Here is a 72,089-nt window from a genome sequence, read left to right as displayed (position 1 = left end):
TATTATGGCCGCATAGATGAAATATGGGAACTAGAATATGCACCTACTTTGAAGATCCCATTGTTCAAGTGCCAATGGGTCAAGGTGACCGGAGGCGGGGTAACAGTAGACAACGAGTATGGAATGACAACAGTAGACCTTAGTAATATTGGGTACAAAGACGAACCATTCGTCCTTGCCAAGGATGTGAATCAGGTGTTCTATGTCAATGATATGTCTACCAAACCAAAAAGAGGGAAAAACGATAATGACTCAACCAAAGAGCCAAAGCGCCACATAGTTCTTTCAGGGAAAAGAGTCATCGTGGGAATTGAGGACAAGTCGGACATGTCAGAAGATTATGAAAAGGATGACCGAATTCCGCCCTTCAAAGTGAACAAAGACCCTAGCAATCTTGGTAAATGATGAGGACACTCCATGGTTACGACGCGATCATAACCAAGGGACATACGTAAAGAAGAAGTTCACTGCTGTGCCCACTTGATGATATAGTGATTTAATATAGTGTGTGTTTGAGATATTATGTAATAATTGTGAATTCAGATGTTTATTATGTCGTGTTTCAAATTAAATCAATGTTTGATTTGGTGGGATTTCTCTCTCGAAAAGTTAAATTAGGATATTGAGTGATGAAAAATTAAAATATTAACGTTAAAATGATGTGAAAACAAATTTCCTGTCCAAAACCAATAGTTTTCAATAATTTCAATTAAACACTACATTTTTGCATTAACGAAATAATAAATATTAGTTACATTATGTTTTATAATTATAATAAAAAATAAAAAGTTAGGTTATAGATTTTCCTATGTGCAATAAAGAAAAACAAAATCCATATTTTTAACAAAAATAATTTATGCCTTTATTTAATTTACTATGTATTTAACAAGACTATTGCATTTTATTAAAAAAATTGCTCAAAACATGTGGGGAAACGAAACTGCAGCCCACCTTTACTCTCCGGTGGGAAAGCCCACCCGGGAGTAAAGGTGGGCTGCAGTTTCGTGGCCCGCCAAAAAAAACCTTTACTCCCGGTGCGTGTTACCAACCGGGAATAAGGTCCTTTACTCCTGGTTACTCATTGTTCGTAACACGCACCGGGAGTAAAGGACCTTTATTCCCAGTTGGTATCACGCACCGGGAGTAAAGGACCTTTACTCCTGGCGGTGGCTGGCACCGTGAAAGGTCCTAATATGGCTAGAGGGGGGGGTGGAATAGCCTATTTAAAAATCTACAAATCAACTAGAGCAATTTGATTAGTATGACAAATAGCGTAATGCAAACTTGCTCTAGCTCTACAAGGGTTGCAAGCCACCTATCCAACAATCTAGTTGCAATGATTACTTAGGCACACAAACTTGCTATTAATTACTCACTAAGAGCTCTCAACCTAGCTACTCTAAAGAGCTCAACTAGATGAATATAAATAATAAGCAAGCTCTCAATTCTAATTACACTAAAGAGCTTGTGTCAACTAGTTTGCAAGAATGTAAATAAGTGAGTAAGGTGATTATACCGATGTGTAGGGGATGAACCAATCACAAGATGAATATATAGCCAATCACCGGGAGAATGCCAAGGACAAGAGACAATCGATTTTCTCCCGAGGTTCACGTGTTTGCCAACACGCTATGTCCCCGTTGTGTCGACCAACACTTGGTGGTTTGGCGGCTAAGAGGTGTTTCACAAACCTCGTCCACACGATTGGACACCGCAAGAACCGACCCACAAGTGAGGTAACTCAATGACACGAGCAATTTACTAGAGTTACCTTTCGGCGCTCCGCCGGGGAAGGTACAACTCCCCTCACAATCACCGGAGACGGCCACGAACAATCACCAACTCGTGCCGATCCTCCACCGCTGCTCCAACCGTCTAGGTGGTGGCAACCACCAAGAGAAACAAGCGAAATCCGCAGCGCAACACGAATACCAAGTGCCTCTAGATGCAATCACTCAAGCAATGCACTTGGATTCTCTCCCAATCTCACAATGATGATGGATCAATGATGGAGATGAGTGGGAGGGCTTTGGCTAAGCTCACAAGGTTGTTATGTCAATGAAAATGTGCAAGAGTTACCCCATGAGCCGGCCATGGGGCTATAAATAGAGCCCCCATCAAATAGAGCCGTTGTACCCCTTCACTGGGCAAAACACGCTCTGACCGGACGCTCCGGTTATACCGACCGGACGCTGGCCCTCAGCGTCCGGTCGCCCGATGGACGCCACGCGTCACCAGCTTCAAATGCTGTTCGTCAGATTTCAACGGCTACGAAGTTGACCGGACGCTCCGGTCAAAACTGACCGGACGCTGAAGCCCCAGCGTCCGGTCATTTCCAGTAAGCTCCCCGAGGCATATTTTTCTGACCGGACGCGTCTGGTCCACCTTGACCGGACGCAGCCAGTGTCCGGTGCTCAACCCTTAGCCACTGTGCAGACCTGTCAATTTGACCGGACGCAGAAACCAGCGTCCGGTGCATCTCAGGTCCAGCGTCCGGTGCAACAACCGAAAACTGGCGACCTCTCTACCAGCTCGACCGAACGCAGCCTTTCAGCGTCCGGTCGCTGAGTGACCCAGCGTCCGGTCAGTAGACCGACGCCAGCATCATTTCGACCAACTCCATTTCAACTCTAACTTATTCACCCTTGCTCAAGTGTGCCAACCACCAAGAATTTTGCATCCGGCGCAATAGAAAATAGACATTTCATTTTCCCGAAAGCTCGGCGGGAGGGAGAGAGGGACCCAAACCCATCTCAACCCTGCAAACACCTTGTGCACATGTGTTAGCATATTTTCACAAATATTTTCAAGGGTGTTAGCACTCCACTAGATCCTAAATGCATATGCAATGAGTTAGAGCATCTAGTGGCACTTTGATAACCGCATTTCGATACGAGTTTCACTCCTCTTAATAGTACGGCTATCTATCCTAAATGTGATCACACTCACTAAGTGTCTTGATCACTAAAACAAAATGGCTCCTACATTTTATACCTTTGCCTTGAGCCTTTTGTTTTTCTCTTTCTTCTTTTCCAAGTTGCATTTGACCATCATCATGCCATCACCATTGTCATGATCTTCGCCATTGCATCATCACTTGGAGTAGTGCTACCTATCTCATAATCATCTTGATAAACTAGGTTAGCACTTAGGGTTTCATCAATTAACCAAAACCAAACTTAGAGCTTTCACACCGGAGTAAATCTCCCTGGTATATAAGCGCCAGTGCCTGGCGCAGATCGATCCCCTCCTCATCTTCCTCGTCGAACAGCCGCCCCTTTCTCCTCTTCTTCCTCGCACCGCCGCCGGTCGCCACCCCACCTCGCACTGATGACCTCGTGCAGCCCTCCATCGCGCACGCCTCCGCATTCGTGAGGTGAGTTCTCTTGGCTTTCTCTCTCCTCCAGCGCGCGCCGCTGCTCGTCCCACGTCGATAACCGCGCCGACGATCTCCGCGGCGGACGGCAAACAGCCAGGCGAGTCCTCGGACGTACGTTCACCATGACTCTCTGCACACCTCGTTCACATGTACAGCTGTGGACGGTGACCGTCCCGCGCTCCCGTGTCGTCGTCGTGTTCCCGAGCGGCGACCGCAGTCCCTCAGCGGCGTCTTCCATTGGATCAAATACGTGAGTCGAGCTCGCACACGTGAGTGCCACCAGCGGTGACCGGGGTCTGGGCCAGCGCGGCTGCCTTGCCATGGCGGCGTCCGTGCCTACACTTGCCCGGCGCGGAGGGCTCGCTCATCGCCAGTGTTCATGGCTGCCAAGGCCAAGCTCGGCACGGGCTGGGTGGTGGTGGCCACTGCCACGAGCGACATCGTTGAGGGAGGAGAAGACGGATGAGGACATCCCGGTGCCGGTGGACGGCAGGCTGTCGCAATGTCCAGGGTCCGGGTACGCCGTCCGCCGGCAGGCTCGGCTGCTTCGTCCGTTCATCATGGCTGGCACAGCACATCAATGTGGGCACGTTTGACTACCTGTACTGGCTGCTCGCGGTGCTCAGCACCATTAACCTGCTCGTCTTCGTTCGAGACGTAGACCACAGTTGCTGTTTGCGGCAGCCTCACAGAGGAGAGGTGGCGTTGAACGGTAGGATGGGCCGTTGTCCAACCTGATCCAAGTTCACGTTGGCAATGCAAATGCAAACACACACAATGCAGCACCAGCCGAACGGCGCAGTTGAACGGTAGGATGGGCCGTTGCCGTGAACAGTGAATTCCAGCTGGTTTTTGCACCAGCCGAATGGCGTAGTTTAGTGACTCAGCAGAATCCGAGTTGTAAAGGGCTACCAAAAGCCACAAGACTCCTCCTATCGGCACAACAGCACCTGTGTCCGGTCCATCCGTCCGTAGTTGCTTCACTTGCGACCTTGATCATGACATGGCAGCGTTAGGGTTTAGGGTTTATACGGCGGAGCACCGCCGCCCTTGTTCGCCCTAGGGTTTAGGGTTTATATGGCGGAGCACCGCCGCCGTCGTTCAACCTAGGGTTTAGGGTTTATATGGCGGAGCACCGCCGCCCTCGTTTGCCCTAGGGTTTAGGGTTTATACGGCGGAGCACCGCCGCCCTCGTTCGCCCTAGGGTTTAGGGTTTATACGGCGGAGCACCGCCGCCCTCGTTCACCCATGTGTACAAACATATATACGATAGAGCGGAGCACTGCCACTCTCGTCACACTGTCCTCTCTCGCGGCCTAGTCGATCAACATTCATATTATCGTTATCGTTAACGCTAAACAATCACACTAGGGCGAATTGCGTCGGTGACTAGAGCGAACCGTGTTGTTGATGTCACCGACGTGGTTTGCCCTAGTCACCGACGCAATTCACCCTCGGCCGTTTATGTATAGCCCTAATTCGCCCTAGTACCGACGCAGTTCGCCCTAGTGTGGCGAATTGCGTCCGTGACCGTGGGGCAAGATTTAATAATGCATATTGTTCGTAGATTTTACGCATGTAAGCAAAGATTTGACGTACTATATATTAGTTTTGTTTTTTGAAGCTAGATGGCCGACCCGAGAAACATGGATGAGGAGGAGTTGATGATGAATTTGATCAACACTGGCACTCAAGTTGCCGGCGATGATGGTGCTAAAAATAATGTGCAAGAGGATGCAGATGACGAGAGTCAGTACTTAGCTCTTGAACAAAATGAGCAACAACATATTGGCCAAGTATATATTTTTTTATTATTAGCTATTTATATTATCATATGTCTTATGTGTGCTCATGACATTAAAAATAATGTTTATGTTTTGTAGCCCTCTGGATCGACATCGACAACTACAACGAAGAGTAAAAATGTTCGAGGTCCCAAAAAGCCATTGGAGGGCCGCTTCATCATCTCGGAGTTCAATGTGGATACAGGCGAACCAGGGGGCCCAAATAAAACAAAATTCATGCACCACTATGGTTACCTTGTACAGGACCGGCTCCCGATCAGTACCTATGAATGGAAGAAGAAGACCAATGCTCCTCATATCAGTCTTGTCTCCGATCGTGACAAGACGTTAATTTGGAATGATGTCTTGGAACATTTCACGCTCCAAACAGATGGTTATGATGATATAATAGATGGTGATGAATTGAAGGAGCGAGTTAGGGATTGGGCAATGAAGAAGATGGCCACCCAATTTCAGACTTGGAAGAAACACCTATACACGACGTATGTCAAGAAGAACATAGCACCAGATTTCACTGTCCCAGGCCCGATCTCAAAGCAGAGGCCCTATTGGGATGAGTTTGTACAGTACAAGACGTCGGAAGAGGGTGTGAGTCGGGTGATAAAGAACCAACGTAATGCCCAACAGAAGACATACCACCATAACTTGGGATCAGGTGGCTACCCGACTGCCATTAAGAAGTGGAACAAAATGGAAGCAGACCTTCTTGCCAAGGGTATCACACTAGAATCACTCGAGTGGGGAGAGCGTGCAAAGAATTGGTTTTTTGCTCATGGGGGAACACTGGACCAGGAGACAGGGAAGTGCGTTTATGGTGCAAGACTGCAAGAAGCAGCAGAAAGATTGTTTTATGCTCAGAGAGCTACTGCTAGTGGTGCGTTCAGGCCCAACAGAGAGAAGGATGAACTGACATACGCCATCGGGACTATTGAACACGGTGGCCGAACTAGAGGCAAAGGAAGTGTCTCATGGGAGCATGGATTCCCTCAGGACAGACCTTCCTACAGAAGCCGCCAGAGAAAGAAGGAAGAAGAGGCACAGTGGCTCCAGAGGTTGGAGGAAGCGGTGCGCGAAGCACAGGAGCGGGAAAAAAACCTTGAAGCGAGAATGCAGGAGGAAATCAGAAGGCAAATGCAAATAGCAGTGAGTGCAAGCAAGCAGGCATCAGAGCCAGGAATCAACATTAGCCAATCTGTTCAGTTGAAAAGTAGTTGCGCTTCCATGGAGATAACAAATCAAGGGGACATAGGACTGTGCTTCCCTGTGGATGACGTCACTGAACCTTGTACATCGTGTGAGCTACACATTCCGAAGGGGAATTCCACAATCAAGGTGGCTATCGGTCTTATTAATCCTATCGACCAAACCAAGACACCAAGGATTCATGGGAATATAATCCAAGAAGGATATGCTACCATCTCGGTAGATAAAGCTGAAAAAGGTTTTAGTAATTTGCCTCTTGACATTCCTAGAGGTGATGGCGAGAAGACTCTCAGAGAAGCAGAGAAGACATTCATTCTATGGCGCAAGCGCTACATCATCATTCCCGGGATGTCGCCTCCACCTCCTCCTGAACTACCTCACCATAAGTGCGGATGAAAACACTACATCATTAATTTATATTGGCTTAAATAATTAACAATCTGCTCATAATAATATGTCATTCCTTTTTTTGTAGCAGATCCTCCCCCAACCTAAGTCCAATTGTTTAAAGCCAGATCATCATAGTGCTCTGTACGATGACAATGTGTTGGAAGGCGAGGCTGCATCCACACCATCTCCAAGGAGGTCTCCAACGCCGTAGCCGCCACCTCCAAGGAGGTCTCCAACGCCGCTGCCACCACCTCCAAGGAGGTCTCCAATGCCTCCCCTGCCCCCACCTACCAAGAAGCCAAGTACTAGCAAGAGGCCAGCCCCGCAAACGAAGAACCAGCCCCCACTGGCAAAGAAAGCCACCGTGAAACCAAGGGCTATTCCCAAAATAATATCTGAAGAGAAGGAAGAAGTAACTGATGCATATAAAAAAGATATGTCTAGATTCTATGATAAACTTAAAAAGGATCAAGAAGCAAGGAGTAACCCGGAGAAACCGTACTTCTTCGTAGCTCCAGATATTCTAAGAAAAAAGGTGGCTTCTTACCAGCAACAACAGCGGGAATCTCGTAAGCCGTCCAAAGCAACGTTAACGGACTATGACCGCACTCTCACCAAGTCAATTGAGGCAGCACAGAAAAAGAAGCGGGCAGGGAAAGGAGTTGCACAACTCGGACAACAATCGCACCAATCAGTCCCCCTGCTAGTTGTTGGTAATGAATATGGTTCGAATTTAGGATTAATGCATCAGACAAACATACCTCCGGATATCGATTTGGATCACCTTGGTGAATTTATTGAAGAGACTGGTCTCGACCTTTACCATATGTTTGGTGATGGAAACATTGAGAGTGCGGCGGAGGTTGATATTTGGAAGAAAAAATTTGTACTAGGCCAGAGTCTATACAACCCTCAAGCCTTAGGTGATCTGGGGACGCAAATGTACCTGCTAAATAAGTGGTACATGCAGACGTCTACCGGTGGATACTTCTGCGTTGGTGTCAGAATTAGAGACGAACATTGGTTCCGTGGCGATGATGTTATGTATGTTGACTTTGCAGAATTTCATCAACTATGCCACCTGACCTCTCTGGACAAAGTTATCATTAGCTGCTATTGCCTGTAAGTAATAATTCTTTCGATCTATTATTAAACTCATCATATGTGTGTATATGCATATAAATTATCCTAACAAGTACTATATATATGCAGATTTACAATGACAGAGTGCAGAAAGAAAGGCTGCAATGAAATTGGTTTTGTTAATCCCCATATAGTATTCAAAGACCCAATTACTCCAAAGCCTAATTGAAAGTCTGAGTCAGAGAGTAACCTCATGAACTTCGTAGTGAACCAACGCCACAAGAAGGATATACTCTTTCCCTACAACTTCAAGTGAGTGTTAATAATATCGATCATCCTTAATGGCTCATATGTTGATTATAGTTAATTAATGAGTGTTATGCGTTATATCCTATAAACACATGCAGCAATCACTGGATATTGAAGGACATCGATCTGGTGAAAAGTCACTTGATAATCTATGACTCGATGAGAAAACCACAACAAGACTACCAAGATATGATAGATATTATCCAGAGGTAATTTCGGTATCTCTAGCAACTATATATATACACAAACATGATGATTAACTATATCTGATGACGTGGCAACTTTTTTATTGGGTAGTATTTGGAAAACCTTTATTGAGAAGCAACACATGGGAAAATGCAAAGCGCCACTGAATGTAATCCCTTTGAAAGTAAGTCCCCTAAATCGCATCATCTTTATTAATTAAACATATAGCTTTCACCGGATCACCAGATTGGATGACAAATCTTTTTCTCGTAAAGTGGTGTCTGAGGCAGGAACAGGGGAACAACTACTGTGGTTACTACGTTTGCAAGTTTATCAAGGAGCTCTCCCAAAGAACTCCTACAGAGAGACTCAAAGTACGTTAAAAATACACTATATATTCATTTAATTATTATTATTGATTGTGTTACTATGTCTTTATATATATATGTATGTACATATATTAATTTATTTTCCTTTAATTCAAACCTGTAGGCTCGATGGTTGGAGGAAAAGGTTATACGGCAAGACCAGATCAAAGCAATTCAAGAGTTTATAGCCGGATTTTTTAATGACCAGGTCATCGATTCCAAGGGCGAGTTCTATTTCGACCCAACACTGCTATGGAAGCCAAGCTAGAGGATGAGAGGAAATTTGTTATATCACAACAACTGTAAAATACACATATGCATGCATGCATGTAAATATATATATATATATATATATGATGCATGCATGCATATATATATATATATATATATATATATATATATATATATATATATATATAGTTCTATGCTTGAATTGTGTCATTTAATACGTTCATTGTGCTGGAACCGAAATATACTAATACGACTTCGAAAACCTATTTTGAAAAAAAACAAAAAAATAAAAAGAAAAGAAAAAAGAAAAAAAATAACCTTTAGTCCCGGATGGTATTACCAACCGGGACTAAAGGGTGCCGGCCTCGTGGCATGTCAGGAGGCACCTTTAGTCCCGGTTGGGTCAGGAGGCACCTTTAGTCCCGGTTGGTGTTACCCACCGGGACTAAAGGTCCCCCTTTAATTCTGGTTCCTGACCCGGGACTAAAGGACCTCCTTTAGTCCCGGATGCTTGCTCCCGGGTGGGGAACCGGGACTAGAGGGGATTCTTCATCGAAAATAAAGGCCGTCTCTGTACCAGTGTCAGTTGCCACGCTATTCCCAATAGGCCTTGTTTAGATCAACTCGGCCCCGAGCTCTCACCCTTCCACCATCTCCCATCCAGGTCTCACTAGTACATGAAACATTTTCAAAGGTATATGTCACGCGCCTGATTTTCCCCGGGCAAAAGTGGCCGGCTAGGGCCTGACCGAGGCTGCCTGTGGCCGCTTGGAGGCCGGTGAAACATCACGTACCATATTTTCTTTTGCTTCTGTTTTCCTAGCTCAGCCGAGCTTCCCCAGGTGCGCCAGCCTTAGCTTGCCTCCAGAGTTGAATTGCACTCCTGTACGTCTTCTAGACTCTCTCTCTGCTAATGTTCGAAGTAGAGCTCGACCAGCATCCTGTTCAATAGATACCGATATGATGCTCTTGATGATGAGAATATAATAATACAAGTTTCCCAATATTCATGGGAAGGGGCAGACTTCTTTATTCGGATACTTTGCACTTTATTCCTGGAGAAGGAACACCACCCTTTGCGTATTGTTGGCTGCTGACAATCTTTCTTTATTCTTTGCTCATCGCCTAGGTATTCTGCTTTGTGCTAATAGATTGGCAGCGCGGTGATCACGCTGCATGGCTAGCGTGTACATTTGCATTCTCCTCAACTGTTGCTACTACTCTCTCGTCGGTTGTAAATTATATATGTCATTTTGATTTTTAGATACAGATCTTACTATGGAGTAGATATAGCGTATATCTAGATGCATAATACGTAGAAAAGCCGAAACGACCAATGGTTTGAGACGCACAGAGTAATTTTAATTTCTGATCCATTCGTATTTTAAATCAATGTCTAGAAAATAAGGACATTTCGATTTAATTCACACGGGCGGTGTATGTTAATAAGAACAAGAATAGAGTTGTTTTTCCGTGCACTAAGCGAGTAGTGTACTACTACATGTATGTACGACTTATTATGTTGCATCGGCGGAGAGTTAGGTTAGGGCAGTATTTCCTGATTGACAGCTGTATATATACCCCGTGTTTATGAAAATGAAAAGACCACTAGGAATTCGAACTTTTTCTAAAAATTCTTTTTCCAACTAAAACAGAACTGTTTGTCTATAGGATACAGTAGCTGAAATGCTTTGCATAGGTTTTAAAATTTTGCAAAGTGACCAGGTGCATTGCTGGAATTTGCTATGGATTTTGTGATCCACCACAAATTTGAATTCCCAAATTATAAATACATTTCACCCATCATATCATGTATTCTGAAAAATGCCAAAAGCTAAAACAAAACAGAAAATTCAATTAATCTGCTAAATAATCCAAACTGAAATATGTCGCATCGGCAATCAGAATTGAATTAGCCACCTCAGACACATTTCCGCTCCATTTATTCATCTTGCCCAACTCTGGCCATGCTCTTCAGTCACGCTATTCCTAGTAGGCCTTGTTTAGATCAACTCGGCCCCGAGCTCTCACCCTTCCACCATCTCCCATCCAGGTCTCACTAGTACATGAAACATTTTCAAAGGTATATGTCACGCGCCTGATTTTCCCCGGGCAAAAGTGGCCGGCTAGGGCCTGACCGAGGCTGCCTGTGGCCGCTTGGAGGCCGGTGAAACATCACGTACCATATTTTCTTTTGCTTCTGTTTTCCTAGCTCAGCCGAGCTTCCCCAGGTGCGCCAGCCTTAGCTTGCCTCCAGAGTTGAATTGCACTCCTGTACGTCTTCTAGACTCTCTCTCTGCTAATGTTCGAAGTAGAGCTCGACCAGCATCCTGTTCAATAGATACCGATATGATGCTCTTGATGATGAGAATATAATAATACAAGTTTCCCAATATTCATGGGAAGGGGCAGACTTCTTTATTCGGATACTTTGCACTTTATTCCTGGAGAAGGAACACCACCCTTTGCGTATTGTTGGCTGCTGACAATCTTTCTTTATTCTTTGCTCATCGCCTAGGTATTCTGCTTTGTGCTAATAGATTGGCAGCGCGGTGATCACGCTGCATGGCTAGCGTGTACATCATTTGCATTCTCCTCAACTGTTGCTACTACTCTCTCGTCGGTTGTAAATTATATATGTCATTTTGATTTTCATATACAGATCTTACTATGGAGTAGATATAGCATGATCTTACTATGTAGTAGATATAGCATATATCTAGATGTATAACACGTAGAAAAGCCGAAACGACTAATGGTTTGAGATGCACAGAATAATTTTAATTTCTGATCCATTCGTATTTTAAATCAATGTCTAGAAAATAAGGACATTTCGATTTAATTCACACGGGCGGTGTATGTTAATAAGAACAAAAATAGAGTTGTTTTTCCGTGCATTAAGCGAGTAGTGTACTACTACATGTATGTACGACTTATTACGTTGCATCGGCAGAGAGTTAGGTTACACTACTGGTGGCCACGGCTTTGCCGAGTGTTTTAACACTCGGCAAAAGCTTTGCCGAGTGTAGCACTCGGCAAAGTCCGCTCGGCAAAATTTTTCTCGGCAAAGGGTCTTTGCCGAGTGCTTTTTATCCCGGCACTCGGTAAAATAAAAAAAATTTGCCGAGTGCTTGGGGCGGCACTCGGCAAAATATTTTCGGCCGTTGCGGCGCCGGCCGTTAACGGTTATTTTGCCGAGTGCCCGACCCAGCACTCGGCAAATTTTTTTTTTAAATTACTTTGCCGAGTGCCCCAGCCCAGGCACTCGGCAAAGTTTTTTTATTTTTTTTTAAAAGTACTTTGCCGAGTGCCCCTGCCCAGGCACTCGGCAAAGTTTTTTTTATTTTTTTTTTAAAAAAATTACTTCGCCGAGTGCCCCTGCCCAGGTACTCGGCAAAGTTTTTTTTATTTATTTTTAAATAATTTCTTTACCGAGTGCCCCTGTTTAGGCACTCGGCAAAGAATTTCTGATTTTTTTTTAAAAAAAATACTTTGCCGAGTGCCGCGGCAAGGCACTCGGCAAAGAAATTATATATATATTTTTTTGAAAAATCTTTGCCGAGTGCCTTGCCCATGGCACTCGGCAAAGACCCCGAGAATTGCAAAAAAATTTTTACATTCCATTGTAACAGACAATATATATATATATATACACACACACACACATCAATCATCACATCTATATCACCAACATGCATTATATATCACAAGCACACGCATATTTAATAATTCCATCGAAAATCCATCACAAATGCACCAAAGTTCAACATCACAAGTTTATTATTACAAGTTCAACATCACAAAGTTCAACATCCCTACTGCGGCGACGGAGACTGCAGGTGTGGCCCCCCGGACTGCGGTGAAGGACCGGACTACGGCGAAGGGTTGACGCGATCAGCCGCCGGTGACACGGTAGCGGGATTGTTTGAACCCACCGACGGAGGCTGCACAAAAGAGAAGAGATTACATGTGTTAGACTTAAAATTGAAAATTTCGGCAGCACCTCCCCTGCACAGGGAGGTTTCCAACCTGCAAGAAACAACGGTACGAAGGCCGACAATCACAACGGCATGAATGCCGACAATCCCAACGGCACGAACGCATTAAACTTTCATACTCATAGGAGTGAAGTGTCGAACCGGAGCTGAAGCTGGCAACTGCACTTGGACACCCGATGCTTGCCCGATGGTTTGCATGATCTGATACATGTCCGCCATCTGCTTCTTCGTGGCCTCCAGCTCTGCGGTCAGGTTCGCTCGCGTCTCCCTTGTCTCTGCGGTCAGGTGCGCTCGCGTCTCCCTTGTCTTCGCGTCTCACTGTGATCACATGTGGAGATGTCTGGGTTTTGGCATCCGACGTCACAACTTGCTCGAAACCTTCTCAATTTTTTACCACAGCCTCCACATGTGATAACACGACACCTCGACAAGTTTCATGATTTTCGAACTTTGTTTGCATTTTATATAATTTAAAATCACATTTCCGACAAGTACCTCGACATGTTACGTCAACGAGATGCTCGAGATTTCATGTGAGTTCCTGGATACGGCCTAAACATACCCTAAATATCATGAGTATCAATTTTTGGATGACCAAAGTCCATTATTCCATGTACCTGCAGTTCAAATTTGAAATATCCCGAAAAATTCGACGAAACGAAATAAACTAATGAAATATATCAAAAAAACTCAAAATTGCCCCAAATTTTAAAATAGAGTTTGAAATACTGTCACAAGGCCCCAGAAAAAAATTTGGGCCCAAAATCAATTTTTTTTTGCCGAGTGCCATGGGGGGCACTTGGCAAAGTGGGCTTGCTTTGCCGAGTGCCGGCCCAGGAGGCACTCGGCCAAATATGATTTTCAAAAATAAAAAATTTTTTCCGAGTGCCTGGCGCTGGCACTCGGCAAAATAAGTTTTAAAAAATTTAAAAAAATATTGCCGAGTGCCCAAGGCTTACAATCGGCAAAATATGTTTTTAAAAAATAAAAAAAAAATTACCGAGTGCCTGGGTCTGGCTCTCGGCAAAATAAGTTTTAAAAAATAAAAAAAAATATTTTTACAAAAAATAAAAAAATAATATTGCCGAGTGCCGAGTGCTGAGTGCCTGGGTCTGGCTCTCGGCAAAATATTTTTTTAAAAATAATAAAAAAATTTGCCGAGTGCCATGGGCTGGCACTCGGCAAAATATGTTTTTTTTAAAAAAATTGCCGAGTGCCTGGGGCTGGCACTCGGCAAAATAAGTTTTTCAAAATAAAAAAATTTTGCCGAGTGCCAGCCGTTAGGCACTCGGCAAAATCTGACGGGCCACCATTTGCCGAGTGCCGCGGCACTCGGCAAAGCCCAGTTTTGCCGAGAGCCAGGCTTTACCGAGTGCCTGGCACTCAGCAAAGCCACCTTTGCCGAGTGCTTTATTTTGCCGAGTGCGACACTCGGCAAAATATTGCTTTGCCGAGTGCTCCGATAAAAAGCACTCGGCAAAGTCCAGTTTTCCAGTGGTGTTAGGGCAGTTCTGTTTTGTTTGTCTTTAATTTCCTGATTGATAGCTGTATATATACCCCGTGTTTGTGAAAATGCAAAGGCCACTAGGAATTCGAACTTTTTCTAAAAATTCTTTTTCCAACTAAAACAGGACTGTTTGTCTATAGGATACAGTAGCTGAAATGCTTTGCATAGGTTTTAAAATTTTACAAAGTGACCAGGTGCATTGCTGGAATTTGCTATGGATTTTGTGATCCACCACAAATTTGAATTCCCAAATTATAAATACATTTTACCCATCATATCATGTATTCTGAAAAATGCCAAAAGCTAAAACAAAACAGAAAACTCAATTAATCTGCTAAATAATCCAAACTGAAATATGTCGCCTCGGCAATCAGAATTGAATTAGCCACCTCAAACACATTTCCGCTCCATTTATTCATCTTGCCCAACTCTGGCCATGCTCTTCAATTGCCACGCTATTCCTAATAGGCCTTGTTTAGATCAACTCTGCCCCGAGCTCTCACCCTTTCACCGTCTCCCACCCAGCTCTCACTAGTACATAAAACATTTTCAAAGGTATATGTCATGCGCCTCATTTTCCACGGGCGAGAAAGTGGCCGACTAGGGCCTGACCGAGGCTGCCTGTGGCCGCTTGGAGGCCGGTGAAACATCACTTACCTTTTTTTTTTTTCTGTTGCTTCTGTTTTCCTAGCTCAGCTGAGCTTCCCCAGGTGCGCCAGCCTTAGCTTGCCTCCAGAGTTGAATTGCACTCCTGTACGTCTTCTAAACTCTCTCTCTGCTAATGTTCGAAGTTTCCTGTTCAATAGATAACGATATGATGCTACTTCTTTATTTTGGATATGCTTTACACTTTATTCCCGGAGAAGGAATACCCTTTGCGTGTTGTTGGCTGCTGACAATCTTTCTTTATTCACTACTGGATTTAGGTTCTTTGCCGAGTGCCCGAGGCACTCGGCAAAGGTCAAATTACACTCGACAAAGCATTTGCCGAGTGCGGCACTCGGCAAAGAACACACGGTAAAAAATTGATCGGCAAAGCCCTCTTTGTCGAGTGTCTTTTATCGGACACTCGGCAGGGGCTCTCGGCAAAGAAAAGCGACCGTCACGGCTTCGGCCCCGTTGACGGTCTCTTTGCCGAGTGCCAGCCCTGCAGGCACTCGGCAAAGATTTTTTTATTTTTTTTAAAAAAATTCTTTGCCGAGTGCCCCTGGCCGGCGCTCGGCAAAGTTTGAATTTTTTTTAAAAAAAATCTTTGCCGAGTGTCCTCTGGCTGGCACTCGGCAAAGTTTGATTTTTTTTAAATTTCTTTGCCGAGTGCCCTCTGGCCGGCACTCGGCAAAGTTTGAATTTTTTTTTTAAATTTATTTGCCGAGTGCCCTCTGTCTGGCACTCGGCAAAGCTTGAATTTTGTTTTTTTAAATCTTTGCCGAGTGCCATGGTCATGGCACTCGGCAAAGCTAGAAAAATGGTTTTCCGAGCGCCTATTTTTCTAGCTTTGCCAAGTGCTGTGACCATGGCACTCGGCAACGGGGTCCTTTGCCGAGTGCAACACTCGGCAAAGTGACCCAAAACGGCAATTTTTGATTTTTTTTTACATTCCATCATGACAAATAAATTCATACAAACATATATCACATATATATCTCATTTATCACATATATATCTCATCCATCACATATATATCTCATCCATCGCATATATATCTCATCCATCCACACATTCATTCGCACATATCACATCCATCACAATATATATCACATATATAATAATAAGTGCTCAAGTCCATCCAAATAAATCCACAAGTCCATCAAAGTCCACAAGTGCATCACAAGTATATCACAAGTCCATCACCAAGTGAACAACAAATAAAAAAATACAACGTGCACTCATCTCGGCCACTGCGACTGTGGTGAAGGCCCAGCTCTATCATTCGGAGGTGCATGAGGTGGATTATTCGAACCACCGTCAGATGGAGACTACACAAAGGAGTAAAGATTGCATGTGAGACAAGATTATTTGGATAGCTAATTTAGGAAGGTAGAGGCCATACAAGCAAAGCACAAGCAAAAGTAAAAACTTTCATACTCACAGGAGTAGCTGCAGCTGTAGGACGGGGAGGCGGAGGTGGAACCAACAGCCCAGCAGGCAGAGAGAAGCCCACACGTAGCCCAAGCCCTTGTAGGAACTCCGTAATGTCCGTCAGCCTTTGCGCCTGGGCCTGCCGCTCGGTCCGCTCGGCGTCCAGCTGGGCCGCCAGCTCCTGACATTGCCTCGTTTCTTGTTCCAGTCAGGCCTGCAATATTTCACTCCAATGTTTCAGTAATGCAAAGCTAATTAAGGTGTGTAAAGATCAATGTATGATGAGTAAAACAGGAATAACCTCGAGTGCGTCGACCGGTGCTGTGCCACGGTCGGCCGTGTGCGAATGGCCGAGCTCTCGCTCGTGCTCCGTGCTCGGATCTAGGAGAGAGAGGGAGTAGAGGCCGTGTCGATGACGCTGTCGCCAAGCCAGAACTGCCCATGCTTCTTGCCTTGCCCCGCCCTCATGACGGCCTCTCCATCGATGTCCTGGGTGCTCGGATCATGGTCTGACCCATGGAGCGACCTCGCCACCTCAGTGTACTCACTGATGCGGGAGTGGACGCTCGGGTTCGTGCATGCCTCGGGTGGGTCCTCCAGGTTGAAGGAGACGCCGGACGTCGCCTTGCCCTTGTGGGCCACACACCATGCCTGGAAGTCCGAGCAAGCCTAGCCACTATGTGACGCCGACTGCGAGAAAGACAGCACGATGATTAGAAATCAGGCAGAACTGAGCGTCACAATAGATAAATGAATTCATGTACCCATGCTTGTTTGTATCCAACGAGGCTGTGGCTGCCTTGATGGTGTGCTGGACCTTGCATCTGCAAATGATGGTCCCGGGCATCCCTGTGCATCTTGAGGTACTCCTCCGTGAACCACCTCTCCACCATCATCGCCCAGCACTCGGGATACGCTTGGCACCACCAGGAAATCAATATTGATGTTCTTCATTTACCTCAAGGTACTACTCCCGGGTCAGCTGCATCTCTTTTGCGTCTTTTTTGGTTTTCCTCTCTCCATGCTTCGACCCGTAGTAGGTTACGATGGCCTAGATACGCACCTCGTGATGCATGTTGGTGACGAGTTTTTTACAGGCTTTGGTAGTCACATGCTCCGCCCTGGCCTCAAATCCCTCCTCGCATCTGTAATAAGTCTGCATACAAAAGCGATGTGTCCATTCATTATTTCAAGAAAAGTCCAATGAATGCGACGTATTGAGCAATGTTGTGCGAGGGAGACTTACCCAAAACTCTGCCTTCACCCGCGCCGCCTTGTTCGGGTACTCCGCATCGGGGGCGACGGCGTAGTGGTCAAACGAGTAGGCTGGCTCCATCTTCGATGCGTACATGACAATGTCGGGGAAGTGTTGCCTGCACAGAAGACCCAGGATGCCGTTGACTAGCTGTGCGCTACCACCTGACACAACCACCCAGTTCCTGCACAAGTGATTAAGAAAAATTATTAGTTTTTTTTCATCATATCATATGAAGTAGTGGTGATAACATATAAAGTTACTTACTTTTGCCCTTCGGGGCGAATCACTGGGTGTTGGTGAGGAAGCAGAACCTATGGGAGGCTCACGGGACCTCGCAAGTAGACACTCGAAGAGGAGTTGGAGGAAGTGGAACCTGTGCCTACCGCCTCCCCCTCCTCCTCCTCGTCGTCTATCTACCAAATTAACTCCTCGTCCAACTCGTCCACGGGCGCCACCTCCTCCTCCAGCTCCTCCTCACGCGGCGTGGGAGGAGACGGCCCCCTCCTGCGGCTGGCGGTCCTCCTCCTCCTCCTGTCCGATCCCTCCGCCGCACCCTCCGCCTCCTCCTGCAGCCGGCGTGGTCTTTGGTAAATCAAGTTCATGGACCTATGACGGTTGCCCGCCATCTTTGTTCAATCACCTGCAATAAAAAAGAAAAACAAGATGTATTAGAAAAACATAGTAATACATGTATTACAAAACATACGTGCAAAAATGAACAAAACATAATTACAAAAAACATAGTAATATATGTATTAGAAATATATGCAAAAATGAACAAAACATAATTACAAAAAACATAGTATTACATGTATTAGAAATAATCTTCATGATTGAGATTAGCTGGATCATAGGTCTCATCATCACTATCAACATTGTCCAACTCATCAACACTATCCAAAGGAGGAATGTTGTCTTCATTGTCATTGCCTAAACGTAATCGCTCAAGCATTTGTATGTCCTTCAAATTTCGCACCACGTCTCTAGTGTCCTCGTCATCATCCCTTTCATTGTCTACTTCCATTCCTATCTCTTCGGTTAAGTCTGTGTCAAACCTCCCTTGTAGCTCCTCTTCTTGATAGAACTCTCCATCATATGTGTTTGGGTTGAAGTTGTAATCTTCATTGTTTGGGACAGGTAGTTTACCGTGTGGCGATACCTTGTGCACAATAGACCAACCCTTAAGATGTTCAGCGTCTTTGCACGCATATGACATATAATAAACCTGGATGGCCTGTTGAGCCACAATGTAGACATCTTTTTCTAGATAGACGGAATCCTGTCGAATCTCGACTAGCCCAAGCTTAGGGGTCCGTCTTGTTACACCAGGATGAAACCAGTGGCATTTGAATATAACAGGAGTAAGAGGTTTGGAACCATAGAATGATAGTTCATAGATTTCTTTAATTCTTCCATAATAGTCGAGTCCATCAGTGCCGGGCGTAACAACTCCGTTGTTTGTGGTTTTTCGATTGGGCCGACTCTGCTCGTAGCTTGCTGTGTGAAAACGATATCCATTCACGCCATAACCGGTAAATGACTTAACCCTAATGGCACAGCCGTTTGCAACCTGTCTCAGCTCGTCACTTATAGGCGTATCAGTTTAGGCTTTTTGTTTGAACCAACAAATGAAATCGGGGCTCTCTGGTCCCGCACCCCGTGAAAGAAGGGTATCATTTTTTTGCTGGAGTAGGTTGCCTTGATCCATGCCAGGATTAACGAAGAAATTCCCTGTACCAACGAGAAACAAGGGGGTTGGACAAAGAAACAAGGACATACGGCGAAATGAAACAAGTTCGTTCAGAACTTACCCAATAAACGGCTGCACCTCGACAAGGTTGGTCAACACATATAGCATGATACTGCGCCACTCTTCATTTTTCAATTGCTTAGTGGTCGATGCACTTGCGCTTCCGAGTTGCCCTTGGAAAAGGCTGAGGTTCGATTCATTTTCGCCAGCATTATAACGAGGGGGTGGATTATAAACGCTAGGAAGGTTCTCAGTGTAGTGTTTCTCTGTGAAGTTCGACACCTCCTCTAGAATGTATGCCTCAATGAGCTTTGGCTTTATTTCTACATTTTTTGCGAAGAGTCTTCAGACATCTCTCGATTGGATAGCACCAACGGTCATGCATGGGCCCCCCATCCGTGCCTCGTATGGGAGGTGCACAATCAAATGCTAGATCGGCAAGAAACAACCGGGTGGAAAGATCTTCTCTAACATACAGAGCAACATGGGTGTCGCTTTTTCCAAGTCATCAATGACGGTCCGAGAGAGCTCCTTGGCACAAAGCTGGCGGAATAAGTAGCTCAACTCTGCCAGCACTTGCCAGACATGCTCCGGGACATAGCCTCGAACCATTACCGGAAGAAGCCACTCAATCCATATGTGGTAGTCATGACTCTTCATCCTGTTGACTCGCAGAGTGCCTAAGTTCACTCCCCTCTTTAGATTCGCTGCATACCCATTAGGGAACATTAGCGTATGGATCCATTCAAGTACTTCCCTTCTTTGGTCCTTTTTCAAGACGAAATCGGCCTTAGGCCTTCTCTAGGTCTTGCCATGACTAGGAGGCTGCATCTCTTGATTTGGTCTATCGCACAACGTTGCCAGGTCCACTCTAGCCTTAGGGTTGTCCTTAGACTTTTTAGTGTCCATGAGTGTTGCCCAAAGTGCCTCGGCGACATTCTTTTCAGTGTGCATTACATCAATATTATGTGGCAGAAGAAGGTCAGCAAAATAGGGGAGCCTCGTCATGCCCGAGATATGAGTCCACATATGTTGCTCACCATATCCCACAAAACCACCTTCTTCATTGGGCATGAGAGCATCTATCTGAGCATGAACCTCGGCACCAGTCATCATCCGTGGTGCAGGGTTTGTCACTTTGACACCTTTCATAAAGTTATTGATGTCTTGTCTGAATGGATGGTCAAGAGGTAGGAATTGACGATGTCTGTCGAACGACAAATACTTGCCACCCTTCTGCAACCAAATGAACCTCACACCTTCCTTGCATATTGGACATGGGAACTTCCCGTGAACACACCAGGCGCAGAATATCCCATACGCCAGGAAGTCATGCAGGGAGTAGTGGTACCAAACGTGCATTTTGAAGGCTATCTTTGTAGCTCGATCGTATGTCCATACCCCTTCGTCCCAAGCACGAACCAATTCATCAATCACGGGCTCCATGAACACACCCATATTACTCCTTGGGTGTCCAGGAATTATCAACGATAAGAATACGTTATGTCGTTGAAAGGAGACACCGGGGGGGGGGGAGATTAAGGGGGATAACGAAGACGGGCCAACATGTGTATGGGGCAGCCATCATTCCATAAGGATTGAACCCATCTGTTGCCAGCGTGACACATACATTACGAGCCTCATCTGCTTTGTCACGATGTTTGTCATTAAAGCGGATCCAAGCTTCACCATCGGATGGATGTACCATCTTGTCAGGATTGTACAGTTTGCCATTTTTGTGCCATGTCATCTGTTTCACGGATTCCTTGGTCATGTATAGCCATTGGATCCTTGATAGGAACGGAAGGTACCATAGGATTTTTACGGGGATCATAAGTTGCCTCTTCTGGCCATCATCAGAGTCTACCTCCAGGTACCTGGAGGATTTACACTTTGGATAGAACTTTGCATGCTCGTGTTCTTTCCTAAATAGGACGCACCCCCTTCGGACAAGCATGTATCTGCTCATACGGCATCTTAAGTGCACGAAGGAGTTTCTGTGACTCGTACATGCTCTTTGGCAGAATGTGGCCCTCCGAAAGCAGGGTGCCAATCACGGCCAACATCTTATCGAAGTCAGGTCAACTCAAGTTTAACTCGGACTTTAACCCCATTAAGCATCCAATGGCATCCAGTTGAGACACCGTTGACCGATCGTGAAGGGGTTTCTATGCCGAGTCCATCATGTCATAGAACGCCTGTGCGGCTGCCTCCATCTCCTCCTTCTCATGTCCCTCATCGAACTGTCCTTGGTGAAAGTCATCTAACATGTCTGCTACCCCGGCATCAGCATCAAAAGCCTCCACCTATGGTCTCACCACCTCCTCTCTCATACGATGGGCTTCACCATGGTGGACCCACTAGGTGTAGTCCGGCATAAATCCATTCTTCACAAGATGTTTACCCATTTCCACCTTATTTACCCTTCTCCTGTTTCCACATTTGCTGCAGGGACACAAAACTAGGCAATGTCATTTAGTAGCCTTGCCAAATGCACTGTTCAAGAAAGCATCGGTCTTGTTCATCCATTCCGTGGTGTAATCACTCTGACTTCTCCGGCTCGTGTACATCCACTGACAGTCATCCATCCTCTAACATATGTATCAACGAGTAGTGTAACCATCAATTGCATCTACATGGTGTTCCTACTGTCTAATAGGTGAGGATAGGTCCTAATCCCACCCATAGATGCGTAGATGAGGTTAGTTTCCATGCTCTACTCCTATCCAAGATAGAATTTTGGCAGCACCTCCCCACTATTCTCCAGATACACGTCCTGCCAAAGAAGAGTGCGTATCCGGAGAACAATAGGGAGGTGATGCCGAAACTCTGTCTCGGACCAGAGCAGACCATGGAAACTAACCCATCTACGCATCCGTGGGCTATCCAAAAAACGTGGACAATCCGAAACAGATACGGTCATAGATATGCAAAGATCTGCATACCTCCAACCGTATCTCTTTCGAACAGGAGATGCCTAACTGGGTTACGCGATCTATGACCATGATACGGAAAGAGGGGTTATACCTAGGGTGGCGGCAGAGTTAGGCTAGCGGGGCCGTGGTGGGTCAGTGCAGTGGTGAGGCGATGCGGTGCAGGCAGACCAGCACGGCGACGGGAACTCGGACTCTGCTCCGACGGGCTCTTCTCTACAAAAATGGAACAATGTACTATCATTTAAAAAAAATCGGCAAAACCTCCCCTGCACGGTGAGGTTTCCAAAACCTGCAAAAAATAGCGGCACGATGGCCGACAAGCACATATGTCTCAAGAGAAGCCATGTAGTTTGGATATCAATCCATGCAGAAGAATATATCCAAGTAGTACCACTACTTCTACTACTACTTCCACTATTGCTACTACTACTACTACCACTATTGCTACTACTACTACCACTAGTTCTACTACTACCACTAGTTCTACTACTACTACTACCACTAGCACTACTACTACAACTATCACTACCACGACAACAACAAGAGAGAGGGCATACCTAATGGGCGCCGGGGTAGGGGTGGGCGGCGTCGGGGTCGGGCTTGCTGAAGTCGGGAACGGTATCGGGCACGGGCGGCGTCGGGGCGGGCAGTCCACGGGGCAAGGCCGGGGGCAGGGCCGGCTCCTCGGCGTTGGCGGGCCGGCTGGAAGGGGTGGGCGGGGGCAGGCACCGGTGCGCGGCCTAGTGGCTGGCGGGCCTGGGGGCGGCCGTGGGCGCGGCGCATAGGGAGGGGAGGGCGGCGCGTGGCTCGGGGGCCGGGCCGGGCTGGCGTGGCCACAGAGGGCGGCGCGCGGTGCGGGGGCGGGGGCAGGCCAGCGGGGGCACGGATGGCGGCGCGCGGCGTGGGGGCGGGCCGGCGTGGGCGTGGGGGCGGGCCGGCGTAAGCGCGGAGGGCGGCGCGCGGCGCGGGGGCGGGGGTGGGTCGGCGTGGGCGCAGATGGCGGCGCAGCGGCGCGGGGGTGCGGGCGGGCCGGCGTGGGCATGGGAGCTAGCTGGCTGTCTGCTTGGACTGCCCGGCCGACCGAAATCAATTAAGTGCACCCACCCGCCCTTTGCCGAGTGCCGGATCAGGGAGGCACTCGGCAAAGTTTTTTTTGAAAAATACTTTGTCGAGTGCCCCTGACACGGCACTCGGCAAAGATTTATTTTTTTGAAATGTCTTTGCTGAGTGTCCCAGATCTAGCACTTGGCAAAGTATTTTTTTTGGAAAATACTTTGCCGAGTGCCCCTGACACGGCACTCGGCAAAGATTTATTTTTTTTAAAATGTCTTTGCCGAGTGCCCGGCACTCGGCAAAGAGGAAATTTCTAAAAAAAATAAAAAATCCTCTTTGCCGAGCGCCTTATTCTTGCCACTCGGCAAAGACCCCCTTTGCCAAGTGCCATGCCCCGGCACTCGGCAAAGTTTTTTTATTTTTTTTGTTTTTGGCCTCCAAATTTTTTGTGCTAAAGTAACTAAATATATCAAAAAGCCAAAAAAATCCCCAAATTCCCCAAATTCTAATTAGGAGTTCCTGGTACTTTAAAAGGGCTACACAAAAAATTTGGAGGCGAAAAACAAAAAAAAATAAAAAAACTTTGCCGAGTGCCGGGGCATGGCACTCGGCAAAGGGGGTCTTTGCCGAGTGCCAAGAATAAGGCGCTCGGCAAAGAGGATTTTTTATTTTTTTAGAAATTTCCGCTTTGCCAAGTGCTTCCACAGAGGCACTCGGCAAAGACATTTAAAAAAATTAAATCTTTGCCGAGTGCCGTGTCAGGGGCACTCGGCAAAGTATTTTCCAAAAAAAAAACTTTGCCGAGTGCTAGATCTGGGATACTCGGCAAAGGCATTTCAAAAAAAAATTAAATCTTTGCCGAGTGCCGTGTCAGGGGCACTCGACAAAGTATTTTCTAAAAAAAACTTTGCCGAATGCCTAACAGCAGGCACTCGGCAAAGAAGGACGTGGCCGAACACCGTTACACGGGGCAGCCTATGCCGAGTGCCGCGCTTTTACCGAGAGTCTGGCACTCGGCAAAGAAGTCCTTTGCCGAGTGCCTTTTTTTGCCGAGTGCAATTCTTTGCCGAGTGCGGCACTCGGCAAAGAAGGTGTTTGCCGAGTGCTCAAAGTAGTTTGCACTCGGCAAAGGCTCTGTTTTCAGTAGTGATTCTTTGCTCATCGCCTAGGTATCCTGCTTTGTACTAATAGATCGGCAGCGCGATGATCACGATGCGTGGCTAGCGTTTAATAAATTATTTTCACTATTGATTTGGGAGAAAAACCAACAATTAAACCAGCATCACCAACGGTTTTAATAAATCTGATAGTGATAGTAAAAATATCAGTGGCGAAAATTATTTTTGTTGTAGTGAAAACACAAAAAACTCATTAAATAATCTAATGAGGACAAACCCTTAAATAACGGGCCAACCCATCTCCTTTTCTTTTCCTCACCTCAGTGTAGGCTGCCAGCCTGGACCTTGTCTCATTCCTTATGGCTTGTTTGGCTAATCCCCAATCCAAGGGGATTAAAGGGAATTTTATCCTCTACAAATCAAAATCCTCTTCAATTCCTTTCAATCCCATCCAATCCTTTCGGGTTGAGAATAACCGAATAAGCTCTTAGGAGGCGGTTTGGGAAAGATCCCCCCGCATATTCGTCACCCAAACCGTCATTAGAGTAGTATATAAGAAGGGGGAGAGCCCCCTCTCAACACACACCATTTGGAGTTACCTCTCCCTTCCACCTTTGTATTTTTACCTTTTAGTAGTTGAGCTAGGCAAAGCTTCCTTGGAGAGGCTTGAACATCTTGGCAACTTTTGGTATGAGAAATATATTTGAGTTCAATATGTTCTTGCCCTCTACTTATCAATATAGTTATGCTTATGAACTAGAGCAAAGTTCTTATGTTACATGTTTAGCATATAGAACTTTATGCTTAATCGTTCATACAACATATATGGTTAGAATTAGAGCTAAAGTTGAGGTGGCGGATCGTCGTGCCTTCGGGCTTGCCCATGTCCTTACTTGTCAATCCGTAGGGTTAGAGTCCCAGGGGGATATGGGTAGTTTTCTTTGTACATGAGCGTGGTGTTCTGATACATAGGGACCAGCGGATGCATTTCATACTCCACAGTTGAGGGGTAGGCGGTAGGTGGTGACAGCCTTGTCCGTCCCTTGTAATTCCCCACGTAAATTGCCTCATGAGGTTGCTAGCAGACCAGTACTCGGAGGTCTCCCGACCCATTTCATGCTTAGAGCTAGTTCCTAACCATGTATGTATGTATACTAGCTGTTCTTTGCATAACTGTATTAGGATATGCCTGCTTCCTGCTTGGAAACATTCCTTTATTCTTATTCTTTCTACTCTCGTTTATCCTTAAGGTAGATCCAGATGTGTGTCACACTATCTCTACAACAACTGTTTTACCCCTGCTATGAACTTTGGTTCATTATACAAGCATGTCATCTTGTTCATATCCGTACTAGAATCTTTATACCATGCCTTCATTTGGGAAAATATAAATGAACGATATCTTGAAATACTTCCGGATGAAATGCTACAACAATAATTCTGTGTGCTTGCGAAATCTTTTCTGTAAACGTTAAGAACTAACACCAAGGCGTTCCTGGGGTCATTGCCGGGGATGGACTCCATTCTTGGTGGCGACGTTTAAAAATGCCAACACTTCCTCAAGCCGAAGAGGACGCTCCATCTTGCCCTCTCCCGCACGGCGCCCGCGCCTTCGGTCCATCATGCTAGGCACAATCCACGTCCCCATCGATGGCTTTCCTCCCCCGGCGCCTACTCTAGACGCCCAGAGGAGAGTCAGCTTCTCATTCAATCCGCCATCCCCAGCTCACCACCCATCCACCGACCACCACAACTCCACCCCTGCCTACATCCCCTCAAATCCTGCCTCAGATCCGCTACAGTCGGCGTGCCGGCCGTGGGCCCGAGCGAGACCTGGATACTGATGCCTGTGGCTGCTCCGGCCACACCACTAATGGCGACGCCCCTTCCCAAATCCCAAGGCTACCTCGACAAGACAGGAGGTCATGGTGTCGTACGGGATGAAAATGGATGGTCTCGGGTTTTCCTGAGACGTTGGTGGCGCCATTTTGATCGCCCTGGCGGATTCAAGGCGCTCAGCGGCCCACACGCCACCGCCTCGCCCCAGCATTACTGTGCTCCTCCAAGGTAAATGCCTCCGCTGCCTCACTAGAGGGCACTTCGTGTCCACCTATAGAGAGCCTGTGCGCTGCCTGCGCTGCGGACGCATTGGCCATAAAGCTCGAGAGTGCAGGTCCACAGTCCAGCAGCGTCCAAAGCCTCTGCCTACTCAGCAGCCGAGGCCACCACCTCTTGACGCTGTGAACTTCCCCTGAGCTCCCTCGCCCTGCCATGGTGCAGCCGAGTGACCTGACCCTGCGGCCGGAAGAAACCTCGGCGGTTGCTGCGTCCAATGGAACCATGGAAGAAGAGCTGGCACGCCTATCCTCCTACGTCGTGGTGGCTTGTTTGTGCAGGGACCGAGATGATGTCGGCCTAGAAAGCCCCAAGAAGGCTTTCTGCTCTCGGCTTGGCGTCAGGCAGTCCGACATCAAGGTGGTGCACCATCGATCGGAAGACTTCCTCATCGACTTCATGTTTCCACATCACCGTGATGCGGCAGTGGCCATGGAGCAACTCCCCGTTGGCAGTCTCGACATCCGCATCAAGCCCTGGCGCATGCTCCCCTACGGTGACCATTGCGACCTCCATTACCACGTCTGTGTCTGCCTTGAGGGAATCCCCGCCCACGCCTACAACGAGAGCATCATCATGCACGTAGTTGCGAGGGCCAGTGACCTTGACTACGTGGACTCACGCTACCTGCGCCGCGACGACACCAGAGCCCTGTGTCTATGGGCATGGACGCACAACCCCTTCGACATCCCCAAGGTAACTTGACTCACATTGATAGGTAACTCGGTGATGCTACACGGTGGCGTGACCCCGCCCAAGGGAAGATGACTCACCCTCAAGATCATCGTCTAGCTCGACCTTATCGAGTTCCCGCCGGCCTGACGACTACAACCAATCCACGACCCAGGAGTTGAAGCGGCATTACGGCGTCATAGACGACAAGCGCGCCCCATGTGACCGACATGACCCGGCACCACCGGACACCAGGGCCCACCGACGCAAGGACGATGATGATGATGATGATGCAGACGCCGCGACGACAAGAGCTGCAATTAGGGCTTCAGGCTCTTCTGCAGCCTATCCCGGACGTCGACCAGGGATCGCGAGCGGGAGTGCTCAGAGTCTAGGCATGGCAGGTGACACGATAGATCCTCTACAACTAGTGATCATCGCCGACATGTCGATGCAGTTCCGTACCACACATGAACCGGTCATGGTTTCAATATCGGCCGAAATTTCCTGATATTTCCGATATATCATCTTTATCCGTAGGTGCCGATAAGAAAATATCTATCTTTTTCGTACAAATTTTGTTTAAATTTATTTAAATTCAAATTAAATTTTATTTGAATTTAGTCCAATATTTCCGATATATCATGTTTATCCTCTTTATCTGTGACCCCCGATAAATTTTAATTTCCAAAAATAAAAACCTTGGAACCGGTACCGCTCCACCTCGCTAAGAGCTCCCCACGAGCGTGGGGCTCCGAGTCCCGTGGCGAACATGCTGGGCGCTACCACGAGTCACGCAACGCCCACCCGAAAGAAGGGGTTCTAGCCCTACGCTTGCCGCCAGCAACACCGCAGACTACCCAGGCATCCCGTCACTGAAAGACCATGGACTTAGCCGCGAGCATGGCAGCAGCCATCGATGCAGTGGAGGAAGGAAGCGCTCACCGACTCACTCCGCGCCAAGGCAGCCCACTCCAGAAGCGCAAGAACGCTGGAACCCAAGGTGCTCCTTTGACATCACCAATGGGGTCCCCAAATCCACTGGCGTCGACATGCTTCATAACTCAACAGGACTACGGCTCCCCTGATCCTCCTTTGTCATGCAGGGAATTCCCACAACCCGACGGGGAAACCATGTAGTTCTCATCACCTGCAGAGAACATTGTGGAGCCCTTGCTGGAAGTCGTCATCACGCCACGAGCAAACCAGTCATCGCCACGCCTGAGGCCTCTTATGCCGAACACCTCGGCGACGCGTGCGCGGGTGGAGCGCTTCAGGCCCGGTGTCGTCTACGTCCGGTGTCGACGTCGGGGGCCAGGCAACCCCAGGCCATGTCAGGGCTATGCGACCGCCAGACCGGCCATGGTGACCCAGGGTCAGGAGGCCGCTACGCCGACGCTGACCAACGCTCGTGAGGAATCACGCGAGACACAGGGAACATAGCGGCCACGTTCGTCGAGGCGTTGTCGCACCCCCTGCCTTCATCACTACTGCAAGTGCCACAGCGTCGATCCACCCTGCCTCTACAATGCAAGACTGCAGGGGCACCGAGATGCAGGAGCGTGTGCATCACATCCACAGGCCGAGCCTTGGGGGGGGGGGGGGGGGGGGGGGGGGGGGGGAGGGGGGGGTTCGAGCCGTGCGGCCGAACAGGGCCCTCGACGCTAAGGGCAGCGGCGAAGCCAGTGCATATGTGTCGGGGTCATGCGACCCCGATAACTTTGTACGAATCAGTGGAACCTCGCGTATTCCGGCCAGCTACGACCCCATCAAATTGAGTTCATGAATCTGTGCGACCCTGGCAGCAGTTTAGTCTAGATTCGCCGCTGCTAAGGGGCCTGACCCCAGATACGTAAGTAGGTATTCTATGGCCCCAAAGCTAGAGCCCAGCAAGCTAGAAAGGCATGTACGTGGCTGCCAATTTGTCTTCCCTCGCGTCGATTCAGCTAATTGGCTTCCGCATCGGCGACTCCGCGTTCTGCACTTCCGCCGTGCGGCTGCGACTGCCTTCTTCCTCGCTGCGACCTCCCGACTCTGTGAGACTGCGCGTGCGCGGTGGTGCGTCGGCATCGCGTGCTCGCGGCAACAACTAGAACCAGCGACCGGCCGCCGGCCCACTCTCAGTTCCCGGTCTGCGTACGTACGGACGCAACGCAGGTAAGAAATTGCCCCTAAGCCCCTTGATTGTGCTTGTGTATTGTGCTTGTGTATGTATGTCAAGTATATATTCTTTAGATTTGGGATTTAGGAATCCCTTATCGGTGTAGCACGCATGTTTAGTACCACATTGAATTTTCTGAAATTCCTAAACTAAATTGAGTATTGTATAATTTTCTTAAATTACTTTCTAGTTTATAAATTTATAGTAAACTCATGTTGCCCAAAAAGCATGCACGTGGAAGTAAGAAAACAAAAAAGAAGAAAGGGATAGAAGACTTCATACAATCACAAGAAGAAAAAAATAATATATTATATTTATTTAAAACATCATTATATTATTAGAGTTATATTAAAGACGGGCTCATTTTTCTAGCTCCGCTCCGTGTCACTAAATTCACAGGACCGGGCACATCCATGTAGTGGCCCAGAGGTGACGCCCAGCCCAGAGCGCGCCAGGTGCTCATGAAGCGGTTGGGCATCCTAGACGATGACAACTCCACCTCCGATGACCTGTTTCTGTGCTATGTTGGTCTCTTCAGGGGACCGCTCACTGACCCAATGGTGAGGGCAGTGATGGCCCTTTGCGTCCTGGATGATGCCGCAGTGACGGACGATCCCCGCGCCTAGAGCGGCCAACTCCAAGGTCCCATTTTGTGTACCCATGTTAGCCCCAATGTATTCACCAAAGACCTGCAATGGTAAGTCCATCGGTAACGGTCAGCGCTCGCCATCCTTATGGTCACCCGGGGTGACAGCCAGAGGCCTTAATTAAGTCACCACCGTCACTGATCTGGGAGCTTGTTTGCCCTTTAGTTCATCGTCGTAGCCACACTTGTTTTGGCTATGTCTCCATGCCCTGCTCCTCCACGCCGGTAGCCATTGGCCTTCAACCTGGCCGGCTAGATCCAGCTCCTCCATGCTCTTTTGCCCTCAAATTCAAGCTTTGTTACCATCCACGAAACTTCTACTTTTGCTCAACGCTTCGTGGCCATGGCAGCTATGCTAAATCAGGGTCCTCTCCTTTGTTTTAATGGCACAACGTAACTGTCAAATACTTAACTGGAACATGAGAGGTTTGAATGACGGCGCAAGGCAAGACGCAGTCAACAAGCTCGTTAAAGATACCGGTGCCACCGTCGTCTGTCTACAAGAAACAAAACTGCATTTGATCGACATGTAATGAAACGCACAGTAGGAACAAAATTTGCTAACTCCTTTGCTATGTTGCTGGCCGTGCAAACTAGGGGCGGCATCCTTCTGGTTGTAAATGAGGACTACTTCGATCTCTTAGACATCCAACCCTCGGCAAATGCCCTTAATGCGACGATCACAATGACGGCGGACAAAATCCAATGGCAAATCACGGTCGTGTAAGGGCCACAAGGGGATGCAGCGAAGCTTCAGTTCCACCATGAACTAAAAAAGCATCCCTGCACCCGACCATAGAAGACGGCTTATCCTAGGAGATTTCAACCTTATCTACCAAGCGGAGGACAAAAACAATTCCAACCTAAACCGGCGCCTGATAGGCTCGTTCAAGGCGATGATAGATGACTTGCACCTTAAAGAGATCAAGCTGAACGGTTGTCGTTTTATATGGAGCAACAAGCAAACCAACCGGACTCTAACTAGAATCGATAGGCTCTTGTGCACCTCGGAATAGGATCTACTCTTTTTGGCCTGCCTCCTCCACTCGCTGCCGTCCCTCATGTCGGACCGCACCACACTACTCCTGCAGGGAGAGATTGTCCACCATCAAAACTCCTCCTTTCGGTTTGAAAGCTTTTGGATTCGCGTGCAAGGGTTCCATGAGCTCGTTCAGATCTAGTGGAGCAAGCAAGTCCACTCCGCACTACCTTTAAATCACCTACACATCAAGCTAGCATGTGTTACCAAAGATATCAAGAGATGGAAAAGAGGGAAAATTGTAGACAACAAACTGCAGCTAGCACTCACTACCGGAGGCGTCCTCTTTGCCGAGGGCTTCTGGGTTTGCCGAGGGCTAGATCTCGGGCACTCGGCAAAGGGGGTCTTTGCCGAGGGCCAGCCCCAGGAGCCCTCAGCATGGTTGGAGGCCCTCGGCAAAGATTTTTTTTTAAAAAAAGAATAATTCTTTGCCGAGGGCCCCCGGAGACAGCCCTCGGCAAAGAGTCCGTCCCAGGCGCCGGCGCCGTGACGGCTGCTTTTCTTTGCCGAGTGCCGCTCCAGCCCTCGGCAAAGGCTTTGCCGAGTGCCCGATAAAGGGCCCTCGGCAAAGACCCTCTTCGCCGACTCAAAATTCCCCGAGAGCTCTTTGCCGAGGGCCGCCCTCGGCAAAGCCTTTGCCGAGGGTTAATGGGCCTTTGCCGAGGGCCTCAGGCCCTCGGCAAAGAGGCCATCTCCAGTAGTGACTAGTAAAAGAAGTCCTGCTACAACTGGAAGTAGCACAAGAACACAGAATGCTCACGAACCAAGAACCCGAACTACGCCGGTGTTTCAAAGCCTGCAGCACCAGCTTGGCAGCAATTGAAAAATCAAGAATCAGGCAAAAGTCTAGGCTCACCTACATCCGCTGCAGAGATGCCAACACAAAATTCTTCCATATCCGGGCTAGTGCGAGGCTAAGGAAAAACTACATCCATTGTTTGCACACAAATGGATGAGTGGCGCTCACTCATGAGGCCAAAGCGAAGTTAATTGGAGAATACTTTAGGGACCACATTGACTCCACGAACCCCAGACCCACTAGCATCAATTGGCACTCCCTTGGGTACACCCAACGAGACCTTTTGGAGCTAGAGGCACCTTTCACTCAAGAGGAGATCAGAGACACAATAAACTCCATGCCGTCGGACAAAGCTTCGGGTCTAGATGGTTTCACCGGGGCTTTTTTCAAATCTTGTTGGGGGATCATCAAAGATGATGTGACGGACCCCATAAACAGTCTATTCGCAATGAACTCCCAAGGCTTTGAACTGCTTAACTCAGCGAACATCGTCTTGCTCCCAAAAAAGATGGATGCACTAAGAGTCAAGGATTTCAAGCCCATCAGCCTCATCCACAGTGTTGCAAAGATCTTATCCAAACTCCTGGCAAATAGGCTTGCACCCCTATTGGATTCCTTGGTCTCAAACTGTCAAAGCGCTTTCATAAAGAAGAGAAGCATCCATGACAACTTCTTGTATATCCAGAGCACTACAAGAAGATTGCACAAGCTGAAAATGCTGGCCCTCTTCATGAAGCTCGACATCCACAAAGCGTTTGACATCGTCAACTAGAGCTACCTACTACAGGTGTTGCAGGCACTAGGCTTTGGACTATGTTGGCGCGAATGGGTGTCCATCCTCTTTTGCATGGCCACTTCAAGAGCTATACTCAATGGATAGCACGGTTGAAGATTCAGCCACGGCAGAGGGGTCCGACAGGGTCACCCACTCTCGCCCATACTCTTCATTCTAGCAATGGACCCACTGCAACGTCTGCTCGACTTAGCGACGCAGCATGGGATCCTCACCCCGCTACCTCTGTCAACAGCCAGGTGGAGAACCTCCATGTACACAGATGACGTAGCCATCTTCATCAATCCTTTAATGTAGGGCGTGACAGCAGTCAAGACAATTCTCGAAGCCTTTGAGGGATTTTTGGGACTACACATAAATCTGCAAAAAAATTCCATACACCCGATTGGATGCGAACATATGGACCTCGACCACGTGCTAGCCTCCTTCGTCGGAATCAGGGGCACCTTCCCCTGCCAATACTTGGGATTGCAACTCCACACCAGATCTCTGCAAAAAGTCCGCGTGCAACCCCTCATCGAGCGCATTGGACAGAGGTTGCCCGCCTGGAAGGGGAGATGGCTAAACAGAGTAGGCCGCCTCATGCTCGTCTCTTCCGTCCTATCTTCCATGCCTAATTACCACCTCACAGTGTTTCCTTTGGCCACATGGGCAAGGAAGAAAATAGATAAAATCAGATGATACCTTCTTCTAGAAAGGAGATGAAAATGCAAAATGGCGGCCACTGCCTAGTTAACTGGCCAATGGCCACCAAGCCCAAGGAGCTTGGGGGCTTAGGGGTGCCCGACCTAGAAAGATTTGGAAGAGCGCTTCACCTCTGATGGCTTTGGCAGGAATGGGTGTATGAATCCAAACCATGGATGGGTTCCAAACTTCCCTGCAATGAGGCCGACCAACTACTCTTCAACGCATCAACAACAGTCACAATTGGTGACGGCAAGAAAACTTGCTTCTGGCACAACAACTGGCTCTAGGGTAGTCACCCAGAAACCTTGCGCCCCACCTATTCCAACTCATCAAGAGAAAAAATAAACCGGTCCAGCAAGAACTCCAAAAGATACGCTCCCTCAAGGGTAAGATCACCACTGCTACTCAAATCGAAGAGTTCGTCTCCCTTTGGGTAAGAATTCAAAACATCCGGCTGTCCCTAGGGGTCTGTGACATGATTGCTTGGAAATAGATGGCCGATGGCTGCTACTCCACCCGATCAGCGTACTGGATCCCGTTCAGCTTCTCCTATGGAAGATTCTGATACAACCACATATGGAAAGCACACGTGGAAAACAAATGCAAAGCTTTGCTTGGATACTCGTTCAGGAAAAAAATCTAAAAGCAGATAATTTGCAGAAAAGAGGATGGCCTCACCAGGAACACTGTGTCCTGTGCGACAGACCTCTAGAAACCGGCCTGCACCTCTCCCCCTTATGCAGATTTGCTAAGGCGGTATGGAACCAAGTTTTGACATGGGAACACTTTGACAGCAACACACCCAAGCCTTACCAGACCCTTTGCACATTGACACATGGTGGGAATTGGCCGCACGCATGGTGGCCAAAGCCGAGAAAAGGCATTTCAATGAAATGGTGATCTACACTTTTTTTTGGCCTCTTATCTTAAGTACAGCTGTAGAATCTGTTCGGATACAGACACACGCCACCACCACACACACGCACCTTACACACACACGGTATACGAACAAACCTACAACTATACCTAGACAACGAGCGCAGCTGAGAGGTACTCGAAGATCATCAGACTCCGAGCGTGGCGGACACGTCACTTGACCATTGTGGCACATCTGCGCGGGAGGCAACTGAAATTATTCAGGGAACTACTGTTCCCGGGTGAGACACCGGCGTCGAAGCCAGGCTTCGAACGCGGGCGGGCAGCGTGCTCACCTGCACGGCTTGCCAACTGAGCCAGAGCTCGTTCTCGGTGATCTACACTTTCTGAAACATATGGAAAGAAAGGAATATGCGAATTTTTACAAACACCTCGGAGTCGGTCTTGCAGGTGGCTTCAAGAATTAGGTATGACATCATCCAAAGAAAGAGGGCCAACACAGAGAGGGAGTAGCGCCCAAGGGCGGAGTTTTCTTTCTTTGGCTCTTTGTCTGCCTGGAAGGGGTGTCTTCTATTGTATATAAAACTCGCTTTTTTCTATCTTAATGGAAGGACAGAGCTCCTGTTGTTACGTTAAAAAAATGACTCTGATATTCTCCATTAGATGCTACGTGTCTTGTGGACATCCTGGATAGCGAGTACTGTAACGAGTGCCGGATTTTCTTTGAAAAAGTAGGTGCTACAGCACATGACGTATATTTGACTCGGTTTGGCTGGGTTTCCATGTATCAATGCGAATCCAGCTAGGATCAGTAGATCTGTTCTTTTTTAGTATATAAGTATAAGTAATCTATATTTGTTGTATGTAACTGCAGAGGGTGACATGAGACGACATGACAGGTGTTTGAGAAATTAACATTATCAATGTTGTCTTCCTCTAGTTGTCTTGTTTGCTTGTTCGCTGGGTCAAACAAAGCGACATCAGATCCAATTTGTACTGGTACTTATATATATTTAATAACAGACATATAGAGTCGACCGACGTACATGCAGCACAACAGTACCTTAGTGGACTTTGTCGATAACAAGAAGTTGCGTACTAGATACAGCAGGCAGCCAGGTTGATAGATGTTGATGGCACCGAGTTTGCAACATGTACATTTTACCTTTGACAGTAATCCGAGAGCCATTTATTTACGTTAATCAGCCGCCATATCAAGCACATGATGCCACATGTCTTTTCTCTTCAACTAATATATAATTATGAGATGAGACAAGGAGATGGAGCTAAGCTAGATTTTTTTTTTCTGTATGTTGTTTGTGCTCCTTGTTTTGCAGTGTCTACGGATTTTTTTACTACTCTCCCTTCAGAGCAGTCCTGAAATATGCTAGTGTATAGAAACATTCAAAAATTTTACTAAATATAAATGATTTGTATACGCTACAACCTTTAATATTTAGACATTTGTTTTTCTAGACAGACATAAGTAGTACTACTATGTCATGTCTGTGAAAAAGTGAAGTGCAATAGTAAAGATATAAGTACTCCTATATCCTATAAAGAAAGTTGCATTATTAAAGTCAAAAGGTGCTTCAGCTCATGCAACGGGAGAATAAAAGAGCGGCTCTTGTTCACCTCTGCCTTCTCTCTCTCTCTCTCTTTGCTTAGTACCAACTGGAAACGAGTGAGCTAATGCCATTGCTCCTCCTCTATTGTTCGTCCTCTTACTCTTCGGTCGTGCTCGTGCAAGCAGCACTCCTCCATCCGATCCATATCCATTGGAGACACACGGAGACAGAGACAGAGGGACTGGGAGATGGGGGGCGACGCTGAGCCTGACGATGCGGTGCTCTTCGTTGGGGTGTCGCTGGTACTGGGCATCGCCTCCCGCCACCTCCTCCGCGGCACCCGCGTCCCCTACACCGTCGCCCTTCTCGTCCTCGGCGTCGCGCTTGGATCCCTCGGTAAGGTTGCTTTCCATTCCCCCTTCATTCGCTTGTCTTATCCGTCTACTAATCTATCTACAGATGGAATGGCATTTCCGAAACTGAATCCAGCAGTGCCCCTTTCGCTTTCGTAATTAATCTACAATCATCTGCCAGGACCAGGAGCTCTCAGTTCAGTCGCTCCGATCCTTGTTACAGTAAACACCCTTTGATTGCCACAAATAATTCATAACGATAGAGCGACTTATTAGCTGCTACTACTGCTACAGCAGTACTAGCATTTCTATTTCAGTCAGCACAGTTGGATCAGAATACTACTACTACTACTAGTAGCGTTTTTTTTTATATAATACACCCTCGATCCCTAAGTAAACCAACTTCTAGAATTGTCATAAGTTAAACTTTTGTAACTTTGACCAACTTTATAGAAAATAATATCAACATCTATGAGAATAAATAAACACGCTATAAAAATATATTTTATGGTGTATCTAATGACACTACTTTTGTCTTTTGGTATTTTCTTCTATAAATTCGGTCAAACTTATAAAAGTTTTACTTAATACAACTACAGAAGTTGATTTATTTAGGGACGGATGTAGTAATATAATGGCCCCAGCCCCAGTTTTGTTTTTTTTATACTTGCTCTGCTACTAAGTAGTAGTATTTTCTTTCTCTGATTACTTCCAGAATATGGAACACAACATGGTCTAGGCAAACTTGGAGCTGGAATTCATATATGTAAGTTTCTTGTACCGCTATTCATTCTAATTGATTGATACTTCAGTTCCTTCCACATGTATGTGTAGGTACCTAATTCAATTCCCTACCTGGTTTTATTTCATTCATCATTCAGTCAGTTATTTCCCTTCCAATTAATTTGCAGGGGCTAACATAAACCCTGATCTTCTGCTGGCTGTTTTTTTACCTGCTCTCCTCTTTGAAAGCTCCTTCTCCATGGAAGTACACCAAATAAAGGTACATCATGTGATGTCTGTTTATCCTCCGTGCACGATGTGGGAGCACACTAATATATGATCACAATAATGCTTGTTCACACCCCCAAAAGTTTTCTTTTCTGTCTAAATCATTTCGGTTTCTCTCTTAAAACGTTACTTTCAACACTGGATGGCCCTTACTTCTGCCTGCTGTACCTCTCTGTTATGCTGTTCATTACTTCATTTCTGTGCTAATTCTCAGTTATTACTTCTGGCTTTAGACATTCTATGCTTCCAAGCAGACAACCACTTTGGTGCTAAAGATTCAAAATCTGTTACGAGAGTAGCACCTTCATATGCAGCTAACTCACCCCAAGACCCCTAGCCACTACACATTCAAAGAAGTGATGGCAAAAATTCTCCAAACCTCCACAAAAGAGACAGCTACCGTCCTCCACCATCCTCCTTTTGGCTAAGTTATCTCTAGACAAGAGCTTGTTCTTCGATAAGAGCACAAAAAGACGTGAACCCTCAGGGGGATCCTAAATTTCCAAACTGCAGGGGTGTAGTACGCAGGAGTCACACTGCAGGGGTGTAGTACGCACAACTGTTCCATATACATTTGTTGAGTGCTAACTACGATGCTTATTTTGCAGAGATGTATGGCACAGATTGTGTTACTTGCTGGACCAGGTGTGGTAATATCAACAGTTTTACTTGGCGCTGCCGTAAAGGTATGTGCTTAGAGAAACAATGAGACATTGGTTTTGATATTCCAATGCTTCCTAATTGGTGTCCCACAGCTCACATTTCCTTACAACTGGAGCTGGAAAACATCATTGTTGCTTGGCGGACTGCTTAGTGCAACTGATCCAGTTGCTGTGGTTGCACTGCTAAAAGAACTCGGAGCAAGTAAAAAGCTTAGTACAATCATTGAGGGTGAATCCTTAATGAATGATGGGTAAGCTACTATAGTATTGGACTCTAGAAGAGGGCATGTAGATGAGCCCTATAGATTGCACTTTCTGTTCTTGCCACTGCTACATTAATAAATAAATGAAATCATACTTCATGCTAAAATTAAATTTGAAAGTATTTACACTACCATGCTAATAACACAAGTTGTCAAAGCTTTTATATTCAATAGTCATATTGGGAATGTAAATTTTGTTACTCTATTTATGTAAGTTAGAATATGGAATTCAAGGTTTAGTTAACTATGCAATGACCTTATCTGAGCATACAAGGCAACCTTGATTCATGTACTATGGGATTCGCTCTCCTCATTGTATGTATTAGCTACATATTATGTATTGTGGTACATGTATGATACCTAGAAATAGAAAAGTTTTCAAGTTCAGTTATAAACAGTTATAAAATCTGTAAGAGCTCTACTCATGCTAAATGACCAGGCAGAACTCCTGCCGGTCGTTTAAACACACTCGTCTTCTCTATTAATATATGCCAGGCAGAACTCCTGCTGGTCGTTTCAAAAAAAAAAACTCATGCTAAATGACCTCAAATTCTACAGGACCTCTATTGTTGTCTATCAGTTATTCTATCGAATGGTGCTTGGAAGAACCTTTGATGCTGGCTCAATAATAAAGTTCTTGTCTGAAGTTTCACTTGGAGCGTATGTGGAATTTCTTTGTTACATTCAAAATGAATTATATGGATATGTGTGTATAATGCTAATTAGTATCTTCTTTGACCAGTGTTGCTCTGGGCCTTGCATTTGGAATCGTGTCAATACTGTGGCTGGGCTTTATTTTTAACGATACAATCATAGAGATTTCACTTACTCTTGCTGTCAGCTATATAGCTTTCTTCACTGTAAGGCCATGGCACTCAGAAGTCCTTACTTCCCTCTTTTCTCGGAGACTTTGCTTTTGCTAATGTTCATTTGTATCAGGCGCAAGACTCATTGGAGGTCTCCGGTGTTTTGACTGTCATGACGCTGGGAATGTTAGTAAACTTGTGTTGACAAATAGTTTTGGCATATTTTTTAATATCATTTCTCTTGTATTGACCATGTTACCTGGGCAGGTTCTATGCAGCTTTTGCAAAAACTGCTTTTAAGGGTGAAAGTCAGCAAAGTTTACACCATTTCTGGTATGTATCTTATAGAAACATGTCAGCCTCCCAACTACAGATCCTACTGCTGTGCTATGCCGCTATCACTGTGTTTGCATGACTGGGGAAACTAAACAAGGTTGAGAGGTTGAGTCAGCCAGGGTGGTGGAATTGGAATAGCTGGTGAACTACTTATTGCACTATGGGAAGTAATTTGAGGGTCCGCCATAGCTATTTACTAGCCATGTTAATTTGGGATCTGTAACCAACAAAAAGATTCATTATAAAAAACAAACAAAAACATAAATACACAAGCATTAATTAATACCAATTTTTTGCATGGAACGATTCTGGTACTCAGTGTGCCTGCGATTCCTATCCTAATTTTGTCGATGAATAATTTTCCAGTGTTGGTTACCAAAAGTACTATGAAAATTTTCAGTTGACACTGAATTAAGGTACCCTAATCTGGGTATTACTACAAACACATCAAATTATTGACTTCTTTTCTTCTGTAAATTATGTACATGTGCTTGCATATATGCTCTGCAAGATAGTTCTTTACTTTTCTGATATATGAGTATTCATCTGATCTGAGTTTCATGTTTGCTTTGTTCTTATTCTTGTATTTAGGGAAATGGTTGCCTACATTGCAAACACACTTATTTTTATATTGAGGTATTGGCAGCTCTTCTATACACATGGGGAAAAAAACTCTTTCTGGTTTTGCTGTTTATGTCCACTTGTCCAGTTGGTTTGAACTACTAGTTGCTTTGATCTTATGCTTCATAATGACACAGTTGTAAAGTTTCTCACATGTGAATTCCCTTCAGTGGCGTTGTTATTGCAGATGGCGTTCTACAAAATAATGCCCACTTTGAGAGGCACGGTATGCATCATGTACATCCTGAAATTTACTTCTATATGTCCTTTAGGTTGAGGTTGGGTTTTTCCAATCTAGCACTGGTGCATCTGCTTTTATAAGCCTATGAGTGGATCTGTGTTGCAAGGGTTTCTCTGGACCCCTTTTTCTCTTCTTAAATAATATAATGATACACAGCTCTCCTGCGTATTCAGGAGAAAAAAAAATCCTATGTCCAAGTGAAATATACAAAAGCCACCTCACCATTGACCATGGCATGTTCAAATAATTTCCATTTGGCTTATCTTCTACTTAATTGGCTTTGATTTTTGTTACATGTTTTGATATTATGGTGAGTCGAACCTAATTGATCACCGCGTCCCTTTTTTTATCCGTGAGTACAGCAGGGGAGACCCCCCCCCCCCCACTGTAAATTTTATTGAAGTAGAAAAAAAGAACTGTACAGAGAGGTTCAAGAGCTGCACAAAAGGAAGACCAAAGAAAAGAGGCCCAAGCAAGGCCAGAAAACAACTCAGCCAAAGAGGTCAAGAAGGAAAAGAAAAGCCATTCGTTTGGAATTGCAAAATCTACGAGCTTGAAGCCTAGCCTCTTCACAGAAGTTTTGTCTCCAAGAATCAAAGGAAGGGCGGCCACGATTGAAGATAAAGTCGTTTCTCTGCTTCCAAATTTGCCATGCCCCAATGATGAAGAACTCCATGAAGAAAGGATTCAAAAATTGCTATTTTGCTTGAATCATCATTTGGAAGAAGTTAGTGACAAAATCCCATTGAATGCCAAGGTGTTACTAGCAAGCTTGACTAAAAGGGCAACTGAAGAAGAGATGAAAGCTTAGTTTGCTTGTAAAACAAGTCCTCTAGGGACTATAAATATAGGGGCAATGTAATCTTTCAATCTTAAGCAGGAAATAGAGCCTCAGCTCTTACCCCTTCCCTCTCTCCTTCTACAGCCGCCGCCGCCTCTCCCTACGCCACGCAGTCGCTGCCCTAGCCACCGTTGTTCCCTGTAGCAGCCGCTGCCCAACCCTAGCCGCCAGTCACCGCTGGCGACAGCAGCCCCAACCGGCCCCCGGATCAGGGCTGTGACACCTGGTATCTCGAAGACCAGATTGATCCTACGAGCAATGTTCTGATCCACTACCATGGAGGACGCCCGCATCACCCGATACGGATCATTGGATGATGGAATTCGACAAGTTCTTCGCACGGCTCCAAAATTCTCCATTGATAATAGATCCAACTCAACCGGAGATCACATCAGAGGTCCCTACTGAGCACGAAGGAGGAGCACCAACAATAACAACACCAACACCCAGCGCGCTTGACACCAAAACCACCCCAACTCTTTTCCTATAGATACATCTATGGGGTCTTCAGATGGAACCGCCTCGGCCATCAACCAGGACACCAACTCTGTAGCCGTGGCCAAGGCAAAGCAGAATCGCAAGATCACCGCCAAGGAAGGAGGGCCCCAAGTGGTCAGGAGTCCCAGAGATCGGGGAGCAGATGACGAACAATCTGTTCATTACTAGGCCAGAGCAAGAGGTAACACCAATGGCAATGCGACCTCTTCTACTTCCTCACCCGACAGTAGATCCAAAGGTGCCTTCAGATGCAACAAACTCGGCCCCCACACCTACACCAGCTGCAACTACACCAATGACAATTACGTCCACAGCAATAGGATCACCGTTGGTCCTCCAACCCCAGGCCGACAACTCCACCGTCGCCATCATCAAGAAGGAGAGCGGATATGGTACCATCATAGTCGACAATCTCGACCGTGCACACCCAACCCTCATTGCCGCCAACAACACAGCGACGTCAGAGATCCCTATTAGGCACATAGAACCAGACAACGGGCTACAGGTACAAAAATCCAATAAGCCCCCTCGGCCTATACAGCTGATCTTGATGGATGCCGGCATCCCACGCTCCCTCATCAGCACCACACATAAGGCCATCAACAACAACACCCACGTTGATGTCTTCCTCGACACTTCATGGTTGGACACACTTGAGTCGATCTACTAGAATTTCTACACCATGGAGAAGAATTCCAAACGAGACAACCACACCGCCTTCTACGTCAGGACAACACCAACATCTACGATGTGTAATGCCATTAGCACCAGGCATCACCATTACAACGGCTCTAATAAATTCTAGGTACACAACTTCAATAGACCCCCATGATCTATGCAGATGTTATCAGCCATGCCAAGGGAACACTAGTGGTCTACCAGGATGAGTCAACCCCAACATCAAATGATGTCTACATCCTCGGCTACATCTCAACAAAATCTCCACACGAGCTATAATTTAGCGTGAGGACGCGCTGATAGAAAGCAGGGGGAGAAAGCTGGCACTCCCTGCCCCATCCTTCATTGTCATGGCACCACCTCAGTAGCAACAGGCGCTACCACCAGGGCGTGCAGTCGCCACCACCATCATGGGCGGCACCGCAACACTGGCTTGGTCACTTGACCAAGGGATCATCTTCGGCTCCAACAAATGCTTCTATTGTTCGGTGCCATCACCACCATTGCCGAACCTGCTAGACACTCATCATTGGGGGGTGAACGACAAACTAGCACTCCCTCGCAGTAGACTCCCATGCTTCATCAGCAACCGCGATGGTAAGCTATTTTCCCCTGAAGGCATCCCCATGGCACACATCATACTACCATCGACAATGACAATCTTCCTCAATGAAGGCCGCCATTTCCTTCCCGTGGGGAACGTCGGTATCAACACGCACCATGACGCTAGTGCCCGCCATCCCATCCTCATCGCTACTCAAGATGCACACGGGCCAGCAAGGGCCACTAGGGCTACATCTTCGGCTACATCGGCAACCACCAGCACTACTTCGGGTTCATCATCGACCGCACTCGTGACAACATCATCTATGTAGAGGTCAAGCTGAGGCACCTCACCATCGGCATCAAGGTGATGGTCCTTGGAGGAGCATCTCACCTAGACAGTATCGACGACTGGGCAACGATACAGCGCGAGGACGCGCTATGTGGAAAAGGGGGGAGTGATGTCACACATCTAAATATAGGCCCCCACGTCAAGCAAGCAAAGAGAGGCCCCCAACGCTGAGCCCTGGTCGACCAAGGTCTGGGCCAAGGCGCCAGGTTGGGCCCCAAACAGTACCGGTGTGAACAGTACCAACTTGCGGCTGCCAACCGGGGAAGTCCAGATTAGATGAAAAAATAGGAAAAAGAGGAAAAATAGAAATAGAATTTATTTAGGCTGAATAGGATTGGTTTGCTAGGAAAGGAGAAGTCCAAATCTATAAGATCTCCTCCTCTAGTTTGCTTGGAAAACAAGTCCTCTAGGGGCGATGTAACCTTTCAATCTTAAACAAGAAATAGAGCCTCGGCTCTTACCCCTTCCCCCTCTCCTTCTACAGCTGCCGCCGCCTCTCCCTGTGCCGTGTCGCCGCTGCCCTAGCTGCCGCCGTGCCCTGCAGCAGCCGCCGCCCAACCCTAGCCGCCGGTCACCGCCAGTGATAGCAGCCCGAACCGCACCCCCCCCACCCCGGGATCAGGCCTGTGAGACCTGTTGATTGGGAGAAAGATTCCAACAAGCCTTTCAAGGTGAAGAGTTCATGTTGAGATGCTTTCATGATTAAGATTGTATTATCAGCATATTGAATGATAGGGTACTGGTCCAGCTTAGAGGAGGGGATGGGGACTTTAAAGAGGCCATCGTGGATATTGGATCTATTATAGATCAAATCACAGTTCACAGCGGAATAATATGACATAAAAAGATACAATTCTTACTATGACCAAATCAGTTTTCCTGTTTGTTATGGACTCGTTCTATGGCAAGACAGTTGCTCACAGAAGGATGAGAAAGAAGGTGGCATCTGCAGTTTAAGTTGTATCATGCAGTTTTGCCTGTCAGTTCTAGTTTTGTTTGCTGCAAAAGCTTGGCCTCCAAAGCTTGCTTCCACAACCTGATGCTTCTTCGTTTGTTGACTGGTGGGCATGCACTAATGACTCAGTTGACAACCAGGTGCTCCAAAGTATGAATTCCATTATAATTCTAGGAGCTTGGTCTCTGTGGAACCACCGGAATCTCGATGCATCTTTGTTGGAGGAACACGAAACCTTGCTGGCATTTTGTCTCTGGCCAGCAAGGCAGCAACAAGCTCAAATTTTGGAGCTTACCGGGGGCTAAGGGGATCTCTCTCCTGATTTCCCCAAAGCTATATTTGTAGTGTATCAGGTCCAAGTCCAGGTCGTTTTTGTCTTAGTCTGAAGGCGCCAATGTAATGATATAATTTTCTGGGGTGCGTGGTGTGTGTGGCTGTTGTATGGGTTTCTTATACCTTTTTCTTCTTATTAATATAATGATACGCAACTCTCCTGCGTGTTAGAGAACAAAAATTAGGATATTGCTCGGCTTAGAGATTTGGTTTGGGGATTGTTAGGAACTCATTTTTATTAGTTAGTTTGGTTACTAGCTTGACATGATAAGCTTGGTGGGTAGATATTTTTGTTAGGCAGCCATACTGGACAATCGTTGTTGCGAAACAAAGTAAGATATCACAATTCATCTAAATCACTGCTCAAAGCCTCCTCTTGGAGGGTGAGTACTCTTCATGTTTTGCGTTTGCATCTACTAAATCTCAGGCATAAGTACATGCTTAGATTTGGAACCACCTCTTTTTTTCATTCTTTTATATTTATATTTTTTTTAGTTCTCATTAGCTCAGGCTTTGATTCAACATACAGATATGCACCTGAAGTAATCAACATCATCTCAGTTTTGCTCGTAACCATTAATACCTTTGTTGCTTCAAGATCTGTGAAAAAACCTTGATGGGCTAAAGAAAAATTTCTGTTCTAGTTTTGACATGTGGTGTCCCATGTTCATCATAGTGGAATGCATAAAAGCCTGGTTATACAACATGTTAATGAGCTATATATAAAAGATAATTGTTGGACTAACCCTGTATCAGATCCCTCTGCCTACTTCTGAATTTTAGTGCCATTGGGCTATATTTCTGAGTCTGCTTGAGTTAGCCTATACTTCAAACACTTGGCATTTGATTACTAAAAATGTATGCTTGAACGTTTCATCTTGGGTTAGATATCATTGTGCAGCAAAATCATGTTTTGTGTATGATTTTATATTTAAAATTTGATATCATTTTTTAAAAGTTTTGGTATGAGCTTTCTGTTCTGAGCTTAATAATACTATTAAATCTTGTTGTGTGTACATTGATTTTATATCTTGCTCTTGTAGGCAGTTCATGGGGCTTCCTTCTTCTGCTCTATGTCTTTGTACAAATATCTCGACTTATAGTTGTTGGTGTTTTGTACCCATTGTTGCATCACTTTGGGTATGGGTTGGACTTGAAAGAGGCCATGATTCTTGTTTGGTCTGGGCTGCGTGGGGCTGTTGCTCTGTCACTGTCATTATCTGTTAAGGTAAGTTAGTTTCATTTGTGTATCAATAAACCTTTTTCTCTGTGCTTCATTTTCATGTAAGTACGTTAGTCTACTGCAGAGTTTTCTAATGCATTTATTGGAATATTTTTACTAGCGTACCAGCGATACAGTTCAACCTTACCTTAAACCAGAAGTTGGAGCAATGGTATGCCCTTTTTGTATGTGGAAGTTTCAAATGTCTAATATGGACTTCGCTAATGTTATATCTTATGCAGTTTGTGTTCTTCACTGGTGGCATCGTGTTTCTTACATTGATTTTTAATGGCTCAACCACACAATTTTTGCTACATATGCTCGGCATGGACAAATTGTCGGCCACAAAGGTTAGTTTCATAAATTGTCATCTACCAATTCCAGCTTGGCGTTTAAGGTGTGGCTTGTTTTTATGAACCTCCGTATCTCCTTTTGTATCCATCTGTCCTCTCATTTCAACTAATTACTAGTGAAGTGGTGAAGGCAATGTTTTATGTGCTGCCAACCTGCCGCTTAGCCTAGTGCCTCCAATATCTCAAAGTTAATGGTCATCAATATACTCATCTCACAAATGTTTGACACCATGCTATGTGGCTGACATTTACTTTATCTGTATGTATGCTAGCATGCCAAGTGCGAAATTACTTATGAATTGATTTTAGATAACAGATCCTTTGCAAGGGACAGCAGAAGATGAAAAGAAGAAGCCCTAAACCTAACTCATGCCCTACTACCATTTTATGAATACAACTTGTATTGTATAATAATAGCCCCATGGGGGCAATATATATGAGTACATGAGGAGTACAAGAAAAGGACTCTTTACTCTTAATTTAACATTGGTTTTAAGTCACATTAAAGTAATGTATTTTTCATTACAAAAGATATCTTAGCAATTCTTGCAACAATAAGATTCAAAGAGAATCCTGTTTTTAAGTTTGCACTTCTTTTGACAACTGATCCCCAAATATTATCCCAAGTGATCTGATAAAAGTTGCTGAAAATCCAGAGCAATTGATTTTCCCCTCTTTAGCTGGACATATTTATAACAAATAGACCTGTTGCTCTGAAGAACACCACCACCAAAACATTGTTCCATTTGTAAACTGTTATTCCTATCTGAACAAGATTAGCATCAGACCATGTTGTGAAAAATGGATTAACAATTTCACAAGTTGTGTTCAGGAAGCCTTTATCACTATCATTAACCAAGCCTCTTATTACCATCTTCTATCTGTCTATGTTTGTTTTCTTTGCTGATTTATTGCTTCCATATGCACAACTGGTTCTCATTTATGAATATACATTCACTTACGTCCCAGATAAAGACTCTAATATGGTTTTTTTCAGCTTCGTATATTGAAATATACAAGATATGAAATGCTAAACAAAGCATTAGAGGCTTTTGGTGAGCTAAGGGATGACGAGGAACTTGGACCTGCTGACTGGATTACTGTAAAGAAATATATCACATGTTTGAATGACCTAGACAATGAGCCAGAGCATCCCCATGATGTTGGTGACAGAGATGACCGCATGCATACCATGAACTTAACAGATATCCGAGTGCGGCTTTTGAATGGTATGTTATCACTTATCAGGTTATCTGATGGAATTTTATACAAATACTTTTTTCGCAAACGCGCCTGGGCGCATATTTCATTAAAAAGAAGAGCAAGCTCGACCGCACGCGCGCCTGAACCCAGAAGTGGCTCTGGCGGCATAGAGTTTAACAATTTTTAATACACAAATCTGATATGCATGTGTTGTTATGAATGTTATAAAGGAGACAATTTTTAATACACAAATCTGATACACAAACCCAGTTTTACATCCTTCTCATTGCAATATGTGTTTATGCATAAACTGTTTGCTTACTGTTCTATCTTCTATACCTTTGCAACTTAATGTGCAAGTGTTGTTATGAATGTTATAAAGGAGACAATTTGTAATGATATATTTTATAACAGGTGTGCAAGCCGCTTACTGGGGAATGCTTGAAGAAGGACGAATAACTCAAGCTACAGCAAATATTCTGATGAGATCGGTTGATGAAGCTATGGATCTTGTTTCCAGACAAACATTATGTGATTGGAAAGGTTTAAAGTCCAATGTCCAGTTCCCAAATTACTATAGGTTACCACGAAAGCTTGTCACATACTTCACAGTCAAAAGATTAGAGTCTGGATGTTACATCTGTGCTGCATTTCTCCGTGCTCACAGAATCGCAAGGCGGCAGCTACATGATTTTCTTGGTAATATATTGGGAACTTGATGTGTTCTTTCCTTCAAATTTCCTATTATTTCTTTGGGTGCTAGAAGAGAATCAGTACTAATTGCATATGTATGAGATTTACATGTATGGTGAACATTTTCTATAGCTGTACATTGTTGTTGCCATGTAGATCACAAATGGCAATAGAAAGCAGACTTTTGAGAAGGGTTTGCCTTTACCACAGAAATCTGTTACAGCATTTTGTTGTCAAACTACTAGGTCATGTGAGGTGACAGAGCCTTACTTCACTACGAAACCACTTTATAGGGTGAAATTCTGGTTGAGTGTTACTATAATGAGGACAAACCTGGGGTAGCTCAATTTATTTATCAGTTTGAACTATGAAAGCTTGATTAAAGGTTCCACATTCTATAGTTTTGAGTCCATCTTCCATCATGCTGTTTTGTAGCTCATCAATCTTCTGGTATGATGCTAACGCACTTCTCCAATTTCGGTATTTATTTTTTGTTTTCTTCTATCTTCAGGCGATAGTGAGGTTGCGAGAACTGTTATTGATGAAAGTAACGCTGAGGGAGAGGAAGCTAGAAGATTCTTGGAAGATGTTCGAGTTGCATCCCCGCAGGTTTGTGGTAACAATGTTCTTCTATCATTTCATTCAGCTGCTGTGGAGCTTTCAGTTCCAAGACAAAATCTTCGTAACATATTCACCAAGCAGTTTTGTCTCCATAAAACTTGGGAAGAAAGTACAAATCCAATAGAGTAGCAAAGATAAAGATCATTGCATGAATAAACTAAAGAATCCTCCTGCTGATAAATTGCAGTGCCCTGGTTTTGAAAACTTTATTTGCCCCCAATTTCAGGTGCTACGAGTGCTGAAGACACGACAAGTCACATATTCTGTGCTGACACACTTGAGTGAGTATATTCAGAACCTCCAGAAGACTGGGCTGCTAGAAGAGAAGGAAATGGTCCAATTAGATGATGGTCTGCAGGTAGCTAGAATATTTAACTTATTTTTGTTGTTGTGTCTCTGTGAACACTTACAGTTCGCAAGTCACAGTAAATATACTTATAAAACTCCAGTAAGCTAAGTTAATTCACTTGGCAGACAGACTTGAAGAAGTTGCAGAGGAATCCACCAATAGTGAAAACTAGTACAATCCGCGTGCCATCACGCTTGACGACAAGCGAGCATGTTTAGGTTTATATAGGTAGGATCCATATGTTACATACACTGGTGATGCACATAATTAGGGTACCATGATGGATACACACTTACAGGATCCATACATTATATATACCTAGGTATGTGATACAGATGCATAATTAGGGTACGATGATGGATACACACTCACATGATCCATATGTTACATATATAATGTTACATACGCTGTGGAACTCTTGTAGAGACCAGGAACAATGTACAGACATATACTACATGCGGCGGGGTGTCCACATAGTTGGGTAGCTGTTCATGGCATCGTCAAAGTGTTCTCAGTATTTTGGTACTTATGTATCACACAATATTAGATGTATGTAGTTAGAAAGGAGGAATCTTATGTTTCTGTGTCAAGAACGTGTCACCTGAACTTTCATAATATCCTGTTGCGTAACCTGAAAAATAGGGATGTAGTGGTAAGATAGTCTTGGTTGTGTTGCAGTGTTGGGCAAATGATGTTGTGTAGTCACAAACTATGCAATGGATTATACAAACAGCATACCTCGTAGTCGAGAAGTGGCCTCGTCGTCTTGCTCTGGCAAATAGATGTAACATGTTATCGTTGAGTGTAGAATGGTCTGTATCTGTAATGTGTTATGATAGAGGTTCATCACCTGCAAAGAATTGTTCATAATATTCCTTTCGATCTACGGGATCAAGTGCTGAGCTTCCTGGCAATGTTGAAACAACAAGGTTTAAAAATTATGGTTGCCTGTGTTGCATAATGGACGTGTGGCTCTCAATGCTATTACCTCGACGTTGGGACGGTGTTTTTGGATGTCCCTTGGGTATATGAAGTTGACCAGGTCTGCTGGTCTTGTATTGTACCATAGTGGCCAAATGTTGAGGGAATCACCGTTCTGGGTTGCTCTCTCGACACCTAGATGTGCGGTGCTAGGGATCGCAAGAATGTCCGATGTGTGTGCTAACACCCAATATGTGATGTTGCTGTGCAGAAATGTTATCCGTTGGATATCATAGATACCGTCGAGGAGACGGTGGATTGTCGCATCGCTACACAGGTGCGGTGGGATTCCAGAGATTTCAATCTCTATATGCTGGCTGGTTGGTGGTGTAGATGAAGGGTTGCGCATGTGCCATGCGAGGGCATCAAAGTTGATGCTATTCATGTTAGTCAGCTGAGTGTGGAGGGGGACTCTGGTGGACCCATATTCTGTGGTCCACGGCATGAGTGTATGGGCGAAGCTAGATACATGAACATAAGTTACATTTAATCGCAGGCAGCGGCAACTAAAAAATGTGCAGGTTCACTAGAAGCATCAGAAGCAAAGGCGGCCAAGAAAAAAGCACAACACAAAGATGTTTTCGCTATGCAGTTGCGATGTGGATATGTGTCAACTATCATCACAAGCACAGAAGACTACAAGGCAAAGGCCAAAGATCTTAGGCAAAGAAGATCGCAAAGGAAACCTTTAAAAAATTTAGAGGCCTCAGAAATATATCAATTATCATTTGATGAAGATCTTGGAGTATCAAGGCATCAGAAATAGATGGAAAATGTCGAGTCTCTCACCAGATCTTGATCATCGTCTTATATTGTAGATCATAAATGGGTATGAAAGATTTCATCATAGGCATAAGAGCAAATGGATCAGTAGTAAGGAATGATAATGGTGACCAGATCCAAACCTGGTTACCAATTCCGCATAAACAAAATTACAAAGATCAAAGCAAAAATCAATGCAAAGGCCCCAGATCATAGGCAAAGAAGATTGCAAAGGGAACCTTTAAAAATTTGAGAGGCCTCAAAAATATATGAATCATCATTTGATCAAGGTCTTGGAGTATGAAGACATCAGAATAGATGGAAAATGTCGAGTCTCTCACAAGACCTTGATCATCGCCTTATACAGTAGATCAGAAATGGGTATGAAGAATTTGATCATAGGCATAAGAACCAATGGATCAGCAGGAAGGAATGGTGATGGTGCCCAGATTCAAACGTGGTCACTAATTCCGTGTAAACAAAACTATAAAGATCAAAGCAAAATCAATGCATATGGCATACAGACAAAACGCTCCTGATGCCCGGGACAGAGCGGTCATCCACAGCCTACAAAAACAATAGGAAACACAAGGAATTACAGAACAAACTACAGATCCTAAAGTCAAACTGGCAAGATAAAATTCACAGTCCAAGTCACCAAAGCTTAGACCATCATTTACTCATATATGAATCTTCAGATAACATAACCTCATGGACAGATATGGGGCGTGTCAACTGCATGCACCATGCATATGCAAGCTTCTGAACCAAAACATGCTCTATGACAGAACACTAAAAGCATGTGCGAGGTAGCTCATTTAAATCATTCATCTGTTTCAGACAAACATTGGGCTCAAAACTGGAAAACAAAATATGAATGCACAAGAATCACATCTGATGACAGGAAAAAAACATATGTAATTTAACCAAGTTCGTGTACTCATTGACAGTGGCCTCATAGGTATGTTACAACAGTACCTTGGCACCTTTGCAGACATGCCACCACTAACCAGATAGCTGAGGTTTTATTCCAGAGTTGACAACAGGAATGGCAATATATCTTAAAACCTCAGCAGAACGTAGAAAGAGCATGCTCTGTTCCATAAGACAGGTGACAACATCGGCCGCAAAAAAAATACAGGTGACAACATCAGCTATCATAATGGCAAAAAAAAGAGAGTACAAAAAAGAGTACAGATATTCAGTGCTTCAGCAGTCAAATAATCTGAAGTAAGGAGGGCTTTTCAGTCTAAATATTGCTAGCTCAGCAAAAATCCATGGTGGCTTCTGGTACCAATGAAACACTATTCGCTCATTAAGGATTTTTCTTTTCTGTTACCAACATTAACTATCACCGCCATAGGAGGTACCATACAAGAGGAGATGGAGGAAGACCAATTCTGTTGGTCTGTACAGCAAAGCACACACCCAAAGAGAAAGAAGAGGCATAAAGATTAAACCAGAAGAAAATATATAACAGAGAAGAACCCTCTCTTCCCCTCTACAGGAAAGGAACACAGGAAAGGATAAGGCCAAGAGACTAAACGGAGCAAGACCAAATCTGTGCAGCTATCAAGTAAACTGTGCAGCATTTTTAAAGACAAACCGAATAATATATTGAGGTCAGCACCAAGCGAAAACTCTAGAAATACTATGGAATGTAAATACACTTCCAAGCCTATCATGAAAGGGCTGCCCAACAAAAAGGAAAAAATATATTGCACCAAACATGCTTCTCAGAGGCATGGAAATAGAACCACCAGCAAGTACCAACTCTTTTTGCTTTTGGAGGCACCTATATACCATGTACCTAAAGGTCTGTGAATCAATAGCAGTAATTAAATTAATGTTGGCGGTCCTTAACTCACATTTTTGACAGCCAAATTATTAATAAAAAGGACAAATATGATTACCAAAACTTAGAGATAGCTGTTTTAACTCACAATTTCCACAAGTTTTGGTGTTCACTTGTTTTGCAGGACACAATCATGAAAACACATAAAAATGCGCAAACATGAAGGCGTATTCAAGCAAAACAAGAGAAAGGCCACAAGTTTACGGATTCCGGTAGCAATACCCACGAAAATGAGGCCCAGGACCATCCAATAACCAACCACGCGAAGGCAGTGCAGGGAGGTGCCACCCAAGGTGCGGGCGCACCCAGGGTGCGGACGCATCCACCCTGCTGCCTTACGTGACCGCCTTTCTCCAGTCAGTTCCTTGACTACTTCTGAGGTCGGTTGCATGTGGATTCCGGGAAATATCCTTCCACAAACCGACATAAGAAGGCTACATAAACAAGGGAAAGCTCCTTTATCCAAGGGCATTCATACACAAGAGAAGAAGAAGCGGAGCCTTATTCATATCTTTAGCTTCTAGCTAGAGTAGTATAGGAAGTGAGAGAGAGAAGAGTTGGAGAAGAACCGGAGTTATCGGCTACCTCCACTAGTGTGCTCCGTGCACTTGTACACTTAGCGGAAGGATAGCCGAAGCTGTCGGCTTCTTCTACACTTGTACCTCTATGTTCATCTTACTAATTGGAGTAAGTAGTACGTGTTTATCTTTTGGTGTTGATTTCTTAAGTAAGTTATCATTGTTCATTATTTACTTGCGGGTTCGTCGTTCGTCCTTGTGGCGGATACTCTAGTAGAGGGCTCCTGATAAAGACGGAAGTTCCTAGCCAACGCTAGAGTAGTAACCAATAGCGTAGACGTGGTGTCTGAGATAGAAGTTACCTTCGTTTGCCTCATTCCCCATGGTTGAGGGGTAGTCGGCAGGTGGTGACAGCCTTGTCCGTCCTTTGTAATCCCCCACGTTTGGGTTCGGCGTAGAGCTACACGCCGGTATCGCCTGGCAAACCAGCTGCGCTCCGGTGCCCGAAGCAAGTCTTTAGTGACAAAGTTATCTTCACTTAGGATCTTTACCCTTAGGAGAACATCACTATCCAAGTTATCCTCTTCTCTTCATTAGGTGAACTAGTTAAAGAGACTCTTACACATCCGTTCCTTTGGGAAATTACGATACCCTGAATACTTCTGGGTGAAATGCTACAGTGGTGTATCCGTGCGCTTGCGGATTTCTTCTGCTTACGCTAAGAAACTCCAACAAGCATTTCTAGCGCCGTTGCTAGGGAGCGGTTGTCATAATTATATCCGAACCTAGTTCGCCTGTGTATCCTTTGTTTTTACCTTTCTTTTCTTTTTATAATGGAGCACAAAACAATTCAACAACTTTCTGCTCCCAAGGACAAGTTCGTAGAACCACCACAATCTTCGAAGCCAATCACAGCTTCTAGTTACGAACTCTATCCTGGCTTTATAGCCATGGTTCGGGAACAAACCTTCTCAGGGGTAGATTATGAAAACCCCTATCACCATTTACGAGAGTTTGAGCAGCTTTGTGCTTGCCTGACCATTTCAGGCATGTCACAAGAAACACTTAGGTGGAAATTGTTTCCTTTCTCACTTGATGAGAGGGCAAAACAATGGTACGCCCATAACGTACGAAAGGTAAATGGAGAATGGGAAGAGCTGAGGAACAAATTTTGTCTCGCGTTCTTCCCTATATCCTGAATCGCTGCCATACGACAATAAATACTCAACTTCCAACAGAAAGAGAAGGAAACCATAAGTGCAGCCTGGGACCAATTTTCAATCCTAGCATGTTCTGGCCCAGACGTGTCTATACCCAATCACATGTTGTTACAACACTTATGGTTAGGCCTTGGCAAGGAGTCTGCCTTACAACTTGACATAGCTGCTGGAGGTTCGTTTACACATAAAACCACAGAGGAAGGAGAAGCCCTGCTAAACTGTATTCTAGAAAACACTCCTCCTTTAGAACCACTCCATGCAAAACCTATGTTAAGCCCTGAGGAAGTCTCTTCGGCTAAAGCTGAACCTACACCTTATATCCAGGGACCCTCACCCGAACCAGAAGATCCGAAGGAAGATCTCCAACCTTCGGACCTTTCGTATTTCGAGGATGAATTTTTTGAAGATTTCAGAAATACCTCGAATTACTCATGCCAAAAGAAGCCACCAGTCCCTGTCACTCCTTTAGACCCGTTAGACAAAGAATTCCTTAAGGAATCCATCAAGGAGTTGTCTACAATTATGAGCAGCGAATGGGTAGAAGAGGCAGAGCTTTCTTCTGAAGAAATTCAGATTCGCACCCCCTCTTCGACCATTCAATGCAAAGTCAGGAGATCTTGGGAGGGAGTGTTATACAATCCCACTGTAGGGGCAAATCTCATGTCCACATCCTATGCACTTGCCTATTTAGGCAATGAACCCTTTGCCCCCACGAATAAAACCCTAAGACTCGCCCCAAGATCTAGCTTGAAAAGTACAGGGGTTCTGCTTGGTATAAATCTACATCATGACAATACCATTTTAGCCCTTGACTTCCATGTCTTTGACATAAAGGACTTCGACATACTGATAGGGCATCCTTTAGAAAAACTTTTCGTGGAGCCTCCATCATCAGGGGTATTGGACATAAAGTTGGCGAAAGAAATATTTTCCACTTCGATCACTCGAGCCAAAAACTCGGTAGCAGACTCTCTCCCCTATCCAAAACTACCCAAGGAAGTCATGTCGGTTTTACCCATCGAGTCTCCTAAGTCGTCCTTAGAGAAGGATGCCAAACTCTTTATAGAAGAAGAGGACAATTTAGGTGAAACCATAGAACTTCCGAAAGAAGAAGCGCCAGCACGACCTCCGATAGAACTTAAGCCCCTACCCGCTGGCCTACGTTATGCTTTTCTTAATGGTGACAAAGAAACTCCCGTAATCATTAGCGATAAGCCTACCAATGAGGAGACAGCTAGACTCATCACCATCCTAGAGAAACATAGGCCAATTTTTGGGTATTCTTTGCAAGATCTTAAGGGGATAATTCCTACAATGTGCACCCATCGCATTCCAATTGACCCCTCTAGTACACCGTCTAGAGAACCCTAGCGTAGGCTGAATGATGCGATGCGGGAAGTCGTGAAGAAGGAAGTCCTCAAACTTCTTCACGCTAGGATAATCTATCCCGTACCACATAGCTAATGGGTTAGTCCTGTCCAGGTGGTACCCAAGAAAGGAGGAATGACGGTCGTAGAAAATAATAAAAATGAGTTAATCCCACAACGTACCGTCACGGGGTGGAGAATGTTCATTGATTACCGAAAACTCAATGCAGCAACAAAGAAAGACCACTTTCCACTGCCTTTCATTGATGAAATGTTAGAGCGGCTGGCGAAGCATTCTTTCTTCTGTTTCCTCGATGGGTATTCGGGGTATCATCAGATTCCCATCCACCCCGATGATCAAAGCAAGACAACTTTCACTTGCCCGTATGGAACTTACGCTTATAGACGAGTGTCATTTGGGTTGTGTAATGCACCCGCCTCGTTCCAACGGTGTATGATGTCTATTTTCTCAGACATGATAGAGGAATTCATGGAAGTTTTCATGGACGATTTTTTGGTTTATGGGAATACTTTTGACCACTGTCTAGAGAATTTAGACAAAGTTTTGCAACGATGCCAAGAAAAAGATCTGGTACTTAATTGGGAAAAGTGCCATTTCATGGTCCAAGAGGACATCGTCCTTAGACACCTAGTGTCCGAGAGGGGGATTGAGGTAGATAAGGCTAAAATTGAGGTTATAGAACAACTACCACTCCCTGTGAACATAAAAGGAATCCGTAGCTTTCTAGGTCATGTAGAGTTTTATGGACATTTTATTAAAGATTTCTCACAAATCTCTAGACCCTTAACGAACCTGTTAGCTAAGGATGTGCCTTTTGAGTTCACTGATGAGTGCTTAGATGCTTTCCACACCCTTAAGAAAGCACTCATCTCAGCACCAATCATCCAACCACCCGACTAGTCACCGCCGTTTGAGATCATGTGTGATGCTAGTGATTACGTTGTTGGTGCGGCCAAACCAAAGATAAAAAGCATCATGCAATCGCCTATGCTAGCAAAACGCTGATAGGAGCCCAACTTAATTATGCTACTACAGAAAAAAGAGCTCTTAGCAGTCGTTTTTACTATTGATAAGTTTAGGTCTTACTTAGTGGGCGCAAAAGTCATTGTTTACACTAATCATGCTGCACTTAAATATTTGTTCACTAAGAAAGACGCTAAACCACGGTTAATAAGATGGATTCTCTTACTCCAAGAATTTGATCTTGAAATAAAAGATAAAAAGGGAGTAGAGAATACTGTTGCGGACCATCTATCGCGTATGCAAGTCACTAACATGCAGGAACTACCAATAAATAACTTCTTGCGCGGTGACATGCTGCTAAAGGTGATGGACTCCAACACATGGTTTGCAAACATTGTTAATTTCGTGGTTGCAGGTTACGTACCACCATGGGAAAATAAGAGGAAACTTCAAGCCGAAAGCAGACGTCACCTTTGGGATGATCCATACCTCTATAGGATATGCTCTGATGGCATGTTGAGGAGGTGCGTGCCGATGGCGGAAGGCATGTAGATTATTGAGAAATGCCATGCAGCACCATACGGAGGCCATTATGGGGCATTCCGCACACAAGCCAAAATCTGGCAGTACGGATTCTTCTGGCCGACGATGTATGAAGACTCCAAAGAATTCATCCAAAGGTGTTGGAAATACCAGCTGCAAGGTGGCATCACTACTCGCAATACAATGCCCCTCCACTACAACTTGCAAGTGGAGATATTCGATATCTGGGGCATTGACTATATGGGACCGTTTCAAAAGTCCTAAGATTGCGAGTACATCCTTGTCATCCTTGTCGCCGTCGACCATGTATCTAAGTGGGGTGGAAGCCCTACCATGAAGAGCTGCTGACGCCAAGCATGCAAGAAACATGTTTCATGAAGTAATCTCCCCTCGCTTTGGAACACCGAGAATGGTGATAAGCGATGGGGGATCTCACTTCATCGACAAAACATTTTGTGCTTTCGTGAAGGAGCTTTGAGGTAAGCACAACATTGCTACCCCCTACCATCCTCAGACAAGCGGCCAAGCAGCGACCTCAAATAAACAAATTAAGAATATCCTACAGAAAACGGTCAACAAAATGGGGAAAGGATGGGAGAGCAAGCTTCCTGATGCACTCTGGGCATATAGGACAGCTTACAAAACCCCCATTGGCATGTCACCATTCCAGCTCGTGTATGGGAAAGCTACCATTTACCAGTTGAGCTTGAGCACCGAGCTTATTGGGCCATAAAGAACTGGAACATGGATGTGAAGCTCGCTGGTAAGAACAGACAAAAACAAATTGCCGAGCTAGAAGAATAGCATGAGAAGGCGTATCATAGTGCCAGGCTTTACAAAGAAAGAACCAAAAGATGGCACGATCACCGAATTCAACAAAAAAATTTAAGGTGGGAGACAAAGTGTTGCTCTTCAACTCCCGAGTCAAGCTCTTCGGTGAAGGAAAACTGCGCAGCAAATGGATGGGACCATATACCGTCATCAACACATCATCACATGGCGCAATCACCATTCAGGATGATGACGGTAACATTTTAAAAGCTAATGGTCAACGCTTAAAAGTTTTCCTAGAACCTTCTCATGACACTAATTTAGAAATTGATAAAATAGAATTAATCTCTTTTGATAAATTTATTGCAAACTCATAAAAATAGTTTTAACACATTCTTTAAAAACATTTTAAAATAACTTTATCACCCTCAATAAAAAAAATTGATTCTGATTGATCACGTGTATCTTCACTCATAATTATGAATTATGTGAAAATGGTAACATAAATATGCTTTGATCCAATTAAAGGCCATGATTTGCGAAGATAAAAATGCAAAACCTTGATATTTCGCATCCCTAAGCATGCAATAGTATCTAGAAGGAAGCGCGTCAAGCGAGGAGCCCCTGGGGGTGCGTGCACACCCAGGGTGCGGCCGCACCTCCCCTGGCTCTAGTGATCCCCTGCTTTCGGGATCATCATCTATGACTCGGTTGCAATCTTTATCGCTCAGTATCACATAGAGTTCATCCCGAGAGAGGCCTAAACCCCTATATAATGCACCCCATGCCTCTCCTTTTCCTCACACCTTTCACAAACCAAAGCAAGCACTACTCTCTTTAGCATTCAAGCCATGGCCAGCAACGCTCTTGCGCTCTACATAGGCTCAAGCTCCACATACAACTTAGAAGGAGTGCCGCGCTCCATCAACTTAGTTCCTGAGAGCACTTTTGTGAGAGAGGAAGCAAAGGCGATCACTATGACGCCGCTAGCCATTATGCCTCCACCGAACAGCGGAACGAGTGGTGGCGCTAGCCTGAAGTCCATGGCACGAACCAAGGTGCCGCAAGGTGGCGCCACACCCAGGCAGGCGCCCCTGTCAAAGTTGTCCATGGGGACTGTCGGCCTCAAGAGCTAGGAAGGTCCCCGAAAGCGCTAAACCATCAAAGAAAGTTCATGTAACGCCTTCGGGCAATACCATTTTTTGTCGTAGTTATACCGTGGTAAGCGTAGAGAAACCCGATGGCAGGTATGGGAAGGCTCTCATGCACAAGCCGACACCCAAGGGAAAAGAGCCAGTAGAAACTCTCACTCGCAAGTCAGTTTCTAAGGAGACGGCTGACTCTTCGTCCTAGCCTTTTAGAGTTAGGAGGTCTAGGGAGCCTCCGGTCATTAAGGGACAGACCAACATTGTTGAGAGCAACGATGATGAGCCGCTGCCACCTAAAGATCCCACTGTCACCTCGCTCAACAAAAAAATCATAAACCTGCACGGGGAGGTCAGGACGCTTAGGGACCAGCTTGCTGAAAGTCGTATCAAAATCAGGGATCTTGAGAGCCACATCAATACCTTTCGCTTCGGCTTTGGCCGAAAGCTTGCTAGGGTGGTGAGGGCAGCAGGAGTGGAAGGAGCTCTTAACCCATAGTTATTTAAAGCCACTCCTACATGATTAGGAGTAGTTTATTTTAGCATTTTACTTTTCATCATTTGTTTCATCATTGTAATGCGCCTTTATCAGGTTTGAAATTCAATAAAGATCTTTTGTGTTAGAATTATTTGTCTACACTTGTCTTTTGTACTCTCTTTTGTTGTCAAATATAAAATAAAGACACGTACAAAAACAAGTGTGGGGGAGGCGTCACACTCACCTCCAAAAAATTGACCATCGAGAACATTGAGCCGACAGAGTCAGCTATTACATTCACCACTCACTTGGCAGACTCAGACCATACAGTGTTGTTATCAGAGAAAGAGAACTGCACATATGGAACATTATGTAGCTTTCCATCAGTTGGCATCAAATGACTGAACAGTTACAACCGGCATAGACGTTGGTTAGTCGGTTTCTCATAGCTGCAGAGAATGTTTACCTCGTCTATGATCTCACCCTTTTTGGAAAGTTGTACTCAAGCCACCTTGGTAGAGGACTGCTTTTCAAACCTTGCGAACGAATGTGGAACCATTATAATGAGTAACTTTCAGAGCTTGCAGTTTAGTGCAAAATTCATATGGCCTATGCTATGTCCATTAGAGAAGGAAATGTTGCGAGTAGTAGTCTATGCTTGTAGCACTCTCCGTACATCATGAACAAGGTACTGTACTGTCTTGGATTCCTCCCCAAAGTAACAGTGCTTTGTGGGAGTTAACGAAGGAAATTCTTCAAACAAGATCCACTATGAAGAGTGAGTATCAGAAAGTTGTCTTGACCAAATTAGCCTCTCTTATGCTTGAGGCTGAGTAACCTAATGATATCGCAGATGTTGGAAATTGGATAACATGCTTCTCTTCCCTTGAAAAGTTCTTCGCGCCGAATCTCAGGACGCGATTCTTTTAAGGGGGGAGGGCTGTAACACCCCAGGTGTTTGCCACTAGTTAAGTAGTGGGTTTGAGCTCAAACATGATAGATTAAGTGGTGATAAAGGTATCAAGGTCAAACCTATGGAAACGAGCCCCAACCTAAACTTGGATATTGCACCTTTGCTCACCTATAGCCTCTTTTCAAGATATATGCTTGGGTGGGGTGATTGGGATACCTTCATGTGTCTCACGTCAATACCCATCTATATTGATCCCTGGAAAAGTTTCATGAAGTTTGGAATCAAAAAGTCACATGAAATGATAAGTTATATCCTTATTGCAATGGCTTTACTAAGTGCTTGAATTGCACTATTAAGTGAATGGAAATGTAGGTCATCAACCAAACGTTGCAACCTTGCCCAAATGACTCTAGATGAACTCTACAACAAAAGTCATGAAAGGTTCATGTTGGGCAAATGCCAAGAAAATGCTCCAATGGATCAAAAAGGATAATCTAAGCTTTATCGTGATCCTACTTTGGTCAAAGTAGAACTATAGGTTCTATACAAGCTTTGATGTTGGACCTTAAATAAAAGTTGTAGTTCATATTATGTAGAAGAAACTTTGTTTTTGCATTAAGACCTAGATCAGCTTGGAAATAAGTCAAACAGAGGTCACAAGATTGAATCTACTGCAGTTTCAGCACTTGGAAATATTCTAAGTCTGGAATTTCATTGACATCAGCATTGGCGTCTCGCGTTCTCCAAAATTCGTTAAGCAACTTGAGTTGGTCCAAAAATAAAAGTTGAAGGTTATATTATGGAGAAGAGCATGCAAAAAGTTGCACAGAGTTTGACCGAGTTTTAACCTCCGAAAGCGAATTTCCGTGACCGTTATCAATGTGTTGACACTATCATATGGGAAGATAATTAACCGCTGACTTGTTGCTCAAATGACTTGGCACCCTTAATAAGAAATGTAGAGCAGGCCGAGGTGAGCAAACTTCGTTTTGGGCCCATTGCTAAATTCAGCCCGGAAGCAGCCCAAATCGGCTATCCACGTCGGCCATACCGTCACCCGCCACATGCTCGGTAAAAGGCCTCAAAGGACGCCGCGTGTCCGTGGACATGGCCACCATTGCCGAGCTTTCCTGCCGTGTTCCTGCCTCCTCTGCCACGCGCCCTGCCTCCCCTGCACCATACAGAGGTGGACGCCGAGCCCCCCACTCCCCAACGCTCTCCCTCACTCGCTCTTCCTCGCTCTCCCTCGCCTCGCTCCGCTCCGCGCCAGGGCGCACGTCCACCATGGACGCGAGCAGAGCTCGCTACCGCTGCTGTGCTGCACGCCTCAACCCAGGAGCCACCACCAGCTCGGCCTCCCTGGCCTCGCAGCCACCTCGCGCCACCGCCGTTCTCACCCACGTGCGCGGCGAACCACCGGAGCGCCGCCACCGCCACTGCCGGCCAGCCGAGCTCCGGCCTAACCGCTGTTGCTACCGTCCGTTGCTCCTCCGACCCAGTCATCACCACTATCAGCGTCAACACCCCATCCTCCGCCCGTCTTGTCGCTTCTCTGAGCTCCAGCGTTGTCGTCCGCAGTTGTCGTCGTGGCCGCAGCCCCGACCCGCCGTGCTCATGTGGCCAGGCCACTACGGGCCACCTCGGGCCGATCTGAGTAGCCCTACGCGTGCGCTCGAGGCTCCTGGTGCTTCCCCACCATTCCCCCGCCGCCGCCGGCCCTTCTCCAGTCACCACCGGCCGATTCCCCGGCGTCCTCTGTTTCAAGTTCGCGTGGAGGACCTCGGGCTCGAATTCGAGTAAAGGGGAGGGCCTAAATGCATAACCACTGACTCAGATGAATAGTGTCTCTAGGGACCTATTAAATTGGGTGAAACTTTGAAAAATGCACAGTAAATCATAGGAAATTCGTAAAATAGCAAATGAGAACTTTTTGGAATCCTTGTGAAATTGTCTATGCAGTAGATCTATAATATGACATATTCTAGTTTAAAGTTTTAACTGTAAAAATAGATTTATGTAGCTAGGTTTTTAATGCTAGTTGTATTTGTCTTTTTCATAACTGCAGATGTAGGGCTCCAAATGAAGTGAAACTTTTATGGCATGCTACTCATGTGATTTTTGATGTGTGGTAAAAATTCATGGTCATTGGTTGCTGTATGAGTGAGTTATTGGTTTATCTTGCTCTCACATGATTTTTTGCTTTAGCAACTTGTCTTTTTCATAGAGGTTGCTATACTTATGCAAATGGCATGAAATTTGTACAGTAGACTATTGGAGGATATGTGATCTACTGTAATTGTTGTAGAATTTACTATGCACTTTTGGTATATGTTCCTTAATTCACCTTGTTATCTAAAATAAATTAAGAAATACATTAAAAGAATTTATTTGGTTGTGGACACTAGGTTTTCTGGTGTTCATTAGTTAGGTGTGACATGATGGTAAAGTTGGTTTTGTCCAATTATATGTTTGCAACATAAGTTAATATTTATTTTCTTGCAAATGTGGTTTATGGATAGATCTGGGAACTTAGAAAAGTCCTTCATGATAATGTGCTTTGTTGTGAAACTTGTTTATACAAAAGTTGTATATAATTCATGTATCTAGATGCTGTTAAAATTTGGTGTCATTGGGCCAAGTAGTTTAAGAGTTACAGCTGTTTAAAGTTGGGTTACAGAATTGATTGCTCTCTGTCTTGTTTAGACCAGTTTCTGTAAATGTATAATTTCGACCTACTTAACTTGTGAATCATGCTGTGGTGGTTATAGATGAAATGTAGAGAATTTCATAAGCTTTCAAGAATGTCTTCTTCCAAGTCATTTGGATTTGTGTAACTCTAGTTATAGCTAAATCTTGTAGCTACTGTTTGCATGTCCAGAAATTGACAGATTCCAATTATAGTTGTTTGCTTGTATATTGTTAAGTGTGACTTATGCCTTTGATGATGGTTAAGTTAATACACCTGAGACTTTAGGAAGCTTGTGTCTTTACTTGATATGCATGCTATATCTCTTATTGGGTTGGGTGCTATTCAGTTGAGTGACTGTGAATGCCTATGTCTTGCTTAATCTTATGCTTGTCCTAAATACTCCTATGTGATGCATCTTGTGTTACCATTCTTCATATTCATACACATGCATCGTGCATCTCATTTAGGTATGCTAGACGAACCACGTGAAGGATGAGATGACAGAGCCAAACCTGAAGTCGGTGTTTGGTGAACCTATCTGAAGATGGAAGGACTAAGCAAGTGCCGGGATGGGAGATGCTCGCCAAGCGAGTGTCATCTGACAAACACTAACCTGAGTGTTAGATCCTAGGCAAGCCCCGGAGCATTCTAAGCCTCCTACTTTATGAAAGCAAATGAGTATATATATGTTGCTATATATGTATTGTTGCATTAAGTGGTAGGAGTTGGTTGGAACCCTTGTTGCATATTATCCTTTCCTTGTCCAGAAAGTATACCTTGAATCTCTATTAGTCAGGATCGAGTCAATGCTTAGCCCTGCTTAGACCGGTAGAAGTCGGGTGATTTTCTGTCACCTGCGAGATATAGGCGGTTACCTGGATACTTAGCTATGGATACTATCATGGAAATAACCAAGTGTTGATGGATAAATGGAGACCGGGCGGAATAAGTAGTGGTCAACCAGACAGGGTTCTGGGGTGCTTATAGTTTCCACCTGTGTCAGTTAAGGACCGATCATTGCTCGTCCCTCTTGTCATGTTGAACGCATGCCTCACACTTAGCTAGCCGGATAAGTCGTTCCGACCGCGAAGCTAGTGGCACTATTTGGGCCGGGATCGACCTGATGGGCGCGCGTATTGGAGCTGGATGGGGGACGACAGAGGCACGAAGAGTGAGCCCAAGGGTAGGTGCGTCCTGATTCCTGGTAGTCGGGCGGTCCCTGGGTATTGCGGTCCCTGTTTGTCCCACAACTTTACCAGAATAGTGTCATTGGTGATCTGAGCGACCCTGACGGGGGAAGCGTGGTTTGTGTGTGGAATAAATCGCCAGCTGGTTAGGAATCGATTCGAATCGCCATCGGTCCTAGATAGTGAGCACTTGACTCGAGCTACGGCATCGTAGTAATGATTATGGAACACATGGATGGTTATGATGATGATGTTGGAAATGCTAAACCTGAATTGGTTACTATTGGTTGCTTAATCATACTCAAGTGATTGCTCTAGTACAGGTGCTAATCTAGATGACAAGTTTAATAATAATGGTAACCTGATGCTAAAGAATCAAATATGCCCTGGTATCACTTAAGCTTGTATGCAAAAATGTTATCAAGCTAGATCCACTGATAAAGCCTTGCATACTCCTTGGTGTCATATTATTTTTGGTTTATGACGGGTAAGTCTAGTTGAGTACCCCTCGTACTCAGGGTTTATTCCCACTTGTTGAAGGTTATGAGGTATCATGGCTACTGCAAGAATTGGATGGCTCCTACCGTAGTGGCGGAGTGTGATCATGGGCATGATCCTTCTGAGTTATCTTGTCTGTAATGCTTTTGTTGGAAGTTGACCTTGGTACTAGCACGTATTTGAAATAAGGGTGATATTAGTTTCAAACTACTTTGCTTCCGCTACCTTTGGACTTGAGTTGTAATAACTCTGTTGAACTCCGATGTATGTTGAACTACTTGTGAAAAGGATGTAACATGTGACTGGTTATGTTGAATCACTACGATCTTGGCTTGTACGTTGGCTGGTTTGAAATCCCTCGTGATTTCACTGGACTACCAGAGTTATAGGAGCTTAAGTACGAGAACTTAATTGCTCCGGCGATTGTTTTTGTACTTGTGTTCTTATAATTTGGGCTAGTTCCGTTACAAATCCATTCTCTCCAACATCGGTTTGCGGTCCGGTACGGATGTTGGCGGTGGTTGGAGTAGAGAATTCGTGGAGAGTCTTGTTAGCCATAATTTCAAACTCTGGTGTCAAACTTCTTATTCGGTTGTCCTCTGACTCTAGAGTGAGAACTTTCTTAAGACTAGCTTTATCTTTCCTAAGTAGTACTTCTGGATCATCTAAGTAGTTTGTCGGAAGATCAAAACCGGCCATACATCACCCTACATAAGATACACAAGTAGACAAACCAAGGGTAAGCCTGTTTGAGTAGAGATAAATGGTTTTCTCTATCACATCAGTGTGGTACAAGTGATATCAATATTCCTTTTGGATAGCCTTTCAACCTTCCCTGGCAACGGTGCCAAAAATACTTGTTGACATTTCTTAGCGTCACTACTAAGATTAGAGTTTGGATTCTATCCTTAGCAATAGCGCCAGAAATGTTTAATGGTATTTATTAACCTGACACTTATTTTAGTAGCCACCTATTAATTACCTGTACCTCTAGATTACTTGTACCAGGTTGTCATCCCTAATGTTGAAGCTAAAAGTGTTTGTAGGCACTACCTAGCATTACTACTAAGTAGTTATCATATTATTTCATGTGACTAAAGAAGATAAAGATAAGAATAGAAAGTATCCGCAAGCGCACAGATAATTATACCATTGTAGCATTTTACCCAAGAGTATTTCAGGGATTGTTATTTATATTTTACCACTGGGAAGGGATGGCTTAAAGAGAATGTGATGATCACTTGTACATACAATGGAGAGTGAACCATATCTAATCTATCTACTCATAATAGGGATAAGTCACAAGTCACAAGATAAATATATAATGAATAATAAATATCAAGTCATAAATAGTGTAATTCACCTAGAGCACTCCCTTCTAAGGCAATAGCATGGTTTAGGTAAAAGTAAAGGAATATTCCTAAGCCATTCTTAATTACATGTCAGAGTATACTATGATTAGTGCAATTACACTTAGTAATCATGGCAAGAATACTTTATATCTACACACAAGGGACATTACTAAGGAAGATCAAGAACAGAGCATTCTTCCTTCGCAACCAGGTCCTACTTCCGCGATCTACCACATGGCCTGGAATATAGGGTGCACTCGTAGGTAAACGTCTAGGTTGTAACACCCCTGGTGTTAAGCATGCATTAGCATTGCATCTCATGAGCATGATCATCATCAATTTATGCATAAGTATTATATGCCTTTGCATTCAAATACAACATAAAGTGTTATTGCATGCGGTGCTTGAATTGATGGAAATATGCCATGTTCAAATTGTGTATTCCTCTGCTCATGTTTGTGATGCCACAATTGCTTGTGTTTGGTCATTAAATGAATTTACAAATGTTTAAATTGAAATTTGAAGTCAAGTTTATATTCATAGCTTTACCAAATTCAAATTTGAATTTAATTGGTTTTTAAATACCCTATTGCCTGCTTAGCTTGTATTTCAAAATCTAATTGGAATTTGACTTTGGCCATTAAAGCCAAGTTGTAGAATATTGAAAATGGAACAACTTTTATTTTTGGGTCATGATTTGAAAATGCTTGGAAAATACTCAAAATGGCATTTTTATGCGCTGTTTTATTGGAAAAGAAAAAGGAAAGAAAATAATTCATGGACAATGCACAGGGCGCCCTAGCAGGCCGGCCCAGTGGGCCGAGCCCACCTCGCACCAGCGTCGCTCGGCTGCTCGCCGCTCGCCCGCTCTCGCGCTCGCCCGCCTTGCTCCACCGCGCGCCTGCCGTGTGGCCACCGGCAACCGTCTGCCGTGGGCGGTGGCGCACCGACCGGCAGCGCCTTTAAGGCGCCTGTCTGAATAGCGCTCCCTCCATTCACTCCTCCACTCCCTCGCATTGCTCGCTCGCAAGCAGCAGCAGCTGCCGGAGCCGCGAGCGCCGCCGCGCCATTGCCGGTCGTAGGGCTCCGCCACCACCGCTCCTGCTCGCACCCGCCTTAGCTCCGCGCTAGCCTTCACCGTCGTCGAGAAGAAGGTAGTGACCGCGGGCCCTTGTTCTTCTTCTTCTCCTCCTTCCCGCGTGCACCCGCCAAGGCGGAGCTCACCGGAGCTCGGATCCATGCGGGCAACCCGGCTCCGCTCCCTTCTCCTTCCTCCCTTCGTGTGCTTTGGCTCCGCATCGGAACCTCGAAGCGCCTGTGCCGCTCCCCGCGCCTCGTCGTGGCCGGCACTGGCGTGGCCACCGCTCGGCAGCGCCGCCGTGCGCCATGCACGCTGACCAGCGCACGCCGTTGGGCCGTCGGCCCCGATTGTTGCCTCGCCGTGTTTGCCTCGCCGCGGGGGACCTCCCGGTGGTGACCTCGCCGCCGGGGAGATCCCAGCGGTCAGCGCCACTCCCCTGCCCTGTGTCGCTGACGGGTGGAGCCGGCTTGACCGTGGGTCCCTGCCGTCAGCGCCTGCGGGTGCACTGCACCGGGTGCACCTAGCATTTTTAGGGTTCAAAAATGATTTCCAGATTTCTGATAAAATCTTGTAAAATTCATAACTTGAGTAATATTAGTCCAAATTTGGTGAACTAAGTTTTGTTGTGTTTTTCATGACCAGATCTACATGTTAAAAATATAAAATGTCATTTTGTGATACTTTTTTAGGGCTTTTTTAATTTGTTTAAATGCTGTTATCTTGTAAAATATGTAATAAATTGTATAAAGGTCAGAAAAATATGGTTCTTGTTTTGTTGATCTTGTGGTGACTTGTAGTTTCTGTGAAAAATATATTTCGTGCTATGTTCGGTGGATGAAAATAGAGTTAGGAATTAAGTGGATTAAATGCTTGATTTTGTGAAATTTGTAGTAAATAAAATATAAGTGATAAATTCTTGGAAATGTTTGTAGATTGTTCTTGTGCTAATAATTAAGTAAGAAAAATCTGAAATCTGTTGTTTGATACTTTTCATAGTACAAAGTATTTTCATGTGCCATTTTGCCATGTTGTTTGTCATTTTTGTGTAGGCTAAAATATTCATCCTTTTGATCTAACATTTTTATGGTAGACTCCAGTGGACATGAGGAAGCTACTGTAATTTTCTAAGATTTTTATGAGTTCATAAAATATATATTCCTATTCTAGCCTTTAATTAAAATAGGTTTAATTAAGATTTATTAATGCATGTTAAGTTAAATATGATGCTTTGGTGTATCTTTGAAGCATTTGTAACCTGCTGGTATGTTTGGCTTGACTTAGTCGAGGTTTTGATGTATGTCATGGTGTATGTATATACATGCCTTTATGTGAGTGCATGTGTGATTGTTTAATATGAAAGTTAATTAATTAACTAGAGAGGAGATTTGCACCTACTCAGTCAAACTTAAGTAAACTTGTTCATCCATATGCAAGCATTCATGATCATCATCTACCATTCCATACCAATTGCATTTCTAGTATTCACGAATGCATATGCATCATACAGGATCGTAGGAGGAGACACCGGTCATGGTACCCGAAGAGCAGGAGGAACCAGCACAGGAGGTGCAAGGAGTCAAGGAACTAGATGAGGAGGTCCCGGAGTGCCCAGACCAAAAGCCCAATTCCTTTGAGAGAGGCAAGCCCCAGAGCATTTCTCTCCTACGGTTTGCAAATCTTTATTATTGCGTCTTTTTATGATTGATGCATTAAGTTATAGGAGTTGTTTGCAACCGTTGCTGCATTATATCCTTGTCTATCTTGATACACTATATCCTTGTTTACCCTGCTAGTGTAGGTTCGAGTTATATGCTTAGCCCTGCTTAGTACGATAGAAGTTGGGTGATTTCCTATCACCTGCGAGATATAGGTTGTTACCTGGTGACTTTTGGTTATATGTTGATAATATGGAAATAACCACTTGCTGATGGATAAATGGAGACCAGGCGGAGTCTTATAGGGTTTTGGACTATAGTGATTCTGTCTATGTCGGTTAAGGACCGTTCGTTGTCGTCCCTCTTGTCATGTTGAACGCATGCCCCACATTTAACTAGAAGGATAAGTCGTTTCCGACCGTGAAGTCGGTACACTATTCAGGCCAGGAGTTGACCGCAACACACCGTATTGGCGCCGGTAGGGGTGACCATAGGGGCGCGATGGTGAGGCCAAGAGCTAGGTGCACCAGATTTCTGGCAATCGAGCGGCCCCTAGGTACGGTGGTTCCTGTTGAACCCGCGACTCGACCTGAAAAGTGCGTTCAGTGACCTGTAGCTCACTTGATCGGTGAGTGTGGTTTGTGTGGGGAATAAATCACCAGTTGGTTAGGAATCGATTCGAATCGCCATCGCTCCTTGATAGTGAGCACTTGACTTGAGCCACGACATCGTAGAAAATGATGATGGAACACGGAGGGTTATGATGCTGCTGTAAATGCTGAGATATCTCATGGTTACCATCGATTGTCTTAATCAAGTAGTTGCTATAGTACAGGTGCTAATCTAGATGACAGGTTAATAATTATTAACTTGCTGCCATAATACTTATAATGGTTCACTAATAATACTCGTGCTTTTTTGCGAAAAGAGTCAAGCTAATCCACCCACATAAAGTCTTTCATACTATTTGGTGTCAATATTATTTTAGTTTATGTCGGGTAAGTCTAGCTGAGTACCTTCTCATACTCAGGGTGTTGTTCCCACTTGTTGTTGTAGATGGCCAGATGTACTACGGGTATTTCATCAACTGTCTCTACCCTACTATGGGGGGCAACTAGACCAAGGGCATGGTCACTCTCTATCTTATCTATTGCTTTTGCTGGACATGATCAAGACTTGGTACTGTAATCTGAACTAAGTATGTGTGTGGTTTCAAAACTATATGTTTCCGCTACTTTATTTGAGAACTTGGTATTGTATTAACTTTATATTTGAACTCCGATGTATTTGAACTATGTGCGAACTTTATGTAACGTATGGATGGTGATTGCTAAACTATGTACGATCTTGGCTGAGATGTTGAAAAGTTTGAAATCCTTCGTGATTTCATGGACTATCAGGTTTATGCGGACTCAAGTATGCGGATTCAACTGCTCCGGCAAGTGATTTTCATACTTAAGCTCGTATAAATTGGGCGGTTCTATTACATAAGCTCCATGCTTACACGATGTTGACCACTCATCCATGACGTCAAAGAGTGAGTGCTATATGATCTCATACTTGAATATAAAGACATTCTAACTATACTAGGCATATAATCAAAGTAGACAATGAACAATATAATTGAGAACATATATAATATATAGAGCAATGTCATATCTATTGTAACTAGCAAGAATATATATAGAAAGATACAAAAGAGAGGTTACAGAAGGCTTTACCAAAGCCGCGCTCTTGACATGATCTGGAATCCAAGCGAAGCTTGCCTCCCTCTACTTCTAGCCTAGTTAGTTATGCCCTATAATTGGTGGAGCTCTAAGGAAACTAGGGTTTCTAGCTCTAATGACTTGATCAAATGACTTGGGTTCTTCTGACCCCAGGGGCAGGGCCTGCTTATATAGGCCGGTGGGATGAACCGTGGCCCTCGGATCAAACCGACTTTAATCAACGGCAAAGATGCAAACCCTAAGGCGGTGGAGGAACCGACATAGAAGCACGTGGTTGACAGGGGGACCCACAGGTCGGCCGACCTAGGGTGGGATCAGTCGACCTGGCCCTATGCCAGGTGGGCCCCCCTTTGGTGAGTCGCCTTCTCGTGTCTTCTAGATCCTTCTTGACTTGGGTTCACAGTAGAATATGCTTTTTATCCCGACGCCCTTGATATCTTGCCTCCTTTTCCTGATAAACCCCTACAGAAACACAGATTCACCAAAACCTGTGGAATTCTGTCAGTTTAAACCCTAATTCTTTGTTGGAGGTTGATATATGCCCTTTTTCATGTTTGGTTGACGGTTTATAATAGTAGTTAGTGACCGTCAACAGCCAGCGGGAGGAGCCTAAGGAGGGATCTGCCAAGAGGGGCGTGCCTCCCTTCACTTGGGCCTTCTGCCTAGGCTTGATGGGGTTTGGGTAAGGATAGATCTTGCTGTTGACTTTGTTGGGGATGGATCTGATGCATTTCTTGGTGTAGTGATTTCTCATCGGTGCGCTCGATGCCGTGGCCCGCCGCTGCCCGAGAGGCCCTGTAACTATCACTGTCACGTCCCCCGGCAACGCAGGCCGTGCTACTACTGGCCTCGCCTTCTTCCTTCGACGATGAGGAGGCCGAAGGAGACAAGCACGACATCCATAACATGCGGGAGGAGCTGGCCGTACGGTAGGTGGAACGGCTGAAGGAGTGCCTTGCGGTGGCCAAGACCACGCTTGGTGCCGTAGACGGGGAGGCGGTCGATGCTAGGGCCACAAATGTGGTGACTCGCACTAAGGTCACCGGTGAGTTGAACTTCTTTGCTTCCTTTGCGAAATTGCTTCTTGTCTTGACTTTGAACCTCCATGTTTTTTAGTGATTCAAGAGCAGCTAGGCGTTGTCCTGGCTGAAGCGGCGGATCTTCGTCAGGCCAATGAGGAGTTGGGTGATAGACTAGTGGAGGTGACTCGTCTGCATGATGAGTCAGTGGATTGGGCGCGTGGCGGTGCCACCATGGCATGGATTAATAGCAACCGATGCGTGGTGCTGGAGAGGGCAGTGGAGGCCGCCGTCATGTTGGTGCAACCGACGGGTCAGACCTTCGCGAGCAGGCTCTCTAGCTCCTGACGCGAATCAGGGAGGTAATGGCACATGGCATTCGCCATGGGGCCGTGACGGC

General features: G+C 45.2%; 1 protein-coding gene across 5 annotated transcripts; it reads left to right on the top strand.

Moving 5' to 3' along the window:
- The first annotated feature begins 25,235 nt into the window (after positions 1-25,235).
- Positions 25,236-49,823, top strand: LOC136502719 (sodium/hydrogen exchanger 7-like). Of its 5 annotated transcripts, none has more exons than XM_066497964.1 (20): positions 25,236-25,341; positions 36,195-36,405; positions 37,078-37,128; positions 37,274-37,365; positions 37,982-38,059; positions 38,129-38,286; positions 38,857-38,958; positions 39,041-39,158; positions 39,238-39,290; positions 39,372-39,437; positions 40,032-40,076; positions 40,232-40,287; positions 45,546-45,730; positions 45,846-45,896; positions 45,967-46,074; positions 47,075-47,306; positions 47,695-47,979; positions 48,485-48,582; positions 48,821-48,952; positions 49,073-49,823. In XM_066497964.1, exons 2-20 carry the CDS (start codon positions 36,258-36,260, stop codon positions 49,076-49,078), a joined length of 2,064 nt encoding a protein of 687 aa, XP_066354061.1. In that variant the 5' UTR covers positions 25,236-25,341; positions 36,195-36,257; the 3' UTR covers positions 49,079-49,823. The 5 variants fall into 5 exon arrangements, with proteins under 5 accessions (XP_066354061.1, XP_066354058.1, XP_066354057.1 ...); XM_066497961.1 differs by having other exon boundaries at positions 49,069-49,823; XM_066497960.1 differs by having other exon boundaries at positions 48,821-49,823.
- Positions 49,824-72,089: the final 22,266 nt, after the last annotated feature.

This window comes from Miscanthus floridulus, chromosome 14, assembly GCF_019320115.1.
Source record: "Miscanthus floridulus cultivar M001 chromosome 14, ASM1932011v1, whole genome shotgun sequence".
NCBI classification, from domain to species: Eukaryota; Viridiplantae; Streptophyta; class Magnoliopsida; order Poales; family Poaceae; genus Miscanthus; species Miscanthus floridulus.
This window is presented reverse-complemented; position numbering and strand designations above follow the sequence as displayed.

Excerpts from the sequence above, each read along its gene's own strand:
- LOC136502719 (XM_066497960.1), top strand. The coding sequence starts at position 36,258 with ATGGGGGGCGACGCTGAGCCTGACGATGCGGTGCTCTTCGTTGGGGTG. Across the intron at positions 37,129-37,273 it reads TGGAGCTGGAATTCATATAT|GGGCTAACATAAACCCTGAT; the intron begins GTAAGTTTCTTG and ends ATTAATTTGCAG. Across the intron at positions 38,287-38,856 it reads GAATCCTTAATGAATGATGG|GACCTCTATTGTTGTCTATC; the intron begins GTAAGCTACTAT and ends CAAATTCTACAG.